We start from the raw sequence: 72089 nt of genomic DNA on the forward strand, positions 1-72089 counted from the left end.
ACTCCCGTCAACAGGCCCACCGGGCACCTCACTCCTAACAACCCAAGAATCATTACCGGCCCTCGACCGTTTCCTGCTTGCCCCAGATACAGTGGACGCAGATGATGTGCCAGATCTACTAACAAACCTACCACCCCTACCCTTACGCACCTCCACCATATGTGTCTCGTACATGTCATCAACCCTCTGACTGAATGGACCGTAATCATCATACGGTCCACTGCCATCGTCCACATCCTCATCCTCATCTGCGCCCTCCTCTTGCTCCTCCTCCTGGTCACCCTCCTTAGCATCATCATCGTCATCGTCATCCTCATCCCGACGGTGGATCCGTTCTCTACGAGCTGAGGCCGAAATACCACGGGATCTGACATGTCTATGCCCCGACCTCTCCACTGAATAGCTTCTACTAAGAAGCTCTACATTCTTCCCCGCACCATGACGACCCAGTGAATTCTACACAAAATTTTAAAATATATAAACATACAAAAATTTATACGAAAAATAGCTACCACTACCCAAATCAAATAAACTAAAAACAAACTAACAAATTAACATAATAAAGAAATTAACAAAACACTTAAATAAAAATAATAGAATAAAAAATACACTTAGAAAGGAAATAAAACCAACACAGAAGAATACATATAAACATAAATAATTCATTCCCAATTAAAATAAATTAACTAACCAAAAACAATATCAATTATAAAATTTAAAATAAATTAACTAACCAAAAACAATATCAAAGTCACAAAAAAAATATCAAAGTCAAAATAGAGAATAAAAATAAAAATGTACAAAAAAAACAAACAAATAATTGTAAACAAAATATAAACATAGAAAAAATACAACAAAATTGAAAAAAATTATAAAAATAAACAACAAAATATAAAAACAATTCAAAAAGATATTACAAAAAAAAAAAAAACAATATTTTAAAACAAATATAAAAAAAAGGGGGGGGGCGCCTTGGCTGGACGCCCAGCCAGCGGTGGTGGCGCCAGCTGCAGACGCCGCCACCAGTGGGCTGGCGCCTGGGCTGGACGCCATAGCCACGGCTGCGACGCCTTGATTAAACGCCACAACCGTGGCTATGGCGTCCAGCCCAGGCGCCAGCCTACTGGTGGCGGCGTCTGCAGCTGGCGCCACCACCGCTAGCTGGGCGTCCAGCCAGGGCGCCCCACCTCCGTCACGGCGGTTTTTCCTTTTTTTTTTTTATATACAAATTGTACCTTGCCTCCTTGGGACCTCCTTCCCTCCGCCGCCGCCGCCAATTCCTTGCCTTGCCGCCTCGACATTGCCGTTGTTTGAATTTTTTTTTTTTTAGAGAGGTTGAAAGAAGATGAGCGATGAGAGTGTGAGTGATGAGAGTGTGAGTGTTTTTTTTAAGGTCAAGGGCAATATTGTCAAACCAAGTAAATTTTGTGGGCTTTATGTAGTAATTTGTGGGCGATGTTTAACAAATCCCTTCCCTTTCCCGTTCTTGAGCTCCGACCCCCACCCCGAACGAAAACCACCCCTTTCCCCTTCCCTCAGCTCCACCGGAAATCGGCCCCCTCCCCTGATTCCCCCATCGAAATCGACCCCCTCCCCTTCCCCTACCCTTTTCGGCCGTCCCTAACCCTAAACCACCATCCCAAAACCACCCTAAACGAATTTTAGGGTTTCGGTTGTGGTGATTTTGGGGTGGTGGTTTAGGGATGGCCGAAAATGGAAGGGGAGGGGGGGTCGATTTTGGTGGGGGAATCAGGGGAGGGGGCCGATTTCCGGTGGAGGGAAGTGAAAAGGGGGTTAAGATGGTGTTGGTATGGGTTTTGGGGGTTACGGTGGCGGTGGTGGTCTGGGTTTGGGGGTGTCGGCTTAGGATTAGGATTGTCAATTTTGGGTGGGGAAAAGGGAGGGGGTGAGGTCGCCGGCGCCGACCGAATCTTTAAGTGCCGGCCGCCGGAAGGGGGGAGGGGGAGGGTGGCAGATTAGGGGAGGGAGAGGGTGGCAGATTAGGGGAGGGGGTGGGTGGGGTTGCTTGTTTTTTTTTTAATTTTTTATTTTTTTAAAAAAAACTTAACGGAAATCCTAACGGATTCCGTTAAGTGGTAGTGATTTTTAACAAAGTCTGATTTAGGTGGTAGCAAAGTAAAAAAAAAAATTAAATAGGTAGCAAATCTGAAGCAAGACGTTTTAGGTGCTAGCAAATGTGAAAATTTCCAAATTATAGCTAGATGCCCTGTTTTTCCTTATTTAAGAGTAGAGCTGCTCGATCATCCGGATGGGCCGTTGACCTGGCCCGATCCATTCTAAAAAGAGCAGGTTTGATTAACCCAAAAATAGTGTTTTTCTATCGAAATACCCAAGTTTGGAATTTATAATCAATCAAGGACATTTGATTTGAAGTTAATCTTTGAGGATTTCAAAGTCCCATCATGTCTAACTATTCTTTATGAACAGTATAACGCTATGACACAACACAACATGATATGACACGCTTTCTATTAAAATACTGAGAAAACTCTTGGCGTTTTTTTTTTTAAATTATGAAAACCTGAAGATGACAAAATATGATGACAACAAGTACCACTACATGCATGATAGCCGTGACAAACCTAGAAATTTTAAAATGAGGGTCTAAAATTTTTTAAACTTTAATATAACCACAATATATATAATAATTGAAGATAATAAAATTTTAAATGACTACATTGTCATGACGTATAAATCACAATATATGGTTACATAAGACTTATGATAAGAGTATGTGAATAGTATTAAAAGTGTAAACGTTGCATTTCTTTTAAGTTTTTATAGTATTAAAAGAAATAATATTTCATTTAAGTTTTTATATGATATATCTAGAATTTCTATTACTTGGTTTTGTGTTTAAGAAAACCAACTTGAAAATGGGAGTGCAAAAACTATTAGAATAAGTACATATTACTTAGTCTTGCATTTCATTATTTTTTTTCTTTTGCAGAATGGGGATGCAAGTGCTCCCCATCAAAGCCACATGCATCCGCTATTACATAATAGTATATAAAAAGTACTATTCAAACAACTTATATTATAATGATATGTTTTACATGTAGAATAATATACAAAGATATACCACTGTAATATTAAAATATAACACCGAACTCCAGTTTATCCTCCTATATATATACCAAATACATAGATCCTATGCGCCTACATGCAATACCGTCAAGGAAAAGAGAACGTTATCAAATTTAGGCTAACACAATTGCTACCAAAGGGGTCATGCTGGTGAGCCTAAATATGAAAATGGTGTTACTCCGACGTAGTAAATGAATTTCCTCTTTTTTTTTTTTTTTTCCTTTCTTTCTTTTTTCTTTTGAAACGAAATGAATTTCCTCTTTAAGCATGAAGGCATGATCACATATTCATGTTGTGGAGTAGCTAGGAAAGTACTTAGGACTTAGGAGCCCTGCATTTCAAAAATTGCCACCGTCTCTGCCACTATTGTTGTTGATGATGCTATTGTGTATGATGGAATTTTGATAGAATTGTAGTGATAGCATTCTAAGTCATCCAAAATTGAAAATGGCATGTAATAATTCTTGTTGTTGTTGTTGCCACCTGGTCCGCCACTATTATTGTTGATGATACTAATGTGTATGATGGAATTTTGATAAAGTTATGTGACATTTATAAAAGTGATAATATTTTGGGTCATCTAAAATTGAAAAAAGGTATATAATAAAGGGGTAGAGGGAGGAGTAGTTTTTTTTTTTTTTTTTTTATATATATGCATTAAAGCTTAATAATTCTAATCCTTGCTAATCAAGTTTTGACCAATATGCTAATTTATCAAATGCAGATGAAATACATGATACGAAGTACGTACTAAACATGATTAGCTTCCCAAATTGAATTAATGAAAATCTGATTAAAAATGACTAGTTGTCAAAAATGATAAGCTATTGATATGGGGTCGCAAATAAAACATTAATGAGAGATAATACAATTAAATCTAGTTTCATTATAACGTAAATAATGAGTTGAACCTTTTGTCTTTAACTAGTCCTGATCCCTGAATAGACTGCTTACGCGTAGGGGAAATCGGACACATCTTTAGGGAATTAGCGCAACTTAAAGTTCAAAGGCATGATTGTACTTTGCATGAAATTGAAGGGGACGTAACAATTATTTTTATGAAAATAGTATATTGTGGAATAACATTATATTACATATAAGTAAAAGAGCATTGAGACAAATTGAATGTTCTTTCTATTTACTTCATCCGTTAAGTATTATGTGCAACATTTTCTAAAAACGGAAGTTACACATTATATGCAACAAACTGAAACTTTTCTATTTAATTAAACTTTTTTAAATAAAAATTACCAACATGCCCTTACTAAAATTCAATGGACACATTAAAGCAAATATTATTAAGTTATTAATAACTCAAATTAATCTAATGATTTTTACCTAATTCATCCCTAAACTAATCATATTCAACCTTCCAACCCCAATCAACCCCCTGTAGTTTTATTCTCACTTATTTCTCACCACCTCCTTCAACCATCTTCTTCAACCATCACCTTCAAAGGCTAACATCACCACCACCACCACCACTAATCCACTATCACCACTCAACCGCCACCACCACTACCACCGCATCGATCTCCCCTCTCTTTGTTCATCTCCCCTCAAATTCAACCACCACCTTCGTCGGAAGTCGCCGCCTCTGTCATGCTTGTCGCCGTCTTCGCTTTCTCTCTCTTTCTTCTCCTTTTGTTTCATTCTTGTCACTAAAGCTCAAATTTGAAGCTTACTTTGGTCAAATTTAACCATGAAAATTCTAGATCTAGAATTTTAATGGTTAAATTTGACCAAATTAAGCTTTAATTGATGATAGAGAAGGTAATGGTTTTTCTTTTGTATTATTAGGATTGGTTTTTTTTTATAGGGGGCAGAATTCACGGTGTTCGATTTTTCCGGTTGGTGGTGGTTTTGGAGTGGGTACGACTATTTGGGGAGGGAAGATGGGTATTTCGAGGCGGGAACGGCGATTTCGAGATGATGGGTGAGGTTTTTTGGATGTGTTTATTTGGTTATGGGTGATTTCTTGGTGGTTTACGAGGTGGCCGGGGCGGATGTTGGGATCTTGGTGGTGGTGTGGTGGGTCAGTGGCTAAGGTGGTTTTATTCGGTGGGGTGGGCGTCGGGTGGCCTGGTGGGTGGTGGTGTGGGCGGTTTAGTGGCCCGGTGGGTGGTGTGTGGGATGAATTAATTAATCATCCACTTTACTCTAATTACATGCCCCCACTTTGTTAATCATGTCTTTCAATTTTTTGTCTTGGGAAATGTGCACACCTCTTTGTTGCACATAATATGTAACAGAGGAAGTATATACGTAGTGTAATTTTTTTAAAAAAAAACTTGAGAAATTTATATGTAATGTTCATTATTTTATATAAGGTTCATTTCACCCTTTCATTTTCTCTCTCTTTGTATCTCCCTCTCTCCATGTGCTTAATTCATCACTCACAAACACATTTTTACTAGATTTAATTAATACTCCCTACTCATGAGATGCAAAATACAATTGGTCCATCCGTTTTCTAATATATTTACATTCATTAGTGTCACATATTCATAATACGATTATGTCATATCAAATAGACTTTACTCCAACATTGCTAAAGTTACTCAACTCCCTTCCCTTGCATTCATTTAATCACTTTCCCCTCAAAAAAAATAAAAATAAATAAATAAATAAATAAAATCACTTTCACATCAAATTAATTTTATTGTAAATTATGTTGATATGGGTGATTATTTAATTTAAATCTCTCAAAAATTATGACTATTGCTATAATTATAAAGTTTTCACATAAACAAAATTCCAAAAATGTAAAAGGATAATAAAAGGAGTTGGATTTTACATATATCATCATCCTATGACATCATAGCATATTAGCATGGTGATAATTTAGCATATGAAATTTCCACAGAATTTCATTATTGGTGAAATTTTCAAATATATATTTTAATTTTGCTATAAATAGTTTTTCATCTTCTGAACTTTATCACTCTCATTATCTTTACCTTCTCCCCTTCTTCCATTCCAAAAGTTCTAACCCTCCAAAAAAAAACACATTTGAAAAAAAAAAAAAAAGAAAAATTAAAGAAGATGGTTAAGAAGAACGAAGTTAGCTCAGTTAACTTGAAACCTAATAAAGGAAGTGTTATCCCAGCTAAAAGGAAGCTTATCAAACGCATCATTTTCGATCAATTTCTTTCTTTATTTCTTTCTCCTTCCTCCAAATACTCTGTTCTCCTTGGCCATGCCGGCTGCAGCAATTATAACAAAAGCCGCAGCAGCGGCGCCAGCAGCAACAACAACAACAACAACAGCAGCAGCAGCAGCAACAACAACAACAACAACAATCATAAGGTTTTTCCTGAGATACAGTAACATGGATACCAAGTGTGTACGATTAAGATTGTTTCATCAAGTTTTTTATTTTATTTTATTTTATTTTTATTTTTTTCAGTCCAAGTAATGATCTAATGTATTGTGCCCTGATAATACTCTGTTATCAGTAATTGAATTATGTTTTTTTTTGTTTGGTAACTCGAAAGCTCTGTTTTTACTCTGCTTGGATTCATATACTCCGTATTACTCATAAACGACGGCGAAATCAGGGAATAAGTAAATTACACATTGCAAATATTGTAAAATCGATGAAATGAGGATAAAAAATCTAATATTATTGCGATTGTTCAGAATTATTTGTCACATTAATTGAATTATTAGCCAAATTCAGACTAGTAAGTAGTAATAGTGTAACAAAATTTGGTTTTCCTAGTAGTAAGAACTACGTTGCCTAGTGATTCTGGTTTGGGAAGTCGAATTAATGATATTTTTTTGTGAATTGGGTTTTTTTTCTTAAATAATTTTTTTTTTTTTACAGGCTAATACCTTTTTATAAATTTATATACTTCGTAGTTAGTTGACTTAGTTCTATACAATTCATAATTAATTAATTATGCCTTCATTATTTGAAATATAATTGTCCATTTTAAGATGTCTTTTTGACACGAAAGTGTATTAATATCAGAAGGGTAATTCCGTAATTTAAATGTCCTAATGACCGGAGTCTTAATATCATAAGGCCATGCCAGATTTATGTTCTAATAGTTTCAATATAAAAATAAAAAAACCCTCAAAAGTCAAAACAAATTAGAAATGGTTCTTTAATGACTGCCTTGTTATGGGTTCAGCCCAATTGGTGGTGAAATGTTTTTTGTATTTGGCTCTTTTTACTTGGTCAATTTTTATTACATTTTTACTAGTTAGTAGTAAGTCCTTTTGGGCTTATTTTTTTTTGGTGGCTTTCTTAGAAAGCTTTGGGGTAAAAAATGTTTGTGAGATTAGGGCAGCAGCCAAGTGAAGTGATGAGAGGATTCATTCACAAAAATTAGAACACACAAAAGAGAGAAATAGAGAGAGTTTCATTCTCGGTTTTTCTGGACAGCCTTTACAGATCTGGCTGTTGCCGGAAATTCAACCGTTGGATCATCCTCAAATTTTGACAGCTTGTTCCTGACATCAAGGGCTTCATTTTGGACGGTGGAGATCGTCGTTTGAGCTCTGTTTTGGTCATAATCGTCCTTGGACAGAAGTGCTGTTTTTGGGTGATTTCTACTCCTCTTGTTCTCTATTTTTCATCTCTTGTTGTTTGTTGTTGTTGGTGGGTGTATAAACCTTTTGTAGACTGATTTGGGTTTATTTTACCCTCAATTATCAATAAGAGAAGTTAGGGTGGACTCCTTAACGGTCCCGTGGTTTTTTATCCTTCACATCGAAGGGGTTTTCCACGTAAAAGTCTAGTGTGTTGATTATTATCTTTTCTTCCTAGTATTGTTGGTGCTATTGCTATTTTGCTACTGTATTATTGCTGATATTGTGTGTGGTTATTTAGTTGTGAAATAATTTGGGTTGATTTGTTTGAATTATTGGTTGATTGTCTTGAGTTGGTGATTTTGTGAGAGTCGTAGTGACCTCTTCCGATCCCTACAACTTGGTATCAGAGCCGTGGTTAATATAATCACATTATGGAGTCGAGTAGTAGTAGCTCGATGGTTAAATTGACATCAACTAATTATTCAATTTGGAGACCTATGATGGAAGACTTGTTATACTGCAAGGACTTGTTTGGCCCTATTGAATCTGTCACTGATAAAGATGGAAATGTTTCTAAACCATCTAAACCGGATAAAATGGAAGTTAAAGATTGGGAAAAGTTGAAAAGGAAGACTTTGGGGACAATTAGGCAATGGGTTGATATTAGCATATTCAACCATGTGTCACAAGAGTCCGACCCTTATGAGTTGTGGAAGAAGTTAGAAGGTCTTTATGAAAGGAAGACCGCCCATAATAAAGCTTCATTGATTAAAAGACTTGTTAATTTGAAATTGAAAAATGGAAAGTCTGTTTCTGAGCATCTTAATGATTTTCAGGATATTATTAACAAGTTGACTACTATGAAAGTTACTCTTGATGATGAGCTGCAGGCTTTGTTTTTGTTGAGTTCTTTGCCAGATAGTTGGGAGACCTTGGTTGTGACTATTAGTAACTCTGCTCCAGATGGTGTGTTATCTTTGGATGTGATCAAAGATAGAATGTTTAATGAAGAAATCAGAAGAAAGGAGATGGGAGTTGATAATTCACATGCTCTTGTTGTTGAGAATAGAGGAAGAGGCAAGAGTAAGGGTCCCAAAGGTCGTGATAACTCAAGGAGTAGGTCCAAATCCAATGATGGAAGAAATGTGAATACCTGCCACTACTGCAAGAAGCCTGGTCATATCAAGAAGTATTGTTTCCGTTTGAAAAAGGAACAGAGAAAGAAGAATGATTCACAAAAAGAGGGAGATGATAAAAACACTGCAGCAACAACTTCCAAAAGTGATGATGAGGTCACTTTGATTTGTGCAACTAGTGAGTGTCATCATGTTGACAGTTCAGACACAGAGTGGTTAGTAGATACAGGGGCTTCATACCATTGTGTTCCCAAGAGAGAGTACTTCATGAACTACAAGTCTGGTGATTTTGGTAGTGTGAAGATGGGAAATCAGAGCTCAGCAAGCATTGTTGGGCTAGGTGATATTCGTGTGAAGACAAGTGTTGGGTGCGTGCTTACATTGAAGAATGTGCGCCATATTCCTGATCTACGCCTTAATTTGTTGTCTGCTAATGTTCTTGATTTAGAGGGTTTCCGACATACCTTTGGTGATGGTAAGTGGAAGTTGTCTAAGGGTTCGATGACAGTCGCTCGGGGTGAGTTGTGTTGCTCTTTGTACAAGACATATTTGAGTGTATGTTCTGGTGAGATTAATGCAGTGGAAGAGAAGAATTCTCCTAATTTGTGGCATCGAAGATTGGGACATATGAGTGACAAGGGATTAAAACTTTTAGCAGGTAAAACATTGATTCCTGTTGATAAAACTGTTTCTCTTGACCCTTGTGATCATTGTTTGGCAGGAAAGCAGCATAGAGCTTTCTTTTCCAGGAAGTCTACTAGAAAGCAAGCCAAGTTGGAGTTAGTACACTCCGATGTTTGTGGTCCCATTGAAGTTGAATCTCTTGGTGGCAATAGATATTTTGTCACTTTCATCGATGATGCTACTCGAAGAACTTGGGTGTATATGTTGAAGACAAAATGCCAAGTGTTCGAGGTCTTCCAAAAATTTCATTCCATGGTAGAAAGGGAGACAGAAAGAAAGTTGAAGCGTCTTCGAACTGACAATGGTGGTGAGTATACTTCAAAAGAGTTCAAGTATTACTGCTCACAGTATGGCATAAGACATGAGAAGACAGAGCCCAGTACACCACAACACAATGGAGTTGCAGAAAGGATGAACAGAACCATTGTGGAGAAAGTGAGATGTATGCTTAGAATGTCTGATCTTCCTAAGACATTCTGGGCTGAAGCAGTTCAGTGTGTCGTTTATTTGATCAATCGTTCTCCATCAGTTCCTCTTGGTTTTGACATTCCTGATAGAGCATGGAAGGGGTGTGATCCTTCATATTCACACTTGAGAGTCTTTGGATGCAAGGCATTCATGCATGTGCCGAAAGATCAGAGATCGAAGCTTGATTCCAAGACTAATCCATGTGCTTTTGTTGGCTATGGTGATGAAGAGTATGGTTTCAGACTATATGATCCTGAAAAAAAGAAGGTTGTGAGAAGTAGAGATGTAGTATTCTTTGAGCATGAGAAGGGTGCAGTTCTTCTGAGTACAAGGTATTCTTCTACTTCAGAATTGTCTTTTGATACTACTGATGGTGTTTCTTTTCCTACACCTGTAAATCAGCCTGCAAATGAGAATGTTGAGGAGAATCATGAAGATGTTGGCGAGGTACAACCTGATGGTGATGTACCAGTTCATCATGATGATGATGGCATTCATGATGAGGATGATGGTGTTGATCGTGATGAGTCTTCATCAAATGAGGAAGAAGTACATGAAGAGGTTCATGAGCAGGGGGAGCAACCTACCCCTCAAGTTGTGGATACACATGTTCGAAGGTCAACCAGAGAGCACAAACCTTCAACAAGGTATCCAAGCTCAGAGTTCATTCTACTCACCGAGGATGGAGAACCAGAAAATTATCAAGAAGTGTTGTCTCTTGAAGAGAAAGATCTGTGGCTCGATGCAATGAAGGAAGAAATGGATTCCTTACAGAAGAATGAAACTTATGAGTTAGTGGAGCCTCCCAAGGGCAAGAAAGTCTTGAAAAACAGATGGGTTTTCAAGAACAAGAAAGATGGTGAGAAGATTGTGAAGAGGAAAGCCAGATTGGTGGTCAAGGGATGTAACCAGAAAAAGGGCATTGACTTTGATGAGATCTTCTCTCCAGTTGTCAAAATGACTTCTATCAGAACTGTGCTAGGGTTAGCTGCAAGTCTTGATCTTGAATTAGAGCAGCTTGATGTTAAAACTGCCTTTTTACATGGTGACTTGCATGAAGAAATCTACATGGAGCAACCTAAAGGATTTGAGGAAAAGGTGAAAAAAAATCTTGTTTGTAAGTTGAAAAAGAGTCTTTATGGGCTTAAACAGGCACCAAGGCACTGGTACCGAAAATTTGATTCGTTTATGACAAGTAATGGTTATAAGCGGACTTCTGCAGATCCTTGTGTGTACTTTAAGAGGTTCCCTGGTGGCAAGTTCATTATCCTTCTTTTGTATGTAGATGATATGCTGATAGTTGGACAAGATTCAGAGATGATTAGCAACTTGAAGAAAAACTTGTCCAAGTCATTTGACATGAAAGACTTGGGTCCTGCAAAGCAAATCTTAGGCATGGAGATTGCTCGTGATAGGAAAGCGGGAATGTTATGGTTATCACAAGAAAAGTATATTGAACGGGTTCTTGAAAGGTTCAATATGAAGCATGCCAAGCCTGTTAGTACACCACTTGCAACACATTTCAAGCTAAGCAAGAAAGCTTGTCCTGCAACAGAGAAGGAGAAAGCAAGTATGTCTTCTATTCCATATTCTTCTGCTGTTGGTTCTTTGATGTATGCCATGGTTTGTACTAGGCCAGATATTGCACATTCTGTTGGATTAGTGAGTAGATACTTATCCAATCCGGGTAAGGCTCATTGGGAAGCAGTGAAGTGGATCTTCAGATACTTGCGAGGCACTTCCAAGTTAAGTTTGTGTTATGGAAGTGGAAAACCTTTACTTGAAGGATATACAGATGCAGACATGGCAGGTGATCTTGATAATAGAAAGTCTACCTCGGGTTATGTGTTTACTTTTTCAGGGGGAGCCATCTCATGGCAATCCAAGCTACAAAAATGCGTAGCATTATCAACAACTGAGGCAGAGTATATTGCAGCTGTGGAAGCAGGCAAAGAGATGCTATGGCTTAAAAGGTTCCTTCGAGAGTTGGGTTTGAAGCAAGGAGAATATGTAGTGCTTTGTGATAGTCAAAGTGCTATGGATTTGAGTAAGAATGCAATGTACCATTCTCGTACTAAGCATATTGATGTTCGATATCATTGGTTACGAGATGTGATTGAAGAAAGGCTTTTGAAACTGAAGAAAGTCCACACCGACAAGTATGGTGCAGATATGTTGACTAAGATGGTTCCCGGAAGCAAGCTTGATGTTTGTAACAAGCTTGTGGGAATGAGCTTCAAGTGATGCTTGAAGCGTGTTGGTCTTCCCCGTGTTGGGCTGGAGGGAGAGATTGTTATGGGTTCAGCCCAATTGGTGGTAAAATGTTTTTTGTATTTGGCTCTTTTTACTTGGTCAATTTTTATTACATTTTTACTAGTTAGTAGTAAGTCCTTTTGGGCTTATTTTTTTTTGGTGGCTTTCTTAGAAAGCTTTGGGGTAAAAAATGTTTGTGAGATTAGGGCAGCAGCCAAGTGAAGTGATGAGAGGATTCATTCACAAAAATTAGAACACACAAAAGAGAGAAATAGAGAGAGTTTCATTCTCGGTTTTTCTGGACAGCCTTTACAGATCTGGCTGTTGCCGGAAATTCAACCGTTGGATCATCCTCAAATTTTGACAGCTTGTTCCTGACATCAAGGGCTTCATTTTGGACGGTGGAGATCGTCGTTTGAGCTCTGTTTTGGTCATAATCGTCCTTGGACAGAAGTGTTGTTTTTGGGTGATTTCTACTCCTCTTGTTCTCTATTTTTCATCTCTTGTTGTTTGTTGTTGTTGGTGGGTGTATAAACCTTTTGTAGACTGATTTGAGTTTATTTTACCCTCAATTATCAATAAGAGAAGTTAGGGTGGACTCCTTAACGGTCCTGTGGTTTTTTATCCTTCACATCGAAGGGGTTTTCCACGTAAAAGTCTAGTGTGTTGATTATTATCTTTTCTTCCTAGTATTGTTGGTGCTATTGCTATTTTGCTACTGTATTATTGCTGATATTGTGTGTGGTTATTTAGTTGTGAAATAATTTGGGTTGATTTGTTTGAATTATTGGTTGATTGTCTTGAGTTGGTGATTTTGTGAGAGTCGTAGTGACCTCTTCCGATCCCTACATGCCTATCATATATTACTTAACTAATTTGATGTGGATGATTATGATCCATGGAAGGATGAAAATCACACAGCAATAACAATTAGTATGTTAAAAAATTATGAAATAATTTGATTGAAGTACATTATTATTATATCTAAAAGGGCTGTGATTATATTAATTTGAAACATAGCAACCAATTTCAACTAAAGTTAATTTTTTAATACCAGTTCGAACCATTGTCAAGTCATTAAACAATCTGAGTATTAGATATCTCTTTTCTCATTCTAGGCTTATTTCAATCTATTCCGTATCTCACGACTTCCACCTATCTTTTTCATAATCAATAATTCTATTATATAAATCAACCTTATAAAAATAACAACTCCACGACAACCATATTAGACAATTTTTGCAAACATTTTTATCTCAATTTTACTGGTCTAATTGATTTATTTATTAAATCAAATATGACAATCAAAGAATCAAAAATAGTATTGCAATACTTGTACAGTACTCCTTTCGTTGTCTAAAGAGTTCTTATTTTGTTTAAGGAGAAGCTTTAATTTCAATGTCATTGTCATTGTCATTGACATAAAAACACGCTTACCTTGTTCCGAACCCCACTTTTTATTTGTCTACATTTGTTTATTATAGTAGGATTTTTGTTACTCCTTTTATTCTAACACTTCGTTTTTTCTCTACTCGTTTTTCATCCACCCTAAGCTTATCTCTATTTGTTTTGATCCATTTTATTTTTCACAATTTTTAAGATGCATCTTAAAATATACTCCGTAATCGTAAATATCTTTAAATTCATGTGAAAAAATCATAATAATGTGATATTTTAAAATAACATTGAAACGAATCCAACAAGTTCCACACATAACTATATTATTTTTTACTTTGTATGAATTAGGGTCTGTTCTGATTGACTGTGTTGAACTGAACTAAACTGAATATTTTACGAGAGAAGGAAATTAAGAGCTGAACTAAACTTATTAGAGCTGAACTGAAAATAAGCTAAAGAGAACAGACCCTTAATGACAATTTGTGGTCAAAATTGTTATAACTTGACTACAAAAGCGCGATAGGGAAAACATAGACACAGATTAGCCAAAGTACATGTGTAAATTAATAAAATAGCAAAGAATAGTGAAATTAGCACCTTTAACTTGGAAGTCCATGAAGAGTAGTGTTATTCCAGTTTAGAGAGATCTAGTCAAATGCATCATACTTCCTTTATTTTTTTTATTATTTGTAATAAAGGAGTTATTTATATTTTACAAATAATACCCTTTATTATATACAATAAGAAGCGGAGGTAGTATAAGATCAACTTGCATCATTCTTAAAAAAGAGAAGTGAACCGAAATTGATGCATGATGGATGAATGATTACGTTTGACAAGTAATATAAGAATTTCAACATAGTTTGAATACTAGGTTAAACCCCTGTGCAAATGCACGGTTGTTGAATAATTATGATATTAATATAATTATATAAAAATTAATGAATCGATTCATCAGTTATTAAAGTGCATGAAATATATTAAAACAATTAAAACATGTGAGAGAAAATATTTATAGTTATAATGTGCAAGTTGATATTTTAGGAAGTTTATTTTAGATTTTATAAAAAAAAAAGGTCATAATCTAAATGCAATCTTTATTTTTATATAATAACGATTTTATTTAGAAAGTAATTTTGGCGGAAATTTTTTTAATAATATGTTGCCAAGTGTTCCTAGAGATTCGCTTTTAGTAGTATGTAATTGATAGTATAATATAATACTACAATTACATCACAAAAACCTTAATGAGGAGCAGGAAAAAAAAAAAGGCTAATAACCATTAAACATAACTTTAAGCTTAATACTCCAAATATAAACCTCAACTCACAAAGCTAACATATATTTAATTCATATATTATAATAGCAACTAAAGATTGATTACACATACATTGGAGGATATCATTAAGTTAATTAACAAGCTAAAGAAATGATTGATTATTGGATGAAAAGAGAACATTAATAAGTCTAGAGGATAATTAGCACAAAGAAAATATTAATGTATGACATATTTGTTAGTGAAGTGATCATATTGGTGGCCTAAATTGGCTAAAATATGAAAAAGATATTTGAATGTTACCAAATGCATGTTCCTCTTTATGCATGATCATGTTGTACTGTACTACTGTTATAGCTAGCTAGGAACTGAAAGTGGTCAAAAATAGTGAAATACTATGCATAGGGAGAGAACTCAAGGTTCAAGGTTAATTATTTTGATACTGCCTTAGTCCATGACTTCATATAGATGTCTCTAAAATAGTGTCTTTCCTTAATTGGTTTTAAAAAAATTCATTTATAACCCTATTTGCTCTATATAAAGTTAGAATTTTAACAATCAATTAGGGATGGGAAAATAGATGCAAAATACAAGAAGCTCACAATTGAAAATGTAAAGGTTAACTTTATTTTTTCCTTTTTTTTAAATCACAATAATGGGAATTATAAAATAGCCAAGACAATTGAAATACATTAAGGGCATGTTCTCATTGACTGAAATGAGTTAAACTGAACTGAATTTATTAGAGCAGAACTGAACTGAAATAAACTGAAATGAAATGAATATTTTATAAGAGAAAGAAATTAGGAGCTGAAGTGAACTGAACTAATTAGAGCTGAACTGGCTGAACTAAACTTATTAGAGCTGAAGTGAACTGAATTTATTAGAGCTGAACTGGCTGAACTAAACTCATTAGAGCTGAAGTGAAATGAAAATAATTGTATAAGAAAAACCCTAAAACTCAAGTCGCAACTTGTTTAGCTACAAACATGGACAAGTGTAGTCGTGTACCCATCAGACGATAATCCTTTCACCTGTTTTGTCCCCAATGTTGTATCCAAACTCACTAAAATTCAAATTGGAATTAAGGATGGTATTGGATGTTTATGGGCGAGTTTGGGCTTTGGACTTAACAACACATTTTCCAAATACCCAAACCCATACTCTTTTCGCGACGGATTGGACCGGGTCAGTGAGCCGGACCATTGATCTAATCTTAAAAACAGGGGAAACAGAGTCTCCAAGATACCATCCAACTAACAAAACAGATTACAAAAGCACAGAGAATTACAAATCACCCAAATACATTTTAACAAAACCAAACAACTAATCTTCCCTCCCAAATTATAAAAGCAAAATATGAAAATACAAATTGGTCCAACATTGATAAAAATACTACTATGTAAATGTAATGTTATCATTCCAGCGGATAAACCTGATGACTCTTGTTGTTGCCACCATCACCGCCACCGGCCTCGCCACTATTACTGTTGCCACCGTATCCGTCATGTATGGGCCGTATGACCCTATTATACATGACGGAAACAGGGCAAGAGGGAGAACAAAGAGAGATGAAAAAAGAGACGAAATGATCGAAAATGAGTCGCTTAACAAGCTTCCTCTTAGCAGGGATAACACTACTCACCTTCTTAGGCTTATAGTAAAAAGATGAGCTAGTCTCCTTGGCAATTTTATTTGCCATAATTGTGTTATTCTTCTTGGAGGAGAGAGAAAGGAGAATGATACAAAATCTTCCAAAGGATGTAAATGTAATTGGGTATTTATTTTGTTTTGGAAAAAAGTAAAAGTAGCACAAAGTTGAAAGGGACGAACTTTTTAGTTAAGGATTGGGAGATGGTGCACTTTGTTGCCGCAGATGTTTGGGGAAATGTGGACCTTCGAGGATGTTTACAGTTTACGTGATTTTGTTTTTTCTATATAAGTAAGTGAAATTGTATTTTTGTATACATTCACTATTGTTTCATTGTTTGTCATTTGTTAAATCTGGAATTTAATGATCTTTTCTTTTTTGAGGAATTGAATTTCTACTTGTGTCAATCTTTGGCAATCTTCACATTTGTTTTTAACGATGATATATATATCTTTGGTCACATTGTCAAATTACAATAATAGAATGTGTATATTGAGTAGTAAAAATAAGTTAAGTATGTAAAGTAATGATTTTAAAGAACAAATATAGTAAGGAGTTGCAGAGTAGTAAAAATTACGGAGTAGTTTAATTTTTTTAAGTATAAGGTCGCGTTCACTTCACCTTATTTTTGCTGAACTGAAATTATTTTTAATAAAATAAAATTATATTTGCTGAACTTACATTATTTTTACTGAACTGAAATTAATTTTACTGAGATGAAATTTTTTTTGCTGAATTGAAATTATTTTTTTATTGATTTTCTATTATAATTCTTCTTTAAGAAAACTGAATTTTACTGCACTGAAATTAATTTTACTAAACTGCGCTTATTTTTACTGAACTGAAATTATTTTTACTTAATATTATTTTTTTAGGTGAAATGAACAGAGCCTAACTTTGTAAAAATAAATTTTTATTTGTAAAAATGATTTAAGTTTGATAAAAAAAAATGTAAATTTAGTTAAAAGTTAAAATTGAGCAAAATTAATCAATGATTTGTAATTTCTTTTTTTTCTTTTTTTTCGAAAGATGATTTGTAATTTCTAATTAATTTTTTTTTTGTAAGACCCCGTTCATTTCACCTTATTTTTACTGAAACAAAATTATATTTGCTGAACTTAAATTATTTTTACTAAACTGACATTACTGAAATGAAATTATTTTTGCTGAATTGAAATTAATTTTTTCTGATTTTCTATTATCATTATTCTTTAAGAAAGCTAAATTTTACTGAATTGAACTTATTTTTATTGAATTGAAATTATTTTTACTGAACTGAAATTAATTTTACTGAATTGAACTTATTTTTGCTAAACTGACATTATTTTTACTTAATATTATTTTTTTAAGGTGAAGTGAATAGGACCTAAGTAAAAAGTTAAAATAACAAGGCGTATATGGTAAAAGAATCTACCATTCTACTCTGTGCTAAATTTGTTTATAATGTTAACTTTCGTAGATTTAGGCCCTTTTTTTTTTAGATGTTGTGGTATGAACTCTACTCTGTTTAATATTAATAGGCTGCTCTGTTTTAAAGATCAAATGAACAAGGCTTAAGTATTTTCAAGAGTAAAATGTGAGAGTATTAAAATATAAGGGCATCTTATTTGGGATCCGCTATTGGCTTTATTAGGCTTCTTCTTGTTGAATGTTTTTTTTTTTCTTTCTTTTTTTAAGGATTCTTCTTGAATGTGACCCATACTTTTTTTTTGTCAAGTTCATCCTAATTTTTTTTTTCAATTATCATTATTAAAGTACGTTTCAACATTATTTCTCACATACATATAAATATAATCAATTATCGGATAACTGATTCCAAGCAAAGAGATCCCCCTCCAATTAATAACCACGCCATTAGACAATTAGACACCACCCTTCCCCTTCTACCACCAATCTACCATCCATCGTTGTTCACATAATCACATATACCAATATTTCATGGGACCTTGTACTATTGACAACATCAAGCCAACATGGCAAAAGTGAGTGGGGTTATTTTACAGAAATATAGAATTGACTTCATAATTTCATATCAACTACTCCGTCCTTTGTCCTGTTTTTTCTTTTCTTTTTTTTCCTGAAGAAACGTCCTTATTTATTTGCCCCGAGTTTTATTTTTAAATCTTCTTTAAGAATTGTCCATTTTTCTAGTATGTAGTATATAAAAAATACCCCTTCACTAAATTTACTGATATACACTCATAAAAGTGAAAAAGACAAATACACTTTCATTCACTTGTAAGGGGCGTTCGTTTGGTTTGGAAAATGACAACGGGGTGGCAAAGAAACAAATATTAGGAGGGGAAGCGATCATTTGGCTATTACCTTTTCATTTTTTTGGTTTAATCATGGAAAATGTGTTTGTTAAGAGGAGGGTTGGGTAATAAGGGTATGTATTACACCAAGTTTTTGAGAGATAACAAATGAGGGGTAAACAATACCTTGAGGCAATGGTAATTGTTACCATGCCTTCAAACCAAACACACGGTAACACTATTAGTTTAATCGAATCTATTTCTAATCCAAAAAATACACTAACCAAACGCCCCCCGTAATATTGTAGTTCAGCCTTCAATAAAGCATATTTTACCTATGAAGAAACAAATGAGGCAGATGGAGTAACAAAGAATACACATGACAAGTTAAGATACTCCCGTTGAGATACTCCTCTCCTTTTCTTGTGATTTTGACATCTATAAAAAAGAACACACATATATTGATATCTTCCTCCCTCATTGGCCCCATAATAAGGCTTTATCGCACCCTTATTTAGGGTATGCTATATTCAGCTTAATTTTATTTCAGTTCAGTTTAGCTCAAATCAGTTCAATTTAATTCGGTTCAGTTAAGTTTCTAATTTCCTTCTCTCATAAAATATTCATTTCAATTCAACTCAGTTCAGCTCCAATCATTTTCAGTTTCAGTTCAGCTCAGTTCAGCTCCAATCAGTTTCAGTTCAGCTTAGTTCAGTAAATCAGAACAGGCCTTTAATTACCACTTAATATTTCAACGTTTTCCTTCATTCACTTTACCTAAGTTAGTTTTTTTTTTTTTTTTCCTTTTTTTTTCTTTATTTATTTGTCAAAATTAGTAGAGTCCGTACTTCTTAATTGTTATTTTGTCTTTATAAATGGCGAAAAATAGTGAAATGGGTGCACTGTACTTTAAGTTCAAGAAGGGTAGTGTTATCCTAGCTAAGAGAAAACTTGTCAAAAGCATCAATTTCGATTTAAAAAATCATCATCAATCCAATTCATGATAACACTATGTTATTGTGTTATACTTCCATCACTTTTCTCTTAGGGCCTGTTCTCATACGTTGAAATTCAGTTCAGTTTAGTTTATGTCTAATGATATTGCTAATGATATAATAAAGCCAAATTTCATTTTTTTATAAGCTCTTATTACAACGACGATAATAATAATAATAATAATAATAATAATAATCCTACAAAATCCTGATAGCTTGGTGGCTCGTATTTTTAAGGCACGGTATTATGCTCAAGGGGACTATTTGGGATCGGAGCTTGGGTCTACTCCTAGCTACACTTGGCGTGGTATTTGGGGGGCGAAGTGGGTTGTGCAGCAGGGTTTGAGGTGGCGTGTTGGGGATGGGCAAAAAAAATTTAGAACATACAGAAAAATTTAGAACATCCAAAAAAAATTTAGAACATACAGAAAAATTTAGAACATATAAGAAAAAAATTTAGAACATAGAGAAAAAAACTTAGAACATAAAAAAAATTTAGAACATGGGAAAAAAAATTTAGAACATGAGAAAAATTTTAGAACATATAGAAAAAAAAAGTTAAAACATATAAATTTGGAACATAGAAAAAAAATTTAGAACATAGGCTGAAAAATTTAGAATGTAAGAAAAAAGATTTCAAACATAGGAAAAAAAATTTAGAACATAAGAAAATTTTTAAATCATAGGTTTAGTTCATAGGGAACATAAAATTGGAGTATCTGTTTAGAACAGAGAAAATAATTTAGACATAATATAAAAATTTAGAACATAGACAAAAAATAATTAGAACATAGGAAAAAAAAATAAACATATTTTAGAACATAGGAAGAGAATTTAAAGCATAGTATAGGTTAAATTTCAAATTGGAGTACTCTAATTTTTTTTTTTTTTACAATGTATGGTAAAACCTATTAGCTCAAGTGGTAGAGCATTATGCAAATGCATAAGGGATGTAGGTTCGATTCCTACATAGATTGTCTCTAAAAAAAAAAGAAATCAAATTAGCACTAAGTATCCAAAAAAAATTAAACATTGGGTTTAAATGATCAATTACTATGGAAATTACGTTACAACTAAACTTTTGTGCAAAACTCACGTCGTTACATTAGACAAATGAACCTACGTGGGATTCGAACCCACATCTTTTGTGCATTTGCACAATGCTCTCTCATTGAGCTAGTAGGCTAATGTATATAAAACATTCGAACTTAAAAAATTAGTAAACAAGTGAGCAAAGCATTTGTACTATGTTGCTCTACAAAGCTATTTGAGACTACATACAAGCCAAAGTGAGGGATTTGTAGTTTCATACCCTTAAGCATGAAGCAACTCATTCTCTGCAGTTAGATTTGACCACAATGCAAGTTTAACCTTGTAGGGATACTAAGTAGTACATACAAATGCACAATTCTTTAACAAATATAAGATTCATATACATACGCAAACCAAAGGGTGGAGAGATTTCATAGGTGCTACTTTGCATCCTAATTCATAAAAATATTGACATTTGTTTTAATGATCAAAAGATGAATGAAGGATCATTTTCCTTGTCTTGGTGATTTGAGGGAGCTTTAACACAGTGTGCTCAATGTGCCGTGGTGAACTTAACTGGTGCTTACCTGATACATATTCAAATCTGTAAAATATTATATGCAATCACTTAAAAGGATATATGCAACTAATGACTTTCTTGGACTATAGCCTACAAAGAAACTCAAGCTTTGTGAGAACAGGTTACTAGCATATGACTGCCCTCTAGTGACTCAAAGAAACAGTTCTTAGTTCTAACTATACTCCAAAATTCCTTCTAATCAAAGCTTAAGAAGTCAAGACTATTGTCATCAGTAGCACATCATTATCTCTTTGATGCAAGACACACTAGGAACCAAGTTGGTAAATTACAACAAAACTCACATAGAGAAGATACAAGTTAATGATATATATATATAGGGATTGAATGAAGGTACAACTTGAGGATTTTTAAGACTATTATCTTTAGAAAAACAAGCTTATTGTTCATTATTCACAACACCAAATATAATAGAACATGAATAACTTTAGAACATTTGCGTAATAGTTTAGAACATGTGCACAAATATTTAGAACATGATCAATTATAGTTCAAAAAAATATGAAATGAAGGGTCATACATTTAACCAACGAGCTAGAAATTAACTTGATTGAAGAACATTGATGAAGAAGATGCCTATATTTGATTAACTTTAGGATCCAAAATAAGATATGATAAACTTGAAATTCAAAATAAACACACTTAGTCACACGATCAATAAAATGTAGAAAATTAGACTCAAAATTCAATCAAACGCAGAAAAATTAGACTTGATAATTCGATAAATGCAACATAATCATTAAAATATCATCAACACTATTGTACTACGTAGTCCTTGTTAGAAAATGCTTAACAACCACAAAGCTAGATAACTCTTTAGAACATAAAGATCAAACTTTTGAACATGGAGAGAACATTAAGAACATACATAATAAACTTTGAAACATACATGTACAGTTACATTCCTCAGACACAAAGAAAACAAGAGCCGAGAACAAACTAGCATCAAAATCGCTTCAAAATCGAAAAAGAAAATCGAACAAAATAAAATCAAAATTAGAGCAGAAAAATTGAACAATCAAACTGATAAATAATCGAACAAAATAAATAGAAATCGAATAGAAATCACCAAAAAAAAAAATCGAACCTATAATCGCCAAAACAAAATTCTTTAGAAATCGCAAAAATATTGACGAGAACCTTAATTTATGAAGAATTGGCACAAAATTCGAGAGTTCAAGCAAATTCAAATGAACAATTTGATGAATCTTGCTTTAAAAACTTTAAATAATTGAACAAGAGTTGCAAAATTGGGTAAGAACTTTAGAGAGAGAAAAATGTTGCACCAAAGAGAGAAAAAGAGCTGACTTATTTTATAAAGTTTCTATTATACCATAAAAATTTCATTAATTACAATACTGCCATTATTTTGATCCGGGTTAATGTAGAGCGTTAGATCTCAATAGATCTAATGGCTGAAAATAGTTCTTATATATAATGAGTTCTTATATAGAGGAGGGTTCTTACATGAGCTCTCTCTCTCTCTCTCTCTCTCTCTCTCTCTCTCTATATATATATATATATATATATATATATATATATATATATATATATATATATATATATATATATATCTGTGTGTGTGCGCGCGCGATGTCCGGGTTGTTTATGGAATTTTAAGATAAAATTATATTATAATTCAATTTAATTAATAATTCGAAATTAACTTTTTTTTTCTTCTACAAAGTCTATCTATATTTATCCAACGTGGTACGACATTTGGTGAAAAGTTAAAATACTATACGATGTTGTCTTGTGGCCTAATGATATGTTTATTATTGGGTATTTTATTGAAAATAAAACTCTAAACTAACCATCTTATTCTAAAATTCTATCCTAATTTGATTGAAAAAAGAATTTTTAACTAATTTTTTTTATCTTATGAATCTATTCAAATCTATCCAAGGTGGCGCGACACTTGACGAAAAACACTTGGCGAAAAGTTAGAATGTCAAGTGTCACTATTTCGTGACCTGTCTAAAAGTTTAGCTTTATATATATATATATATATATATATATAATATAATATAATATAATATAATATAATATACGATCAATTCCTTTCTTTTCTTTTCTTCTTTCCCCTTCTTCATCCAACTCTGTTTCCTACGACAACAACAACAACAGCAGCAGCAGCAGCAGTGGCAACAACAACAACAGCGCCAATAGCAGCAACAACAACAACAATCATAAGGTTTTTCCGGAGAACTAGTAACATGTTGTACTAAAAATGTGCATGATCAAGATTGTACCAAGTTTTTGTTGTACCCTGATTTTGTTTTTTTTTTGTCGGGCAACTCGAAGGCTCTGCTTTTACCGGTTTACCCTGCTTGAGTTCATATTCCTTTCTCATAATGGATAGAATTCGGACAAGCAAGTAGTAATAGTGTAACAACATTTGGAATGGATAGTAATTAGTAAGAACTAGCATGTTATGATTTGGAAAGTTGAATTAATAATATCTTGGACAATTTTTGTGAATTGGGTTTCTTTTTATAGGCTCAATACCTTTTTATGGAAAAACTTGGTCTATTTAGTACATTTTTTTTTGGTGCAATAGAGGGGCAAGCCCCAAAGACAAAACAAGCTAAAATAACAAAAGCAAAAGCAAAGCAGAAAAAACTAAAATAGAAAAATTAAAACCAAATTAAAGCTAAGATCTTCCTCTTGGAATGAGCCTAGCCATAGCAACGCCACTTAAGTCCTCCAATAAAACGGCACGAAGATCCCGAGGGACCGCTCCAAAGATCAACATTTTTTGAGGAGAGTTGACACCAAAGTTAGCTAACCAATCCGCAGCTCGGTTTGCCTCCCTATAACAATGACTAACAGTCACCTTCCAACCCCGCCGCAAAATAATGGCTTTACACTTCCGGATGATATTAATAAAAGGAGAGTTGGCCGGACAAGGCTCGACTAACAAACGGACCACGACCTCCGAGTCAACCGTAAGCTGCACATATCTATGGCCCCCATTCCATGCCACCGCAAGCCCATGTAATACCCCAAGTAACTCATCTTTGGTGTTAGAGCAAACACCACAATTAGCAGCAAATATTTCATGCAATTTGCCACCACTGCCACGAATCAGACCCCCAGCTCCAGCATTCCCTGGATTACCTTTTGATGCACCATCCGTATTTAAACGAACCCAACCCACCTTAGGAGCTTCCCATCGAATGAATATTTCTTCCCTTCTTCTATTATGTTCTTCATCATAATTTAGCGGATTAACCAGGGCTCGATTAATATCTCCTACTCTGGCAAAAATAAAAGCAACTTGCTCTACTGGAATATCACTCTCTCGAGAAAAGGCCCTCTCATTGCGCCATCGCCAAATCCACCAACACGCAACAATAAAGAGCTGAGCTTTATTTGATTTAACCATCGAATTGCCTTCATCCAGATTCTTAAACAGCCACTCAGTACAAGATATAGGGGCTTGGACAGAGTGATTGCTCTATCCCAATTTTCTCCAAATCGAAGTAGCAGCAGGGCATTTGCGTAGTATATGGTCTAATGTTTCCTCCATCCCACAATTACCACATCTGTCAATTTTCGAATAAATCTATTCGAATTAGACATTAAACGGTCTCGCACAGCAAGCCAAAGAAACATTCTGATTCTCTGTGGAACAGGAGCTTTCCAAATCTTACGCCACATATTAGCAAACTCTCCAGCATCATCCCCCTGGTTACGCATGATTTTGATGGCAGAATTTAATGTAAATCCACCATAGGAAGATCCGTTCCAAAAAATCGAGTCAACAGCCTCTTCATCTTCTATTGCTTCTAAACAATCTGCAAATAACTCATATTTCCACCCTGAGTTACAATCCCAAAAATCACGATTAGGCAGATCTTGAATAGCAGCAGGAGGAGTTGGATCCGCCACATCAATTAGGGGTAGTTTCCCTGCCCATCTATGCTTCCAAAATAAAATCTTATCACCTTTTCCCACAGCCATACTCACTCCCTTTTTAAGGATATCCAAGTTCTCAGTAATCCCTTTCCATACATTCGATGAGTCAGGCTTCCTTTTGAACATATCAATATCACACTTTCCCATTGCAATACTTAGATCGGAGCACACGAGACCAAAGAGCATCGGGTTCGGTAAGGACCCTCCAACCTAGTTTAGTCATGAATGCAACATTATCTTGTCTCATCGACCGAAGACCAAGCCCACCTTCGTTTCTAGACCGAGTCACACTCTCCCAAGCAACAAGGTGCACTTTCCTATGCTCACCGTCTCCTCCCCACAAAAAACTTCTAGTTTTCTTATCAATTTCATCACATACAGCTTTAGGGACTTTTGTGGATTGCATAGTATAGTACGGAATAGACGAAAGACATGACTGAGCAACTGTATTTCGTCCAGCAAGAGATAGAGTTTTTGCCTTCCAGCTTGCTAGCTTGCAATTGATTTTATCTATGAACATACCTTGCCGGACTGCCGTGCCGGAGGCGGCAGGCGCTGATTGAGGCGACTAGGCGTCGGCGAGCAGCGGAGCAGCCAGCAGCACAGCCCGCACAGCGAAATAGCGAATTGGCTGAATTAAATTGAAGATTGCGATTGTAGTTTAATAAAATTAACTAATTAGAATGAATTAAATTGAAGATTAGAAATTAACAATAAAAATTACAAACTTACTCTTTGATGAAGAAGTGAAGAACTGGAGTTGCAGATGATTGATGAAGGATTGAAGGGAAGAGGCGAATTGGCAATGGCGAAGAGAAGAACTGAAGAAGGCTAGGGCTTGAAGTCTTGAACTGAATTCGTGTTTGGTTTTTTTTGGGGAAAACTGATTTTAATTTTTTATTTTTTTTTTAAAATAACTTAAAATTTTTTTTTGGGCCTGGTGAGTCACTTGACCCACCAGGTCTAAGCCCAAGTCCGCCAATGATTGGTAATCTTGTTTGGAAGTCCTACCATGAATAGTTGGGACCCCCAAATACCTTCCTAAATCATGAGTACAATCCATATCCAAGGTATTACAAATTGAGACCCTCATATCACAATCAGTGTTGTTAGAAAAGAAAACACACGATTTATCTAAACTGACCTTACTTCCAGAAGCTTGACAGAACTTATCTAAACACGATTTCATACATAAAGCCTGATCAACCGAAGCTTCACCGAAGAGAATAAGGTCGTCAGCGAAAGCTAAATGCGAAATATCCGGCCCATTCCTACTTGCCCTTCCAGCTTTCCACGCTCCAAATTTAACTTCATGCTCAATAAAATGAGCTAAACGCTCCATACAAATAACATAAAGGTAGGGAGATAAAGGATCTCCCTGCTTAATGCCTTTAGAAGGTGCAAAAATGGAAGTAGGTTCACCATTCCAAAGAATTTGCAAACTAGCTGAAGAAACACAACTCATGACTACATCAACCATGTTTTGTGGAAGTCTAAGCTCTAGCAAAGATTCACGAATAAAGGACCAATGGAGCCTATCATATGCTTTTTCGAAGTCAATTTTAACCGCCATCAATCCATATTTTCCTTGCTTTCGTCTCATCGAATGTAGCATCTCTTGGACAATTATGATGTTATCGGTGATTTGACGCTTAGGAACAAAACTACATTGCGTAGGAGAAATCAAACTCGGCAAAAGAGGCTTAAGCCGGTTTACAATAACCTTCGTCACAATTTTATAGGTAATATTGCACAACCCAATCGGCCTAAAGTGATTCGGCCTCTTAGGAGTATCACCCTTTGGAATTAGGACTAGAAAAGCGTCATTCAATCCCTCCGGGAAAGAAACACCCTCTAACACATCCTTAACTAGTCGAATCAAAATTGGAGCAACTAATTCCCAATATCGTTGAAAAAATAGAGGTTGAAAGCCATCCGAACCCGGGGCTTTAAAAGCTTTCATACCCATAAGAGCCCTTTTTATTTCACAGCCATCGAAAGGCCTGTTGATAAGACTCCAATCTTCCTGAGCAATGTATGGGAATTGATCCACTAGTAATCTATCACCAGTAAACACAGAGGGCTCTTCCTGAAACAAAGCCGCCTCCATCATTGGTGGCAATCGCATACACTACCGCCTTCCACTACTGGCAGTACCAATTTTTTCCAACCTACTCCATGTGCCGCACTCTATTTCCACCTCCTCATGACCAACAATGATTCTTACATTGTCCCATTGGTTTTTCTACACATAATCACATAGATTTTGTTTTGGTGGTGGTATACTAGAATAAGGTCAACTTTTGCACATCTCTTTTGTTATCAAGTTGGCTTCTCTTATTGTTGCAGCACTTGGAATCTTTGTGGAGTAATGATTCTTGCTACCTAGGTTTCTCTTTTGAGAATTGATTAATTTCAAGCGGTGGAATTTAATATTTTTCTTGCGCAATTTTATTTGTTTTTCTTCAATTGTGATTTCACGTAGTAGTGTAGTGTCTTCTCCCCGATGATGGTTTGATCCCTTAGCTTCTTCTTCTCTGGATCTGCAACTTAGCCCAAGTCTGTGTGCGACTCTTCTCCTTCTCCTCCGGCCTAGCAGTGCTTATCTCTACTCTACGTAGGTCGTGCCTATTGCTTCTCAACGTCATCACCGGCACATGTCTACTACTTCCCTTTTGATCATGGGTTACCATATTATCCTTATTACCGCTCGATGTGTGATTCAGATTCAATCTGAGCATCCGATTTTCTCCCGCTCCGACTGCGGGGGTGTGATAGAGAATATCCATAGAATATTCTCATCTTAGGTTTAGGATATATTTTGTATAAGATTATCTTTAATATCTATACATATCTTAGCCTAATATGATTAGGTTTCTCATTGTAACCCTATAAATATTGATCAATGGAAATCACTCTAATGAAGGAGTTTTACATTATCTTACACTACCTCCGGTCCAAATTACTCGCAACTTTGGAATATTTTATATCTCACAAATAATAGCCTAAAGTTGCGAGTAATTTGGACCGGAGGTAGTACATTAAGCTAGCATGTGGATAATACGGTGACGATGACGATGACGTCATGTGGAGAAATAGAATATTACGGAGTATTGAAAAGTCTTGTTCGGAAAGAGAAGATTTCCTTAATGAATGGTATCACCACATTTAAAAACAAATACACATATCTGTTAATTAAAAAAAAAACACACACACAAATACACATCTGTGTAAAAAATAAATAAATAAATAAAAGCTTAGGACGAAAGACACATTTGCAAAATAAGTACATCTATACAATTTTTTTTTTTTTTTTAAACCATCTATACATAATTAATTAATGATGTATGTTGTCACAATTGCCCATTGGTAAGGTTTATGGGATCGTATGAATGTATGATGTCAATCAAACTACTGGCAAACATTTACATCTCTTGCAAATTTCAATCTAGAATTAATTATTATTTGATTTGGTCTAATTTGATTTAATAATTGACTAAATTTTAACCGCATTTTAATACTAATCTATAAAGAAAAACAATATTAAAATGGATTTTGTTAGATTTATTTACATTATAAATTTTCCAAATATGATTTTTTGTAATACACAATTAACAATATTTAGTAGTAAGTAAATGTAATTAAAAGTTCTGATCTGGTCTTATATGAATGTTTCCGATCTAGTGTGATCTGATCTAAATTTATTAAGTAATAAGTATCTGAAATAAATTGAATAGAATATGTTCCTATCATCCAAAAAATGTTTTATCAAACCAAGGAAAAAAAGATAAAACTCTTGAGGTAAATGTAATCCAAAAAATGTGATTGTGATGTAGACGGTGCTAATTAAATTTGTAAATTGTTCATGCCAAATTTTCATTTAGCTATAAAGAGATGTATTAAAATAAAAGTAGCATTTTTTAGCATAGATGTGTAAAAAAAAAAAAAAATATTACTCGTAGGAGACTGATGCAAAATTTAAATTTTAAAATAAAATTAACGGGAATGCATTTGTAAGAAATTTAAACTAGGTAACTAGGTAAATGTTAATTCCTTCACGTCATCTCACTTGTGACATGTTTGATTAGTATTGATATACTCCATATCTAGTAATTAGAATAATTTAAGGATAATTTAACAAGGAAAGTATCATTCTAACGTCTTGTTCATTGCAACCTCTTTTCTAAACTTTCGCTTCTCTAATTCTCTTCATTATGTTTTATTACGTTATTAAGAATTTATGGATTTTTGGGATGCTTACTCATGTTCACTTCATCTTAAGTAAATAATATTCAGTAAAATTAAGTTTAGTTCAGTAAAAATTAGTAAATTTAAAGAAAAAATTATCATAGAAAATCAGTAAATAATTTCAGATTAGTAAAATTATTTTAAGTTCCGCAAAAATTGTTCAGTTTAACAAAATTAAAGCGAAATAAACAGTGTCTTACTCTACTGGTCGAATTACAATGACATTCATTCTCATTAACGAGGTTTATTATACACATATACATTACAGTGGTCGCTTAATTAGTTCTACATACTTATGTTAGCTTTGTCCGTTGCAAAGTTTCACACTAGTATGTGTGACTTTTACACCACCCTTCCTGTCCATTGCACCTTCCTTGTACCTTCATTTTCATGGACCGTCATTCCTTTTAGTATTAGTATTACATTTAAATTTACACTTGAAATCGTAAAAAGTTAAGAAATCATGAAAATATAAACACTAATTACACTGATTTACGCGTGTTTTTATCATGAATTCCTAATTTTATTCAATTTCCAAGAGTATATTTAATGCTTATATATAGCCCTAAGGGCTATATATAGCATTACCCTTAAATTAATTATCAACCATGAAAAAATTGCTAGCGTCAACAACCATAGCAATCAACTGTCCAAATTATAGTGTGCAATCTCTTTTTTTGGGTGCAAAATGCAAAGTGTTGTATTTTTTAAAGTAAGGGTTAGTTAAATGCATACAATAAAGATTAAACAAAAGGAAATAGAGAAATCTTTGTCAGTCAACCTTGTCTCTCTATATAAATATGTGCACACCTCTCTTATCTAGTTATCTCTCACTTCATTTCTCTTTCTGTCTCCTCACTTTCTTACTCTTTCTCTCTCCTCTCTTTCTTTTCTTCCTCTTAATTGTTCTTTTTTTTTTCTAAACAACCAACAAAAATGGAGGGAAAAACTATCACATTTTACTTGAAGCCCAAGAAAGTGAATAGTGTCATCCCAGCTAAGAGGAAGCTTGTTAAGCGACTCATTTTCGATCAATTCGTCTCTTTCTTTCTCTCTCTTTGTTCCTCTTCCGACTCTGTCTCATTCATGCACAACAACAACAACAACAACAGCAACAGCAAAAGTCATCGGGTTTTTCCGGTGAAAATGATTAACATTCCAGTATTACACGATTAAGTTAAGTGGAGGATGGAAGAACACCTGTTACTACTGGAGGGTAGATCACAACTTACAATTTCTTTGTTTTTGTGAAATTGTTATATGGTGATGTTTCGGGTGAAAACAATGGGACCTTGCCGAAGGTCCGCTGAAATGGAGAAGGTTGGATTCGGTCCAAGTTATGTTGGGCCGAAGGTTTCCTGCACAGTAAACACACGTAAACTAGCCTCGGGGGTGTTGCCGAGGAAGGCCCCTCCGATGCTAAAGTCAGTACAATGTGTAAGAAGAGGACACTATGCAAGAGAGTTTGTTGCTTGAGGCTTTTATGAAATATATCAGAATATATGAATGAACATATGAATCTATGAATGAATCAGCCTATGAATGTATCAATATTGATGGCTTTTATACCTCATCATACATGGAGAGGATGGGCCTTAGCCCAATTGGCTTGCTTTGTGGGCTGACCTTTGACTTTAGCACAATTGGAGAGTTGAACCTTGACCTTGGGCTTTTAATTGGATCATTTAGTGCTTAGGCCCAATTGGACTAAATTGGACCCAAACAACTTGCCCCCCAGACCCGATTTGGAAGGATGACGGGTCGGGTTTGATTTAATTCAGAAAAGGAGGGAAGTAAATGATTTAATTAATCCAAAAATTTGAATTTAAACCGTAATTAATGAGATAACGACGGTTAAGGCAGATGATTGTGGAAGTTGGACGGATAATGGGCAGTTTAATCACAAGATCATGTGTTTAACGGTTACTTAGTGGAGTATTTAAGAGAAATTAAAACGCAGACTCCTCGTATCCCATTCCTGGAGATATAAACAGAGGCGCGTCATCTCTCCTCACTTATTCACCAACACAAACCCAGAATTCTCGAGAGAGAAACCAAGAACCCGCATCAAAACTTCGCAAATTCCCCGAGCATTAAGCTTAGAAATTGAGACTTGCCACTACGAACTCGTAAATCGGCAACTTTCGCTTCAGATTAAGGTAAATTCCTTTGATTTCAGTTTATTTTTCTTCGAATTCGAACTCCTTCCCCTTTTCTTTCGACTTTTTTCTTCGAAATAATCAATGGCAAGAGGAGTTAGAGGTAGAGCCCGTGCTCCAAGAAGAGCAAGGCCGATTCCCGATCCTAGGAACAGGATTGGGACCTGGAATGGACAAAGGCCAGAGTCTGACCCTGCTGAAGGGATTAGGGCGACTCCCCTTTCCTCGGCTCCTCCTCAGAGAACGGAGGAGCCGAGCGCTTCTGGACGGGATGATGAAGTTCCCGCTGTCCTTTGGGATATCCTCCCCGGGTTTTCAGAATGGGAGAATGCCGAAGTTGCTTCGGCCATGATAAAGAACCGCCCCTACCCATGGTGGGTGGAGAATGCCGATCAATATCGATTTGCCGAGCAAATTGAGTTGCATTACGGCATTTTTGAAGCTGATGGGTATTGGTGCCGAATGCCCTCGGCATCCGATAGAATCCATCGTCCACCCCCGGGGTATGTGGGGGTGTACACTAGACAGCTTCAGTACGGGCTGAGGTTCCCTTTGGACGTATTCGTCCGAGACTTGCTGATCCATTACAACATCTCTCTATGTCAGTTAACTCCCACCAGCATCCGAAGGGTGATGACATACTTATGGGTCTGCAAGTTCTTCAAGTATGTGCCGAACCTGCACTGCTTCAAAAAGCTCCATCGGCTAGTGCCAAATATTCAAAGTGGGCACGGAAGCCATGGTTCTGGGTGGTACCGAATTGAGTCCCGGCCCCAATACCTAACCATGTGGCCAAACGACTCTTCAGACAAGGACTGGAGAGGTCAATGGATTTGGGTTAGGGCACCCACAGATCCGGGCCACCCTTGCGTCTTCAGCGCTCCCTGGTACCTCGCTGAGCCTGATCCCGAAATGGGAAGTCTAGGTCCCCCCGCAGATAACGGGGCGGATCCGAACCTTGATCAGCAACATATCTTCGGCAAGCTGCCGAACCGGGGGGCAGTGGCCGAATGCAGCATATCCCGGAGACTTGGCTCCCCGATACGCATTACGTTTTCCAAGAGAACATGCTAGCAGCTGTTGGCCTCAGCCGAAAGTTTAAGGATGGTAAGCTTCTTCGGCTGGGGCCGAGGCTTTTTAACTATCTCTTTTTCTTCTCTCGCTTCGCTTTTTTATGCTGTGCCAACCTATCTGAACTAACCTTTCCCCTTTCCTTTTTCAGAGCGGGACGAGACCAACGTTGGCATTAACTACGCTCGTCTTGGTGTCAACCGAGAACGAGTTGTAACTGAACGGGCCCCGTCTATCACTGAGCCGAGGCATAGGGAAGTTCATCTAGACTCTTCCCACTTCAAAATTGAGGCTGTTGCTCTGTATCAGAGGCAGAAGCCTTGGTGGAAGAAGAGAGACCCCTGGTTTCAGCTGCTGGACGAAGAAGCTGAAGCTGCCCGTACAGCCGAAGAGGTTGCACGGGTTCTCGAAGCTTGCGAAGGAGGAGAAGGGTCCTCCAGAGCTGCTGAAGCAGAAGCTGCAGCTAGAGCAGCTGAAGAAGACGAGGCTTTGCTGAAGACCTCGGTGAGCTTTCAGACTTAACTTTGTCTTTCTTTTTTCTTTTCTTTTTTTTTTACTCACATTCTTCCTCCCCCCTGTCTGTTACAGTCTGAAGAGAGTAACAGACATAGAGAAGGGAAAGCTCCTGTTCGTCCCGAAGACCAAATACAAGGAGAGTCTTCAGACTCAGATATGGACGAGCAGCCCCTTCTGAAAAGGCGCCGAAGGATGGCCATCATCGGCCCTCATGACTTTCAGCGGAGGCCGATGACCATCGGCGTTGCAATAAGGGAACCCGAGGAAGGCAATGGATCGCCGAGGGTTCCCCGGCCACCACCCCAATCACCTCAAAAGACCCCTCCGCCACCTCCTGAGATGGAGGTGGATCAGAGAACTCCCGAATCTAAGGGAGGGGTCCAAGAAGAAATTAAGGAGAGTGCTGCTGAGCACGAAAACAAGGATGCCGTGATGTCCAGTGCTGAGGGTTTAACGGCAGACATCGCAAGAGAGGTTGAGGCTTTCGTCCTCACCCCTGAAGAAGAGGAGGTCATAGTAATTGACTCCTCTGAGAAGGATGATGTTGAGCCATCCAAAGCTAATCAAGCTCCATCGTCATCCTTCCCTTCCTTCCAGACTCTGCAATCTGGAGAAATGGGTTTCTCGGCCCCCCGAATTCCAATCCCAGACCACATCTGGGACCTCATATGGGGTCAGAACCGAGAAGGAGCTGCAGCCTACTTCGGCGATTTTGCTGGCATGTCCGAAGTAGATAGGGCAAGGATCTGGTCGCTGAAGGCCACTGCTGGGATGGGCGAATCCAGCAGATCAGTTCCTGACCCAGCCAGGTCTAACCAACTGCTGATGATGCAGGTAATTTTCCTTGTCTTCGTTTCCTCTGAAATTCAGCTCTATTTTTATTATTATAAATATATATATATATATTTTTTTGTCTTCCTGTTTTCAGTTCGTGCACAATCAGACTCTCACTGTAGAGCTGATAGATACCCTACAAGATAGGGTAGACGCTGCTGTGCACGACAAGAAGGTAGCTGAAGAGGAATTAAAGCTTGCTAAGCTGAAGCAAGCAGCAGCTGAAGAGAAGCAGCAGATGGGTGAGGAGTATGAGAAAAGAGCTGCTGAAGCCCTCAAAACCTTCTGCGACGCTATGGAGAAGGAAGTTTTTCCCCCACTGATGGAAGGGGAAAAATTCCTCCAGGAGCATATGGGAGTGGACGTCTCCAAATTCAAGGCTGCTGTTGAGAGCCGTATTCAGGAAGGAGCTGCTGCACAAGCTGAAGTGCAGCAACGTCTAGAGGCTCTTGAAGCCAGCCGAATGGCTGCTGAAGAGCTGCTCCAGGCCAAAGATGTCCAACTCTCAGAGGCTGCTGCTGCTGCCGAAGCTCAGAGAGCTAAACTCCATGAGGCTGATGATCAACTGATGACCAAAAAAGTTGAAGTGGCCCAAGCTCAGACAAAGGCTTCCCAAGTTCAGCAGGAGCTGAATGAGCTGAAAGGTTCCTCCTCCAAGCTCGCTGATGAGCTGAAGAAATCCAAGGAAGACTTGGAGGAGACCTAGAAGAAGCTGGCTGATGCTGAGGCTCTACTCAAAGTCCGTGTCTATACCCAAGAGGAATATGAGATGGGTTTCAGAAACGGGTTCAGAGTATGCCGAAGAGTCTGCCTTCATGATGAACCGAAGCTGGACTGGTCTAAATGTGCTGAATGGGTCCAGAATCCCGAAGACCCTCATATGAAGTATGCAACTCCAGTCGAAGCTGAAATTCTTAAGGCTGAGGAAGCCGAAGAGGAAGCTGAGAGAATGGAGTTGGAAGCTGAACAGAGGGAAAGGGAGGCTCGGCAGAGTGCAAAGCCCGCTTCTTCTGCTGCTGGGGCTGAGGCCACCATGGGGCTCAACGCTGATCAGTCTGATCCTCAGGCTGAAGCATAGGAACTCGGGCAGTCGTCTTCAGAATCTTGCGGTTCATCATGTGCTTAACTTTAGACTTGCCGCTTTCTGAATTTTTTGCCTTGTTTTTTGCTTCAGCTTGCCTTGTCGTACAACAGTTTATTTTTTTTTGCTTATGTACGTATTTCGGCAGCTGTTATTTTCCGCTTGTGGGCGGCTGCCGATACAGTTTAATTGAACTTGTAGCTCAATTTCTGAGCATGAATTATTAATCTGATGCTCTTTTCTTCAGTTGCTTTGTTTTTGAATGCTTTACTGTTTCTGTTTCTTCAATTCTGCCGTACATACTTGCACTGAGAGTGCTTCTTGCCCCCCAGAAATTGAAGTATGACTTCCGCTGAATAAGCAATTTCTTCACTTCTTCAAAATGGGTATCCGAAACACAGGGCCAACTGAAGGCAATGCTTCTGGGATACAAGTCTTACTGAAGATTGACTTCATCTGAAAGTTGGATATCCGAAACACAGGGCCAACTGAAGGCAATGCTTTGGATATTAGCTTTCTAGGATACAAGGCTCAGTTAAGGCAATATCCCAGAATTGTCCATGGACTCATGTCTTTGGAGAACAAGTCTTACTGAAGTTTGACTTCAGCTGAAAGACTAGTGTTCTTTAAAAAGACGCATATCCGAAACACAGGGCCAACTGAAGGCAATGTTTCGAATAATGGCTTTCTGGGATACAAGGCTCAGTTAAGGCAATATCCCAGAATTGTCCATGGACTAATGTCTTTGGAGAACAAGTCTTACTGAAGTTTGACTTCAGCTGAAAGACCATTGTTCTTTGAAAAGACGAGTTTTGTCAGCCATCTGAAACCCAGTTACCCGAAGGCGAAGGTTTCAGACGAGGCTGATTTAAAAATTTTCAACTGTTGTTGTTATCCTTGATTTTCTGTCTATCTTTGAAAAATGGATACCCGAAACACAGGGCCAAATTAAGGCAATGTTTCGGATAATGGCTCTCTGGGATACAAGGCTCAGTTAAGGCAATATCCCAGAATTGTCCATGGACTCATGTCTTTGGAGAACAAGTCTTACTGAAGTTTGACCTCAGCTGAAAGACCAGTGTTCTTTAAAAAGACGAGTTTTGTCAGCAATCTGAAACCCAGTTACCCGAAGGCGAAGGTTTCAGACGAGGCTGAATAAAAAACCCTTAAAGAGTAGATAGAACAAAGAAAATTTTGAAAGGATAAAAAGTTGTAAACATTTATATAAATGGCGGCTCCAAGGCCTTTCATTAGTTCAAAATGTACTTACAAAGATTGTTCTGCCCCGAAGGGTTCACACATGGTATTTTTTCAGTACATCAGCGTTCCAGTGATTTTTCAACTCAGTTCCATCCAACTGCCGAAGTCGGTATGTCCCTGGCTGAAGCTCATCATAAATTTCATAAGGTCCTTCCCATGCAGCTGAGAGTTTCCCATGGATTCGGCCTTTCTGAACTGCAGCAGCATTCCGAAGGACAAGGTCTCCAATTTTGAGAGGCCTTGCATGGACCCTTCGGTTATAAAATTTGCTGATTCTCTGCTTATAGGCGGCCGTTCTATCTCGGGCTGAGTCTCTTACTTCGTCGAGGAAATCGAGAGATTCCCTCATCAGTCGCTCATTCTCAGCCGAGAAGTGGTGCACTCGAAGGCTCTCAGAGCCAATTTCCACTGGAAGGACGGCTTCGGCACCATACACCAGTTCAAAAGGTGAGTGGCCCGTTGCCTCTTTTTCAGTTGTCCGAAGGGACCAAAGGGTTCCAGGGAGCTCCTCTAGCCATTTGGACTTTTGATCTTCCACCCTCTTTTTGAGGGCATTTAAGATCTGTTTATTTGCAGCTTCGGCTTGTCCGTTACTTTGCGGGTGGCATACCGCTGAATATGCCAGTCTGATGCCGAACTGATCTGTATACCGCTTCAGCGGCAAGTTATCAAATTGCCTCCCATGATCGAAGACAAATACTCTCGGGATGCCAAAGCGAGTGATGATATTCTGCCAGATAAATTTTCTGACAATTTGCTCTGTAATGTTCGAGGCTGCTTCGGCCTCGATCCATTTACTGAAGTAGTCGACACCAACTATCAGCCATTTTTTCTGGTACACAGCCTCTGGAAATGGTCCCAGTATATCCAGTCCCCATTGGGCAAACGGGAGTGGATTAAGGATCGGCTGAAGATCCCTTGCTGGCTGATGGATAACTGGAGCGTATTTTTGACATTTTTCGCATTTCCGAACTAGCTCCTTAGCATCTGCGATCATGGTGGGCCAGTAATATCCAGCCCTCAATGCCTTGTGGGCTAAGGTTCTTCCCCCAATGTGGTTCCCACAGATGCCGAGGTGAATCTCCCGTAGGATATAATCTGCATCTGTTGGTCCCACGCATTTCAGCAATGGGGCTGAGAAGGACTTTTTCAGAAGTCCCCCCCTGAAGACAATGAACCTAGAGCTGGTTCTCTTCATCTTGGAGGCCAAAGCTTTATCTTCAGGAGTTTCTCCCCGAAGCTTGAAAGCTAGGATGGGGTCCATCCAACTAGGCTCTGGGTCAGCGCAGCACACTTCAGGTGCTTCGTCGACACTTCTCTCTCGACGCACTTCTACATACACAGATCTGTTCAGCTCGGTAAAAGATGAACTAGCAAGTTTGGAGAGTGCATCGGCTTGAGTATTCTGACCCCTTGGGATCAGCTGAACCTCAAAAGTTTTCAGCTCTGCAATGACTGATTTGATCTTGGCAAGATAAGCTATCATGGAGGGCTCTTTGGCCTCGTAGCTGCCACTGATCTGATATGCAACTAGCTGAGAGTCTGTTTTTAAGCAGACATGATCGGCTTCCAAGGAGATGCACAATTTTAGGCCGGCGATTGCTGCCTCATACTCGGCTTCATTGTTCGAGGCCTTAAAAGAAAACTTTAGTGCATACTCAAAGGATTTGCCTTCGGGAGAAGTTATCACTACTCCTGCCCCCGAACCGTTTTCGGTGGAAGATCCATCCGTAAACACGGTCCAGACTTTCTTTTCACTGTCTAGCGCTTCTTGGTATGAGCATTCGGCCAAGAAATCCGCTAGAGCTTGAGCCTTAATGGCAGCCCTCGGACGGTAGCTGATGCTGAATTCGGTGAGCTCAAAAGCCCACTTGGCTAGCCTACCAGATTTTTCAACCTTGCCGAGAACTTTTTCCAACGGCTGATCAGTTAAGACCACTATCTGATGGCAATCAAAATAGGGCCTCAGCTTCCGAGCAGCTACTACTACCGCGAAAGCAACTTTCTCGAGTAGAGGATAGCGAGTCTCGGCATCCGTCAGTGTATGACTGACGAAGTAGATCGGTTGCTGACTCTTACTCTCTTCCTTCAGCAATACTGCGCTGATGGTGGCTGGGCTAACGGCCACATATAGGTACAAAGTTTCTCCTTCAGCTGGGCTAGCCAGCGTTGGGAGTTGAGCCAGATGCTCCCGAAGCTGTTTAAAGGCGTCTTTTTGCTCTTCCTCCCAAACGAGCTCTTTTGTTTTCGGGAGTTTCAGGGCTTTGAAGAAAGGTAACCCCTTATCCGAAGCTCTGGAAATGAACCTCGAGAGGGCTGCCATTCTTCCGGTGAGCCGCTGAACATCCCGCTTCGTTTTCGGCTCAGGAAGGTCGAGCGCCGCTTTGACTTTAGAGGGATTGGCATCAATCCCCCTTTTGCTGACCATGAACCCAAGGAATTTCCCTGACTTCACGCCGAAGACACACTTCTTCGGATTCAGCTTCATTTGATGCTTTCTCAAGGTGGCGAAAGTTTCAGCCAGGTCCTTTACATGGTCCTCTAGTTTTTTTGCTTTTGACGATCGAATCTTCAACATAGACTTCCATGTTTCGGCCCTTTTGATCGGCGAAAACTTGATCCACCAGCCTTTGATAGGTTGCCCCCGCATTTTTCAATCCGAAGGGCATCATTTTGTAATTGTACACCCCAGCGTTCGTGACGAATGCTGTCTTTGCTCGATCGTCGGGGTGCATAAAGATCTGATGATACCCCGAGAATGCGTCCATGAAACTAAGCAAGGCATGGCCACTTGTCGAATCGACTAGTTGATCGATCCTCGGCAAGGGATAGAAATCCTTTGGACAAGCCTTATTTAGGTCCGTGAAGTAAACGCACATCCTCCAGGTACCATTGGGCTTCTGAACCATCACCACATTTGCCAGCCATTCTGGATATTGGCAAGGTTCGATGAATCCTGCCTCCAATAATTTTTTGACCTCGGCTGCGATGTCTCGGTTCTTATTGGCGGAGTAATTCCGCTTCTTTTGCTTAACTGGTCGACACGTCGGGTCAACTTTAAGCTTATGGGAGATGAGGTCTGAACTTATCCCGGGCATATCAGCTGCCGAGAAAGCAAACACATCTCTTTTATCCCGAAGGAGCTGAATAAGTTCACAACGGGTGTTCGGATCAAGGTTCATCCCGATTGCTACACATTTCTCACCGTCTCCTTCGGCCAACTCAACTGTTTCAGTCTGTTGGTCCATGTCCATTGCCGATGGACTGGACTCTTCAGAATCTGGCCTGCTGCCAATGTCAGCAGGTGTCCCAGTCTTTTTGTTTTTCGGCTGGCTCTCTGAGTCTTGCGGCTCAGCTGAAGAGCTAGCCTTTTCCCTTTCGGGCCCTTTTTCTCTGGGCACAGATCCTTGGGCCGAAGCACTTAGGCCTTTTGGCTTTTTTGTGCTTGGCTCTCTTTCTTTCTCCTCCTCATCCTTGTCGTCATCTGGGCGACTACTGGATGGCTTGAGGTAGTTGCACCTTCGGGCGTCCTTTTGGTTGCCCTATATCCTTTCGGGGAAGCCGGCGTCTGAGACGTAAATCATCAGCTGATGATAAGTTGAGACGACCCCTTGGATCTCGTGAATTATGGGTCTCCCCAAAATCACGTTGTACACTGAAGGAGCGTCGATGACCAAAAATTCAATCATGACGTTCCGGGCTGCCTCATCGCAACCGATGGTGACAGGAAGTGTCACCTTCCCATCTGGATAAGTTGAAGCCCCATTGAACCCGGATACCGGGTAGGGTACCGGCGTAAGGTGCTTGGGCTTCAGCTTAATTTGATTGTAGGCCTTTCGGAACAGAATGTTTGCTCCACTGCCACCGTCAACAAGGACCTTACTGACGTCGTGGTTGGCCACCGTGGCGATGATCACCAACGGATCCTCGTGAGGGAACGTAATCCCCCGGCAGTCGGCGGCTGTGAACGTCATGTTCGGCACCGGCGACTGGGGAGATTGAATGTCAGCGTTGTTCACCTGGTGAGTCAAAGCTCTAAGGTGGCGCTTGTGCTCCCTCCGAGAGTATATTCCTCCCGAGATAACATTGATCGGAGGGAATTTCCCCTCCGGCTTTTTACTGTTTTTCCGGGGGAAGTCGAGGTCCTGCCGAGGGTCCTTGGCTGACCTCTCGGATTCTTTTTTCTCGCGGTGATCCGCGATGTATTTTTTCAAGTATCCCTTCCGGACCATGTCCTCTATCTGGTCCTTCAGTTGGATACACTCCTCAGTGTTGTGTCCCGAAGACTCGTGGAACTCGCACCACTGATTTTTATTTTTTTCGCTGATACCACTCTGGGAGTGGTCTCGGCTTTCGGTAACTCTGCTCCTCCTTCGTCACGCTGTAAATTTTGGCGCGTGGAAGAGAGAGCGGAGTGTAGGACTCGTATCTGCCTGTGTATGAGGCAGATCTTTCCTTCTTTGGGTCGATGGCCAAAGATTGCTCCGGGGCCTTTGACTTTCCCTTTGCCTTATGGCCTTGGCCTTCAGACAAGGGTATTTGTCTCTGTTTCCCTCCCCCAAATTGAGGTTGGGTTTTCGCTTTGTTCCATTCTTCGGCTCGGATGAACTTATCCGAAGCATTAAGAGCTTCCTCCAAGGTCTGCGGGGTATGCATGACCATGAAGTCTAGGAACTTTCCGGGCTGAAGGCCATTCTGCATTGCGAAAACGGCTAGCCCCTGGTCCAGCTGGGAGACGCTTGATGACTCGTTACTGAAACGGGTCAGGTAGTCTCGGAGGCTTTCGGTTTCCCCCTGTTGCAGACTCATGAGCTCTGCGGTAGTCTTCTCTCGGCGGTTTGCCGTGGAAAACTTGCTCCTGAACTTGGAGGACAGATCATCCCACCCTGTTACGGAGCCTTGCCTTACTCCCTTGGAGATCCACGCTTGCGCGACCCCCTTGAGAGTGGTTGGGAAATATTTGCACCAAGTCGCCTCGGATCTGGGGCAAAGATGCATATGAGTCTCATACGAGGCCACGTGATCCTTCGGATCCGTGGTCCCGTCATATGTGATGTGCGACGGTATTTTAACCGTGGGTACGCGCTCTTCCAGTATCCATTGTTCGAATGGTGAACTGGCGGGTAGCATAACGGCCTTGCCCTTGTTCCTGGCCGAAGGGACCGCGCTCCGCCCTCTTAGAGAGGTAGGAGTGGTTTTCGTCCCTGGCTGGGAAGTCTGGGCCTCGGCTGCAGGGAACGAGAGGCGACTGCGCACGCTCGGTTCCTTGCCGCCGAGTCGGTCAAGGACGCTTCTGCGAACAGTCTCAGGTTCTCGGTGAGTAGATTCTGGCCGAGAAGCTGAGCTGCTGCTCTTATGCGCTTCTGGTCTTGAGGATGAGGATCCTTTTAAAAATTGAGGGTTCTTTTTCCTCTGTTTTTCATTTTTCCAGGAATCCTCCTCCCACTCTTCCAGTTCCCGGAAGGAAGGAAGCTTCCCACCATCATGGTCTAACTTCCTCCGCTGATGCCGGGTATGCGGAGGAGTTCGATCACGAGGTGGTGGCATATTTTGTGCCCTCATCGCCTCCATGAGTACTGCCAGCGCTCTTGCCACCTCTTCCGAGCTGGGCCCCGTCAAAGGGGTCCTCGGCCGAGTGTGGGAATGAGGGCGCGCAGCCGATGGTTGGCTTTGGGACACTGAATGTGTCCTATGATCGGACTCACCCCTGCTAGACCGAGAGTGACCCGGCCTATAACGAGAGTCATGAATTACGGGAGATAGGGAATCCTCCTTGTATGATCCTCCCCCCGAGCCGGCACCCTTGGGAGAGTTCCGGTCCGGCGAGGGTGATGGTGTAGGGGTTTTAGGCTTTTCGCCCGCTCCTTGACGGAGGCTTTTGCTCTTGCGGTTCTTAGCCATTGCTGCTAAGATAATTGCAAGATGATCTTGGTTAGGAATTTGGCTTAAAGATTTTTGAAAGTCGTCCCCACAGACGGCGCCAAATTGTTTCGGGTGAAAACAATGGGACCTTGCCGAAGGTCCGCTGAAATGGAGAAGGTTGGATTCGGTCCAAGTTATGTTGGGCCGAAGGTTTCCTGCACAGTAAACACACGTAAACTAGCCTCGGGGGTGTTGCCGAGGAAGGCCCCTCCGATGCTAAAGTCAGTACAATGTGTAAGAAGAGGACACTATGCAAGAGAGTTTGTTGCTTGAGGCTTTTATGAAATATATCAGAATATATGAATGAACATATGAATCTATGAATGAATCAGCCTATGAATGTATCAATATTGATGGCTTTTATACCTCATCATACATGGAGAGGTTGGGCCTTAGCCCAATTGGCTTGCTTTGTGGGCTGACCTTTGACTTTAGCACAATTGGAGAGTTGAACCTTGACCTTGGGCTTTTAATTGGATCATTTAGTGCTTAGGCTCAATTGGACTAAATTGGACCCAAACAGGTGATTTCTGATTTTTGTTATTTAGTTTGAATTATGTACAATTGATTTATGTTTTTTTTAATTGTTCTTTCTCTCTTGGATGGGTAATTCAGGGTGCCCTGTTTTTCCTCTGTTTTGAGTTCATTATCATCGCTTACTACCAATGAATCATGTGATCTATCAATGAAATTATTTGCAGTTATGTTAATTATGTAAATTGAATTACTACGGATTATATGTATGACAACAAAACTTAGAAGCCGGAATTTTAATGAATGTCAAAGTTTTGACTTCTATGAGTTCTATCATAAAACACACGGCAGAATTTTAAAAGCATATACTAGTAATTGACTTGATGTAACTTGTCAATATATACTTTTTTTTTTTTTTTTTTTTTTTGACCTGTTTCATTTATTATGTTTGTCAATGTATATTTTTTTTTTGAACCAAATTGTCTAATACATTGAGGTGAATTTAACAAAATCTTACATGAATATACTTTTATTTACACGTACATAACATTTTTAAAAAAAGAGTAATAAATAATATAAAAGACAAAATGAGTCAAGTAAAAAATAACGAATGAAGTAATATTTAGAGACAGAGGACAAAGGACATGTTCCCAAATATAAAATGGTTGCAAAATTAGTGCAGCTATACATAATAAGTACTGTACTAACATAGTAGGCCATTTGAGATACTGTGATGTTAAACTAACCAACTAACCATCGCCAATACTGGTTTATTCTCTTTCAATTTCAATCCAAAAAGTACGGGGAACATATTTATATATAAAGGCTCAATCTCAACGTACTACTTTTAATTTTTAAGATGAAAATCAATACCTACAATTTTCAATATTTAAATTTTTAATTAATTCAGGATAATTTCTATTTTAGAAGTGTCTTACTAAATTAATCCTACATAGCTTAATTGTGATTTTTTAAAAAATACGGAGTATTAATCTTTTTCTAGCATTTTTGCTTTTGTTTTGGCCACTACCAATGCAGACGCTTTGTGTGGACTTTCAACAAAGTTGGGACTGTTTCGAAGTACTTAACTCTTCTTTGTGTGTAGGTTCTTGTTTGGCCGATAGAAGCAGAACGAGTTATATACTTGGACTTCGGATCTTGGAGTTGGGTCATTAGAGTCCTGCAGAAACAATTTGGCGCTAGAAGGAGGGGAAGCTACTTAATAGCTTCTGTCGCCTAAAAGAGCCTCATACATTCCGATAAAAAAAAAATGCATGATCCAGAAATTCAGATTGAGGATGAAACTCATACTCTGGAGGGTAACGAGTTTCATATGTCGTTAACTCCTGAAGGGCAAGCTGGAGCAGATGCAGACCCTATGGCTGGGTTTACATCAGAAGAACTGGAAACGGCCGCAAGAGTGATGACCGCCATGAGTAAAAAAAGAAAGGAGGTAGGAGAACCCAAGATGGAGGAGGGGTGCCTTTTACAACTCACGACAATCAATTTAACCGGACTGGAAGTTCACAAAGACGCCGGCATGAAGGGTCACCGATAAGATCCCAGCAGACCCCTAGAGAATCAGAGGTTCAATTCTCAAGTCAAGATGAAAGTACACGGACTTATCAGCAAGGAGCGGTGCGAAGAGTAGTTCATTTGAGGTCATCACCATTTGCGCAGAGCATCCTCGATCAACCGATGGAAAAAATCAAAATGCCGACATGTCGGTATGATGGAAGGGGAGATCCAGGTAGATACATGACCTCATATGAGGGGCACATGATTTTATATACCAATTCTGATGTCGTTTGGTGTAAAGTATTCCCCACCACTCTAGTTGGAGCAGCAGCCGATTGGTTCAATAATCTTGAAAACGGAGCGATTCATAGTTTCCAACAGTTAGCCGAAATGTTTGTGGGGCAGTATGTTAGTAATAGTGTTCGGCAGAGAACTTCTGGGGAGTTAATGGCTGTTACTCAAAAGGCATATGAGTCTCTAAGGGATTACATAAGAAGGTTTAATAATGAAGCTAATACAATTCCGAGATTACAACAGGAGATAGCAGTCGTGGCACTAATGAATGGTCTGAATGATTCAAAATTTAAAAGATACTTAACCAGAAAAAATCAGCCGACATTAGCTGCAGCTTTCAACAAAGCTCATGATTATATAAAGAGTGAATAATTGATGAAAACAAGCAGCCGAGTTAGTTCCACCGATAGGATTCACCCGATGTCAGAAGGGAGATCTTCAGGAGTTGGAAGGCAGAGGAATCCTACCGCAGCAAGGGGAGGAAGCCGTCAAGAGGTTAGAGGAACCAAGGCACCAATGCAATATAATTCGTATACACCTATGAATGCACCGAGGGCTGCAATATATTCTGTAAATCAGAATCGGGAAGGATGGGTGAGGCCCATGCCGATGAAAGTGAAAGGAAGGGATACCAAGAAATATTGTATGTTCCACCGAGATGTGGGGCATTAAACTGAAGACTGTGTGCAGTTAAAAGATAATATTGAAGAACTAATAAGAAGGGGACATCTCACTCAATATCGGCTACACTCTGGAGAAAGTCAGCAACAGCAATACCGACAACCAAAGCGTCAGCAGATAGAGCTCAGGCCAGAAAGGCAAGGGCAAGTGAACCGGCAAGGTGAAAGTGGGAAGCCACCATTGTCTACTGGAAAAAGAGTTGATGTAATAACCGGTGGACCAGTTCACGGAGGAACGATAAGTGGAACACGGAAGCACCTATCGGAACATCGACACATTGTTAATGCATTAGATGTTAGTGATCGCCCGCAACCGTCTGAGATTCCAAATGTGACCTTCACCAAAGAAGATGCAAAGGGAATAGTTTTTCCTCATGATGATCATCTCGTATTGATAGCAAAAATCAATGGAGCTGATGTGAAGAGAATTCTAGTTAACGGAGGAAGTTCAGCAAATTTTTTATTTATGCAAGAGTTTAATGAGTTGATGATAGGCCGACAATATCTAACGCCGGTATCTTATCCGGTGATTTGGTTTAATGGTTCGATAGTAAGACCAGAAGGGAGTATAGTTCTCCCTGTTAGGTTTGGAGATGGAGCAACGGCAAGAGATGCAATGGCTGATTTTTTGGTGGTGGATGTACCATCGGCATATAATGGAATTGTTGGAAGGCCGATAATTCACGACATACAGGCAGTAGTATCTAGGGGTGAGCGTAGCAGGGTACCCTGTAAAAATATCAGGACCCGGAACCGGAACCTGTTGCAGCAGGTTCCTAAAAATAGGAACCGGAACCGGAACCTGTTGCAACAGGTTCCTAAGAATTGAGAACCAGAACCGAAACCTGCAGGTTACGGTTCCTAAACAGGGTACCCTGTCTGTCAAAGTAAGTTTAATAGTTACTTGATAAATTGTGACAATTTTTTTTTTAAAAAAATAGATGATCACAATAAAAGCTTACAAATTTAGTATAGTACTTCAAATATAACAAACCAACACTAATTGTTTAGAATTTTTAATACCATATAGGTTCCGGTTTCATGTACTCTATAGGGAACCTGTACTAACAGGGTACCTTACAGGTTCTAGATCCAAAATTTTATTACCCGGAACCAGAACCTGTTGCAACAGTTTCCTAATTTTATTACCCGGAACCGGAACCTGATCAACAGGTTCCGGGTTTGGAACATGTGGTTCCAAACAGGCTCCGGTTCCATATCAGGGTACCCTGAATTTTTGCCACCCCTAGTAGTATCAACTTACCATTTAACTATTGCTTATGTGTCGAATAGAGGGGTTGTAGAAAAGGTACATGGCGGACAGGTGATGGAAAAATCATGTTATGTCACGGCACTGAAAAATCCAGGGCAAAAAGGAGCAGTACCGAACAACCCGAAGCGAGCAAGAGAGCCAACGGTGTGAGATTTATCTATGGAGAATTTTGACTCTAGGCTAGAAACTGCACCGAGGCCGTCACCAGGAGGTGAGACAGTGCAGATAGAGCTCCGACCGGGGAACCCAAATCAGACGGTCAAAGTTGGGGCTGATATGGATGTTGAAATGAGATGTAATCTGATCAGCTTATTAAGGGAGAATGCAGATGTGTTTGCCTTCTCGGCAAATGATATGCCTGGCATACATCCGGAGGAAATGGAGCATAAGCTTAATGTAGATCGAAGGTTTAGACCGGTAAGGTAGAAAAAGCGCAATTTCTCAATAGAGAAAATTGAAGCCATTCAAGCAGAAGTCAACAAGCTGTTAACGACAGGATTTATAGAACCATGCACTTATCCAGAATGGTTAGCAAATGTCGTGATGTTCAGGAAGCCGACCGGAAAATGGCGGATGTGCGTGGACTTTACAGATTTAAATAAGGCTTGCCCAAAAGACTGCTATCCGCTGCCTCGGATAAACAGATTAGTAGATTCAACTTCTGGCCATGAGATGTTAAGCTTCTTAGATGCGTTCTCCGGATATCATCAGGTCAGTCTTCATGAAGCAGATAAGCCTAAAACAGCTTTTATAATAGATGCTGGGGTATACTGCTATAGGGAAATGCCGTTTGGGCTAAAGAATGCCGGTGCAACATATCAGAAGCTGGTTGATAAAATTTTTGCAAACCAAAAAGACCGTAATGTGAAAGTATATGTAGATGATACGATAGTAAAAAGCAAGATGAAAAAAGATCACATAGATGATTTGAAAGAAACTTTTGCAACTTTGCGGCAATATCAGATGAAGTTCAATCCAGAAAAATGTGTTTTTGGAGTTTGATCTGGAAAATTTTTAGGTTTCATGGTTAGTGAACGAGGCATTGATGCAAATCATGATAAGGTTAATGCTCTTCTTGAAATGAAGCAACCTAAGTCAATTTGAGACATCCAGAGATTAACGGGAAGAATGGCGGCCTCAACGCGCTTTATTAGCAAATCAGCAGATAAAGCACTCCCGTTTTTTGTGGTTCTATGAAAGAACAAATCGTTTGAATGGGGAAAAGATCAAGCCAATGCCTTGGAGATGGTAAGAAATCATTTGAAATCTCTCCCGACAGTAGCACGACCGGAGCCGGAAGAATACTTACAATTATACATATGAGCATCACCAAAAATAGTAGCCTCAGTTCTGCTAGTTAAAAGAGCCAAGCTACAAATGCCGATATACTTTGTCAGTCATGTTCTTAATGATGCTGAGCGACGATATCCAGTGATAGAAAAAATGGCATTTGTTGTCGTTATTGCCGCTAGAAAATTAAGACCTTATTTTGATGCACATCCGATAGAAATCCTTACGAATCATCCATTAGAAAAATCACTGCAAAAAATGGATACATCGGGAAGGTTACTGAAGTGGGTTGTTGAGTTGTTAGAGTACGAGTTGTATTACAAGCTAAGAGTGTCAATAAAAGCACAAGCCTTATCAGATTTTGTTGTGGAAACCTCTTATAATGATGAAGAGGAAGAATTGGGGACATGGCAGGTATCTGTAGATGGTTCAGCAACCTTAATAGGATCAGGAGCCGGTATTGTGATAACAGCTCTAGATGGAGAAACTTTTGAGTATGCTTTGAAGTTCAAGTTTAAAGCAACAAATAATGAAGCTGAGTATGAAGCAGCAATAGCAGGCATTCAGCTCTCCATAGCGGCAGATGCAAAAAGGTTAATCCTCAAAACTGACTCACAATTGGTTTCCAGTCAGTTTAGTGGACAGTATGAAGCAAGAGAATTGGCAATGATAAAGTATCTAGAAAAAATAAATGAGATTACAGCCCAGTTGCAGTATTTTGAAGTCCAATTGGTGCCGAGAGCACAAAATTCATATATAGGTTGATGCTCTAGCAAAGCTGGCCAGTTCAAGTTTTATTGACTTGGAGAGAACTTCTATGGTGGAAGTTCTGAAGCACAGAAGTATAGATGAGACGGCAAAGGATGTTCATTATATTCAGCTGGGGGATCAATGGTATGACAAAATCCTAACAAATCTGTTGACAGGAGCTTTGCCAATAGAGAAAGAAGAATCTCGAAAAATCAGAAAAGATAGCATTTAGTTTGTAATATACCAAGGCCAAATTTATAAAAAAGGGTTCTCATTGCCGTTACAAAGATGCATAATGGCCGAAGAATATGCAAGGTTAATAGAGGAAATTCATGAGGGAACTTGCGGAAACCACCTAGGGGCACGAGCTCTTTCAAGGGAAGTAATGAGAAGAGGGTATTATTGGCCAACAATGAATGAGGATGCTTCTTCTTATGTTAAAAAATGTGAAAAATGTCAGAAGTTTGCACCTATTCTAAATCAGCCACCGAATGGCCTAACGCCGATATTGAATCCAGTCCCTTTTGTAGAATGGGGAATGGACATAGTTGGTCCCTTTTTATCAGCCACAAGAGGTCGAAAATTCTTACTGGTAGGCATCAATTACTTCACCAAATGGATCGAAGCAGAGCCGGTAACCACAATATCGGCTGCAGAGGTGAGAAAGTTTATCTGGAAGAATATCTTCACAAGATTTGGCCTTCCGAGAGCGATGGTTTTTGACCATGGATCACAGTTTGATTGCAAGCCTGTGAAAACTTTGCTGACAATGTATAAAGTCAAGTTTGCATACGCAGCAGTTTGTCATCCACAATCAAACGGCCAAGCAGAGGCAGCTAATAAGCAGATAGTAATGGCAATAAAGAAAAAGATCGAGGATGCCAAAGGGTTATCGGAAGATTTGGTTCCAGATATCTTATGGGCAAATAGAACAACAGTTAGAGAGGCAACAGGAGAATCCCCTTTCCATTTGGTTTTCGGAACAGAAGCTGTCATACCTGCTGAGGTCGGTTTGCTGACATTCAGAATACAACATTACTGTGAAGAGCAAAATGATCTACTGTTGAGACAACAGCTAGATTTTTTACCAGAAGTAAGAGAAAGAGCAGCAGTTAAATCAGCCGCATACAAAAACAGAATGTCTAGAGCCTATAATAAAAGAGTCAATCACCGACCACTGGCCATCGGGGATTTAGTGTTAAGAAGAACATCGGCAACAGGAAAGGGAAATGAAGATGGAAAGTTAACAGCTACCTGGGAAGGTCCATATCGGATAAGAGATACAGTAATGCAAGGATCATACTATCTGGAATCAGAAGACGGAAAACCACTAAAGAACGTCTGGAATACGGCAGTTCTTAAAAAGTATTATGTGTAAAGAAAAGTTGTATAATGTAAAAATATCTTGTGCATCTGTGACAATAAATAAAATCAGACGCAGTGTTATCCATTTTATAATATGCGTATAAAGGCATCCTCCACTTAACAGACCACCGTTAATTGGGATGGACAACCAAAAACCACTTTCGTGATTACAACGCACGTACAACCTGATCAGTTGTATTTGTTAATTCACGAGGTTGTTGGTTCAATATAAAATCCCGGCCAAATCATTATATAGTATGCGCCAACATGAGGCACAACTATAACATGATCGCCGATAAGGGTACTTGCGAAACTATTACATAGTTGCACAAGTGACCAATGATTTACAAAATATTAACTACTACTATATCCAAAAAACCTTTAAGTACATACATCATTAAAATGATGTTTGCACTAAAAGGGGAGGAGTAGGGGGCTATACCATACCCCATATTGCAGCTTATCACCAGATTACATAAAAAAAAGAGAAGAAAAGGAGATATGATTATGTCTATAAGTATGGTGTACGAATTGCGTACTCAAATAAAACGATTTTAGGTTGAATGATTAAAACCGATAAGAGTTAGAGCCAAGGCAGTTATAGCATTAATTACAATTGCATAAAAGCATAAATGTACTAAAGTTATACAAACATAGTGTAACACCCCGTATTTTTGAACCATTACTTTGTGTGTGTTTCAACCTATAAAGCCTAATTTTTAATTTAAAACTCAATTTCTAAATTAAAATGCTAATTTAATTATTAAGACCGTTCTTTGTTTTAAAGGTCATCCCAACCTTTTTAGACTCTAATTATAGTATTTTGACATAACGTTTGAAAGTTATTATTTAAAAAGGTTCTATATTTGAGTTTTTATCATTTCAAATGTATTTGACTTGTCTAAATTGATATTAGCCTTACAGGGTGATTCCTTAAGCTTAAGCATCAATTTAGTAAGTGCTACTAAATTATATGTAATTTTAATATCTAATCTATTGCGATTGATACAGGTCATCATGGGTGATTCCTTGACTAAAGTACCAATCTAATAGGTATAAAATGATTTTTGGAGTTTTAAAAACGTTTTACATGCAATCATATCAATATCGATAAATAAAGTTGTATTGGGTGATTCCGTCAACTCGTTTATCAAATTGGTACTGTATTGTTTATAAAGTATTCTTTAATTCTTTTATTTATAAAACTCATTGTAATGTCCGTTTATTAATTAGGCCATTATAAATGAATAATATTACTAATTTCACATTTCGTCTTTTATGTCGCTTTTCGGTACTTATGAATTTTATATACATTTTCAATATTGTGATTTAAATAATTACTTTCATTATTATTATTGGGATACCAGTAATAAAATCTATATTATCGTTTTTGAACGCGTTTTAAAATGCCTTCCGTTACATTCCTTTTCTAGTCTAGTTTTGAGCCAACTAGCATTTATTTATGGGTCGGGTTTTTCCCTTAAAACTTTCATGAATAAATAGATTAAGATAAGTAGCTTTCCTAATCTCATTCTTAAGCCTAAATTAATCATTCATTCAAGCCCATAAGTGTAGCTTAAGTTAGGGTTTATATGAAGCTCATTTGAAGCCCAATTTCTCTCCTCTCTCATGGCAGCCTTAAGGCTGATTATTAATCAGTTTTTAAAGCCTAAACTCCCTAGTTACTCATGTAATAAAACCCCCTTTACTCCTCTTTAAGTGGCTGTCCAAGACCCTTCTTCTTCCTCTCTTTTAAGCGTACAAAACAAGATGATTGAGCGTTCTTTTCGCTGCTTGCATCTCATCTGTTTCTCTCCTTCTTTCCCTCAAAATTTTTGTGTGATCTCAAGGCTCAAACATGGGGATTTTCGTTGTTAATTTGCTGTTGCTTTTCCTCTCAAATTCGAGCACTCAATTGTACTCAAGAACATCAAGACAAAGGGGTGAATGGAGCTTCGTGTGGGGCGTTTTGGTGAGCAACCCTTGCTGCACTTTAATCTGATTTTTATCGCCTTCATTTAAGAGGTAACTAGCCTTTCTTCCCTTAGATTAGAAATGCTAGGTTTTAGGGTTGAATTGATGGGTAGAAATCATGTTAGGGTTAGGAATGGTTTCAATTTTCGTATGTAGTGAGTATGTCTGGTTTCGGAATGGATTTGGCCTTATTTTATGTGTTTAACACATGAATTTCATGCCTAGTTTGATTTACTATAAATCCCTGATTGTTTTATGATGTTTTTGATGTGTTTTAATCAAGTTATAACATGATTTTGGGGCTTACAAGTATGATGTACGTGACTGATGTGTGTGTGTGTGAGACTGCTGTTTCTGTAGTTCTTTCTGGTCGTGGTTAAGCCTTAATTTCAATGACTATATTTCATATTATTGTAGAGGATTGTTTTACGATCGATTTGATATATTATGGGTAAAATTCGGAGGTGTTTAAGGCCTCCAAATGACTGATTTTGTGAGACAAGTTGTGCTGCCAACGTGAATTAAGAACGTGATGTTAGATTGAGTTTATGAGCATGTATATATCTTATATTTGTGACCAATTGAATATATCTTCCAGGTTGTCATGTTAGGATTATTTTGGAGTTTATACCATAGAGAAATTCCATGTTTATATGCAAAATTCTATCTTTTTATGAGCATGTATATTCTAAACTCTTGGATTGCTGACAGCATGTTTAATATATCTTCTTAGGTCTTAAATTAATTATCTTGATTGATTTTATTGCCTAATTTGAATTATAATCATGTTAGGATATTCCCTAAATTGATATAGCATGATTTTATATGATTTAAGATAGTTTAAAGTGTCTAAATTAGTGCAACATAGCTGCTGCCCCTAATCTGCTAGGCGTGTGAAGGATGGTGATTTTCAATTGTGTATTCATTTGTTTCTAAGCGCAAATGCATGTTTAATATTGCCTATCGTGTTTTTAGAGTGTGTACTAAAATGGGCTAAGCTTAGTTTCATGTTTAAGGTGGGTTTTTGGGTGATTTGGTATAGTTGGTACTGCTGTACATTAGTGTAGGGGTTGCTGTAAATATGACTTTAATTTGGCATGTTCTCTTTTGAATTTTAAGTCCGGAATGGTTTTATATGATGCCTAATGAGTGTATGTATATGCCTTAATTTTTATTTTGTGTTTTAAGCATGTTTGGTTGGGTTTTTATGATGATTTTCGGAGTTACTTGTTGCTGTCCTGTTTTGGTTGTTTTATGAAATTCTAGTTTGGATTTGTTGTGTAATAAAATGAATTTATGGGATTTTTATTATAACTATTATGTGTTAGTTGAATTTATATGTTAATAAGTGTGTGTGAATTTTTGGGTATTATAAACCCCTAAAGTGAAATATTTCTATGTGTGTTTGAATATGTGTGGGTTGTAATTGTATTGTCGACGTCGTAATGCTTTAGAGAAGGATAACACTGTCTTTAGCATCACTTCGCCAAGATTTGTGAATGCACTTAATTGTTGAATTTCGATAATTAATTATATTCTCAAACTCAGATGATACCTTTTGTGTTTTATTAAGTTGAAGTGTGTTTTGAAAGGGAGTTTCAATTGAATTTAAGAAATATGATTTTCTTATGCAGTTTAAATTGAGTGTAAGACCATTTTTGGCTTCTCTGCAGATTTCTAAATGAAATATATTATATTATTTATTTTAATTGATTTTGAATTGCGTGTGGGGCCATAGTCGGGTGTGAGGCCGAGTTGCTTCCCGATGGTTAATGAACATGCTAACTACCTGGATTGCGAGTCTTAGGTAGCTCAACCTGGGTTAATTGTTGTCGTCCGGGAGTGTGTAAGACCTTATAGGCATCTACCCATAACCGGGAGTTGGCCAATCTTAGACACGATCTTTGCGAGATGACCGGGGGTTCGTCCTGACAAACCTTAGGAAGTGGATTGCGAGGCCACTAGCGTTCCCTCCATGCCAGTTCTACTGTTTTGAAGGTTTTGGTTTTGAAATGTTTAAACTAATAAATTATTACTTATTTGAAGTCTATATATTATTATGATTGAAATTGAGTGATTTAATATTGATATTTTTGTTTTAAGTTTATTTTGAAATATTTCATTGTTTGTATGGTTTGATGGTTTTAAGTGATTTCATTCGAGTTTTCAAGTTGATTGTGGTTATGGTTTCTTTCTGTTAATTTAAGTCTAAGATCTTCTATTTCAGATTTGAGGGAGAACTGCTAGTTGCTCCCCACTGATTGTGGAACGTTGTTGTAGTTTGCAGGTTTCATTTGTTTATTTGATATCTGTGACGCTGGGTTGGGGATTGAGAGTTTAGAACCTAATTTTTAGGCTTGTATGCCTTTGTTGTTGGTTAACTGTTTAATTATTCTGAATTTAGTCTAGTTTGGCCGATAAGGGTTGTTCTGCCCTTGGCTTTTGAATGTAATTGATTTGTCCATGTTAAAGTTCGTTTGTTCGCTATTTTCTTTTGTTCACATAGTTTGCGCTTAGCTTAAACAACTTAATTTGGATGTGTGAATAAGTTAAATTTGACTTTTAGACCTAGGTGAAGCTTGACTTTTCTAATCGAAGTTAAGTAGCCTCCCGTTCAAGCGTAATTCCGCAAACGCTTCCAGTTCCAAAAGGACGGGGTGTTACACATAGTGTTATGAAAGAAACGATGTTTTGGCAAAGCTAAAAAAGATCGACAGACATCACCACAAAAGGGTATGCCGATAAAATAGCATTGTCAAATGCCGATAAAACAGCATTGTCAAAAGCACAAGTTTTCTAAAAATATATAACAAAAACATAAGTTACAATGAGTAAGGCCCCATAACACAAGAGCCACAAGATGATGCTGGTGATGATTGCCCGCCCCTTTAAGCTAATTTGTTCTCAGGCTCTGGAGAGTCCAAAATTTTAGGGTCGGAGATGCCGATATCAACAGAAGGAGCAAGATTAAAAATATCTTCATCCGAGAACTTCTGTTGTTCAAATCCATAAGGTGTTTTATGGGCATCATTATTAAACGCCGCTTCAATTTTTTCCCAGTCTTCTTGTTTCAAGCCGATAGCATGAGCAGCACATCTATGAGCAGCAGTCCACCCACCATCAAAACGATCTTGCAGTTTACTGCAAAATTCTACCGATGTTATATAACGGTTAACAGCTCTTTGACGCACTCTAGGTTTGTCGGCCTCCATTTTTTGAAGTTTGCCTTCCAGATTGTTGATTGTTGCCTTAGCATTAGAAAGGTCATTCTGCACAGTAGAGAGTTGGTTGATAACGGCGTTCTTATTTTCAAGCTGAGATTTTAAATCCTTTATCTCTTCTTCAAGATTCTTCATCTTATCAACTTTCTCATGCAAAGATGTTAATTCAGCATCATTTTTTGCTTTTATCAGCTTAATTCCGTCAAGGGCCTTCTCGGCATTCTTCAAAGTTGTCTCCGTAGACTGTTGATTGGATATGTTCTGATGATATCTATCCTGATAGAATCTATACATTTTGACCAACTCTGTTCCGGAAGCAACCGCCCATAGATATGCGAGATATGAAAGATATAAGTTATATATGTTAGCGTAAAATGAAAAATGAAAATAATAGGACGATAACTGCATACCCTCATAAGATCATGTATATGCTGGGCAGCGATAGGGCCGATAAATCCAGATGGCCTGTCAACCGGAGTGGAAACATTTCGCAGAAGCCGATATCCCAAATTTCCACCCCATAGAGGATCGTCAGTGAAAATGGACCTGTTACGAAAGACGTCCATTTCAGGCCGCCATTGATCACGAGAACGACCCTTTGGAGCCTTCACTCTATCCAGAACCTCATCTGGAATCTTTCCTTCAACGTGTTCAATCCACTGACCACCCCGTTAAGTAATACCGGGAATACTTGTGTCGGAATTGACAGGTCCAACCTGTTGAGGTTCAGTAGAGATTGGAGCAGTTTCCTGACAGAAAGCAAATCGTAAATATATATATATATATAAAATAATAATAATAATAATAATAATAATAATAATAATAATAATAATAATAATAATAATAATAATAATAATAATAATAATGGTGTAATAAAAAATTTTAGCCGTTATGAGTAATAGATTTTTCTATACTAAGTTTATTTAGGAACAGGAGACGAAGTAAGGTCTTCAAACACCTTCTCGGCATTTATATTGGTTGTTGCCATTGCTGAAACCACTTGTTCAGAAGCTTTAGGCGGCGAAGGGGCCTTTGGCTGTTGAGTGTCGGTCTTCGACCGCTTCGAAGCCGGTTCATCTTCTTTCCTTGTTGAAATGGCGGCAACACTACCACCGCGTCTATTAGCCAATGAAGTTAGACGCCGATTTCTTCTCACATTCTCATCGGCCATTTCCTTTGCTCTTCTTTTAGGATTACGAGTAGGTGCACGTGAGCAAAAGGAATTAAAAGTTTCTAATGCTGGTCTCGAAGATGGGGGACAGCGTGATATTACCCTTTTGCTGTCAGGTGATAAGCCAAGAGCTGTCTTATCCAAATTCTGTGGACCTACATATACCAAAGATTGTTAATAGGTATAAGAGCTAATAAAAGCATATATCTATGTAATAATACGATAATATATATATCTAGTAATACGAAAGTACCAACAAAATAAAGGATGACAATAATTTATAAGGTTAGTACCATAAGCATCAGTCCAACATAGACCGATATAAGATAGCGGTGCGTTGTTCAAAATGTACTTTACATTTGGCAACCACACTTTTGGAACAACCCGAGTTTTCCCGCCGACATTAATCCTAACGGCGTCAAAATAATCGCATGCCTTTTGTTCTTGAGGGCCAAGGTCTCTCTCGGAAATATGGCCGAATCGAGGATGAGGCCGAAGGGAAGTTCTCTGAATAGGAAAATCTTCCGGAACACTCATAAAGAAGAACTTACCTGCCAACCTTTGCAGCTTGTTAACTTAGGATTTACGGTAAACTTATGAGAGGCCGTATATAACGACCACCAACCTTCAGATTGTCCATCACGTTTCAAAGTTATTAACCTCTTAAATAAGTTCAATGTTAACGAAATATTTTTAAACAACAAAACCCAAACAAGAGCGATAACGACACGAATAGTAGGAGGAGTAACTTGTACCAAGCATACGTTCCAGGCCTTAAAGATTTTAGCAACAAAAGGATGAAGGGGAAATCGGAGGCCAAATTCAAAGTGTTTGGCATAAATAGCAATATGACCGTCAGGACAATCAAGAACAGTAGCAGAGGGTGGTGGAAGTGTTAACTCATACCCCTCTGGCAAACAATAAAATCTTTTTGCCTTACGGCAATATTCCTTTTCCTCAGCCAATTTTAGCCAAACCTTGCTAACACTAGCCTCAACAACTTTACTATTAGAGGGTAAAATAAGGGGTTGCCGGTAATCAACCTCATCGGTTTCAGAATTATACTCCTCATCTAAGCTTTCCTCATGAGTAACTTGATCCATGAGATCAATAATTTCCGATCTCTCAGGGCTTTCGACGTTATCACCCTGGCTTACCTCTTCATCACTGTCGTCGTCATCATTTAACACAGATTTAATAGCGAAATCATGAACAGGAGATTTCGAACCCTTTTCTGACTTGGAGCTAGAAGAACTTATGACTTGTGCTTCACCAGGCCTTTTGCTAGGCTCAGGCCTAGAACTCGGTCCAGCCTCAACACTAGGCCCCGCTGCATCATCTGCAACCTGAGATGGGTAACCGGTCGATTTAGATCTTGGAATATTTGAAGTTTTTATATGAATGTTTCCGACGTTGGTTCCGTATTGATCAAAATCAGGTTTGTCGGCAAAACTTTGCAAATGATAACGGATGCTAACAGGTTCAATATCAAGAACCTCAACGTCCTCAGGAATGTTAGGGTTTGTAGGGCGTCGCGCCTTTTCACAATCTGCTAATATTTTATGACGGTAAAATTCCTCCTTTTGCTCTTTCTCTGATAACGGCTGAAAAGGGTCGTCAATATTATCAGATAGAGATGAAACTCCACTTTTATTATGGCCGAGATCTTTTCCCAAAGACTGCCTAATAAGACGACGCCTAACAGTACTAAGGGTAGGTTGTTCTTCTTCAATACTATTATTGGACATTTAATAAACCAACTAAAAACTAAAAAATGGGTAAACAACAAATGTATTCCAAGGCATGCAAATTGAAATTGAAATCTTTGAAATACCTTAAACTACTCGATTGCAGCTACGTCGCAAAGAAGAATTGTTGATGCTTCAATAAAACAACAAGTCCAGCAGTGTCCAATTGTAGTTTTCCCAAATGAAGATCGCAGTTTTCTCTGGTAAAAATCGCTTAAAGAGGATAATTTTTTGTGAAAGGGATGTGAAAATGTGAAAAGTAAAAAAAAAAGGGGGGGAAAAGAGGTTAAAAAGGAAGTTGAAAAGGTGACGTTTGATACGACACATTGTCAGAAATCTAACGGTTAAAACAAAATGGTAATTCAAAAAAATAATTCGTTAGATCATCAACACGTGTCCTATATGTATACAATTTTCCCGCTTAAAATTTTAAGCCACCTATATATGCACATTAAACTTCCAATCTCACAATTAAAGTAAACCTAGTTTGCTAACGGCAAACAAGGTTACTTGGGGGGAAAACAGAGTTTTTTCGCTCCCAGCCCTATTACAATTAAAGTAAACTAGTTTGCTAACGGCAAATAAGGTTACTTGGGGGGGAAAACGGAGTTTTTTCGCTCCCAGCCCTATTACAATTAAAGTAAACCTAGTTTGCTAATGGCAAACAAGGTTACTTGGGGGGAAAAACGGGGGTTTTTTCCAAGCCGCATTACAATTAAAGTAAACCTACTTTCCTAACGGAAAACATGGTTACCTGAACAGATTGATACTATCGGTAATAATTTACATGCCCATGCTTTTTACTCGTCAATTACACAAACATATACCAGAAGTTATCCTAAATATTCATATACACTATAAAATAGAAAATGCTCAACAGAGTGCAAGAATACACTATATTACTCACGTTAAAAACCAAATCGCACTAATATAACATTCAAGTGAGAACGTTAGATCATCTAATCAAACGTCCTCACTCGGGGGGCTAGTTGTATAGGGAAATATTTACATAATATTTACATTAAGGCCGATACTGTATGATAGGCCGATATTGATTTTTAGGCCGATATACTATTTGAATCCGGTTCATCAGCAATTCTTGTTAATATCGGTATTTATATATATAGCATACATATCGGCATGTAAGCAGCTAACACGTGTCATTCTCACGTTTGACACGTGGCAAAAGTTACTTTGCCTATTAAACTGCCACCCGTCACTTAATCAACCTATAAATAATCTGGTTTTACCTCATAAATAAGGTAGCATTTATTACTCTCTCTCTCTCACTACTTTCTCTCTGTAAATAATCTCTTTCTTCTTTCTATAAACACTTGCTGACTTAATCTTTGGAGTGGTTATCCCCGGAGTCACCTCGGGGCTAGCTAATCTCTTCTTTGTGTGTAGGTTCTTGTTTGGCCGATAGAAGCAGAACGGGTTATATACTTGGGCTTCGGATCTTGGAGTTGGGTCATTAGAGTCCTGCAGAAACAACTTTAACCGCTCATTGACAGCAAGTTGGCCCTTGCACGCGCTCCAGGGAAAGTGTTGCAATTTCGGAGGAGCATTCAATCCCCAATTTCGGAGGAGCATGTAATTACTAGACCTTATTTTATTTCTTCATTGAAAATTTGTAATTATAAGTAAATAAATTTCAATAAAATAATTTTAATTAATAAAGAATCAACAACAATTAATTTTAAATTTTTAATACAGATTTAAAAAAAAAATGTTTTACACAATATACGGACAATCATTTGACTATGATTAATGGAAAAATGTTATACATAGCCCTAAGGCTACATACAAAGAAAAATAATATTAAGTAAAAATAATTTCAATTCAGTTAAAATAAATTCAGTTCAATAAAATATAATTCAGTTCAGTAAATATAATTTCAATTCAGTAAAAATAAGTTATGTTGAGTAAAATTCAGTTTTGTAAAGAAGAATTATAATACAAAATCAAGAAAAAATAATTTCAGTTTAGCAAAAATAATTTCAATTAAGTAAAATTAATTTAAGTTTAGTAAAAATAATTTAAGTTCAGCAAATATAATTTTGTTTCAATAAAAATAATTTCACTTCGGAAAAATTAGGGTGAAGAAAACGGGGCCTTAGTGCGTGATTTTGCTATGCATTCCTAAATTAATACATATTAAGAAAGACATTAAATACTTATTCATAGTCCTAAGAGCTACATATAGCATTACCCATGATAAATTTGTAAGGGGTAAAAAAAATATAGTTAGGTAAGATATTGTTATAATACCAACGTTATGAGTATGTTCTATTCATCTTATTTTCACTAATCTGAACTTATTTTAACTTATATACTTACTTGAACTTATCAGAACTTACCAAACCTTATTAAAATTTATTTTAATTGTAATTTTGTAGTTGTATAACCCTTATTAAAATTTATTAAACCTGAAATGAACTTAATTGGATTAATATGAACTGATCTGAACTTATTACACCTGAAATAAGTGAAAATAAGGTGAGCAAAACATACCCTTCTTGAACAACATTTGTTCCCCTTGTTGTTAGTTAATAATATTATTGATTTAAAATGAATTGATATGCTTGAAAATAATATAAATCAATAATATGTTGTATGAAATGAAGAATGTATTATTTAGGAGGGGGGGGGGGGTTGCTACATTCATTCATGATTTCAATTATTTAAACCTTTTCAACATTTGTTAGTTTTTTTTTTTTAAAAAAATTATTTATTATTATTATTATTATTATTATTATTATTATTATTATTATTATTATTATTATTATGAGAAGAAGAAGGATTTCATTAATGAAAGATAGTCAAACGACACTTACAAACAATTCCTAGGAAATCTAAAATTTTAACACAAGTACATATCACCTTAGAACTAGTTATATCGCAGATTTGATCAACGATCACCTTAATAATTAACTTCATTTGAAGCAATACAATATGTGAGTTAGTACTAATTCGGCTTGAGATCCTTTCAGAGATAATGAAACCCTAAATCTACCAATCTTTAGCGCATCACACGAACAAACAAACAAAAAAAGCCTAATTGATTAAACACCGTCATAAAGATGAGATCCATTTATTGAAAGCAATTAAAAAGTTTTTTTGGGGTTTAGGCCCTGTTTGATTCACCTTAAAAAAATAATATTAAGTAAAAATAATTTCAGTTCAGTAAAAATAAGTTCAGTTCAGTAAAATTAATTTCAGTTCAGTAAAAATAATTTCAGTTCAGTAAAAATAATTTAAGTTCAGTAAAAATAATTTCAGTTCGGTAATATTAAGTTCAGTTCAGTAAAAATAAGTTCAGTTCAGTAAAAATAATTTCAGTTCAGCAAAATTAAGGTGAATCAAACAGGGCCTTACTACCAGTAAAAACATAAGTGAGTTTCCTTACAAAATTTACAATTGAGATCATAAGAAATGAAATGGAAGAGAAAGAGAAAAAAAAGAAGGGGAGAAGAGTGAAAAAAAAAAAACTAGCAATGGAAATTGGAAGCTAGAAAAACCCTCCCAAAAGGAAACTAAAAACTTTGTAAAAAAACATTTGTTAGAATTTAGAATATTCTAAGAATATATTGGAGTTTTGATACCACTCAATCTTTCATTGATCCATTTTATACTTTATTAAAACTTTTTTTTTCTTTGAAATTATGAACCCGGCCTTAGTTAAATTAATTTTTCCTAAAGTAAGGTCTTGTTTGGCAAATGGCTGTTGGTCGTTGGATGGTTCACTTGGCTTGTTTGACCCTGGAATATTTGGTTGTTTATAATGGCTTTTGAAATTGGCTATTAAAGCTGGCTGTTTATAAAAGTGTTTGGTAAATTAATTGTTAGTTGTTGGCTGTTTAATTGATAATTTGTGGGCCAATAAGCCAAAAGCCAACAAAAGAACTATTCAAAGCAGTTTTTTCATTTTGGCTTAAAAGCCAGCTTTTTCACTAACTAAAAAGTCAATTAACAAACACATTTTTTGACTGTTTGACCACATAAAAAAGCCAAATCTAACCAAAAAGCCATCAAAAAGTCATTTACCAAACATGACCTAAAACTAGGATACTTGTAACTAAAACAAGACCTAAGTACATGTAATGAGACAAATGAACAATCGAGGTACAAGTATGTATAATACAAATCATTTAGTGTAGTCAATTACAATACATTAAAAGGTTTCAAAAAAAAAGTAAATTATACTCCCTCCGTCCCCTTTTGATAGTCCCTTATTGGCATTTTTCACGGTAATTAATAAGCACAAATAAGAATAGTTAAAGTACATTGAAAATATAAATTGACATTGGGTATGCAAAAAAGTAAAGAGAGAAAGTAATAAAAGTACATGGAAAAACAAAATTTACATGGGAAATTTAAATTTGCACAAGTATTGTTGCAAATTGAAAAGAATTTTGGTAAAAAATTAATATTAATGGTTGTTGGAAAAGGAAAATGGGGTGAACATTTTGGGACTAAAATTTGCCCATAAGAGACTATCAAAAGGGGACGGAGAGAGTAATATTATTGAAAACGTCATGTTCGGAAAGAGAAGATTTCCTTAATGAATGGTATCACAACATCAAAAAAACAAATACACACATATCTATTAATAATAATAAAACTAATGGTTGGACGAAAGACACATTTGCAAATATAAAGTTATTTTTGGTTTTATAAGATTTTTTTTGTAACACAAACTGAAAAAATTTATATTACGGAGTAATAGGCTATTGCCATAGTTTTAATTACAACAAGAATCATATAATTTGTACAATGAAAATAGATGCTGACCAAAATAATGCCTAACCTATAGGCTAAGACTAGTACTTCACTATACATATCCACCTTGGTACCCATAACATTACATATAAGTACCCCAAAAGTAAAATCCATCCATATTTAAGATTAACATGGGACTACATTGACATAGCTGCAGTGATCTGTGAAGCAGCAGCAGCAGCTTCATTTGTAGCAGTGGTGACACGAACCCAATCAGCTTCATAAACTGCATGCACACATTCAGGTACAAGGTAATGAGTTTTGTATCCCAGTGCCATTTCTTTGCCAAAAACAATAAGCTTGTGAGCCAGATTGTTCTTCTCTCTTGGAACATGTGAAATAATGGAAACCTCAAAACGGCGTAGGACTGTAGCCACATCACATACAACAGCTGCAAGTTCATGATGTGGATTTGGACCCGTGGTAAGCAACATGGTTCTCAAGGACTCAACATCATCCGCAATTGACAGCCCATCATTCAAAGCATATAGTTCTGCTGCAAGAGGAGAAACTGCTAAATACTTACACGAAAATCCCACATACCTAGTCCCATCAGCACGCCTCAGAACACCCCCACCTGAAGAGGTTGCAGGATTCATCCATGCTCCATCAATGTTGATTTTATGTATCCTTCCTTTGAAGCTTCCCAGTTGAGGCTTGAAGAGCTTCCAACCTTAGCCTTCCCTTTTTTTTCTTATCCTCCACCTGCAAGATAGTATAAGTGAACTGATAATCTAAGAGAAATTTTGTGAACAAAGAGAAAGAGTTAACATGCTTATTCTCAAAGACCATATTATTTCTTTGCAACCAGATATGCCAAAGAGCTGTGACAAATATCAGTTTTCATTTTTTATCTAACCCTAAATTATAATTCAACCAAACTTTCCAATTTTCATTCTTGAAAAGATGAAAATTAAAATTTGTTGGTTGGTACACTTTGGCAAAAATGTCATTCCATAAAATTGAAGATGTACAACAATCTCGAAAAGGATGAATATGCGTCTCATTATAATTTTTATTGATGCTATACGCATGAGGAAGGAGCTATATAAGTGTCTGTGTACACGAGGAATAAATTGTATGTTGGTGCCTTAGTGCAGTTAAGGCGTTTTTAACACCGAGGGATAGGATTTGTGGCGCTTTATGCGTTTTAGGTGTCATTGGCACCGAGGTAGAATTAAAAAGGATTCAACATTAAATATTAATTAAGTGGTCACTAATTATTCAAGAATTAAATTGGTATATTTAATTGATTGAATAATTATTGTTGATTGAATGATTATGGTTTGAGAGTCATTGATATGTCCATTTTATATAGTATTTTACCTCCGTCCCTTGGTCATAATTAGTAGTGTTTTTGGCTCTTTAGAGCCACTTTTATTACTAATTGGTGCTTACTAGTATTTTCGCAGATTTTGTTGACTTTTGTAGGGATTTGCACTTTTGGAGCATTTTCCCGAGATATTATGGAGTATCCACGAGCATTGGAGATGCACGACCAGTTTTTATAGCCCAGAGCCGGCTAGAGCCATCGAACTGGTGATTAACGGCTCGGTATATGTGATACTGGGGCATTTGGACTGAGTATTCAAGACTCGAGGAGGAAATCCAGATTGGCCCGAAGAATTAGAGCCCAATCGAAGTCCAAGGAATAGCCCAAGAGTGTCGTCCAACCATTAGAGCTCCCGCCCGAAGGCGCACCCAGCCGAGCGGGGAAGAAAAGCAGGCGCCCGAACTCGCGCCCGGCCAGGCGCGAGAGACAACGCACTTGAGAGTGAAAAGGCGGGCCCGATCGGGCGCGTGTCATTATTAGGAGGTTTTAATCGTCGTATAAGTTTGTTTTACTTTAGGATTCTTACTTAATATAAATACTTTTCCATTAAGCAAGTTTAGTATCTTCTTTTACTCTTTCTTAATTCTTCTCTTAGATTTTCTCTCTCTACTTAGCTTTTAGATTAGTTTCTCTCTCTACAACTTTTTTCTTTACTCAATCCTTAATTCAGATTATTTGGTAACAATTTCTGCTACTTTAATCTCAGTTATTTACTTTAATTCTTTCATCATGTCTTATTTTATTACTTTGATTAGTTTAGATTTAATTATGTGTGAGTAGTTTTATTTCAAGGATTTTTTTTTCATCATGTCGTAAATTATAGTTTGCGACGCATTTTTCCGTCGGAATTTTTAGTTCCATCCCGAAAGAAATTTCTGCAAAAATATGCATTTCCAAACCTGAATTTTTTTTATGATAAATCGACAAAAAAAAAGCATTTCAAAACCTGAAATTGTTGTTTTAAAAAAATTAATTACCGACCTATGAAATTATATTTATTTTTCATAATATATAATAATTATGTCCTAGTACAAAAGATAGTCCACATTTTGGTATCTATACCAAACAAAAGCTATGTTAGAGTGATTCTATGCTAGACTAAAGCTAAGCTACGCAATCACCTGGAAACCCTGGCCTGCTCCACCACTACCCAGGTCGTCCCTTGGGTCTCGATGCTGAGGATGAATGGTGGAACATGAGTCGTTGTTGGTGAAACGACTCATCATCTCATCCATACTCTCCTTGTATCTCCTCTCCATTTCAACCATTCGGTAGTCAATTCGCCTTTCCATCTCGGCTTCTATTTGAGTTTGGAGAGCTTGCATCCTGTGTTCCATCTGGTCTTGCATTTGAGAAATGACAGACGGCGTGTATTGCTGTGAAGAACGGGAAGCTCGACCCATCCGGTTGCCATTGTAGAGCTCTGAACTTTGGCCAAGTCCCTTCACACACCCCTTCTTATTGCGCCCACCCACCGTCTCCCAGTACAACTCATTGGGACTCTTCTGAATCCCCTGACTCCTTGTTTCTTCGAGCTTCTTCTGGTAGGTCTCCTACAAAATATTGAAGATAATAAAAAAAAATTGTTAAAAAAACAACCAACAATATAAGGTAAGGTTTCTTTCTTCTAACATTCCAATATCACATACTTTAAGGTGCCTAAGGATAGAAATTAAGAGAAATAAGCACATATGTCAATTATCGACCCTTACTCATCCAAAATCATCCAAATTTGGCCTATACGGCTAAAACCATGCCTATTTTCTATGTTTTCAATCAAATGGACTCGTTCTTTCTTCTAAAATTCCAATATCAATTGCTTTTAAGTTCCTAAGGATAGAAATTAAGAGAAATAAGCACATATGTCAAATATTGACCCTAACTCATCCAAATTTGGCCTATATGGCTAAAACCATGCCTATTTTCTATGTTTTCAATCAAATGGACTCGTTCTTTCTTCTAACATTCCAATATCACATACTTTTAGTTTCCTAAGGATAGAAATAAATAAAAATAATCACATAAGTCAATTTTCAACCCTAACTCATCCAAAATCATCCAAATTTGGCCTATATGGCTAAAACCATGCATATTTTCTATGTTTTCAATCAAATGGACTCGTTCTTTCTTATAACATTCCAATATCACATACTTTTAGGTGCCTAAGGATAGAAATAAAGAAAAATAAGCACATAAGTCAATTTTCAACCCTAACTCATCCAAATTTGGCCTATATGGCTAAAACCATGCCTATTTTCTATGTTTTCAATCCAATGGACTCGTTCTTTCTTCTAACATTCCAATATCACATACTTTTAGGTTCCTAAGGATAGAAATTAATAGAAATAAGCATATATGTCAAATATCGACCCTAACTCATCCAAAATCATCCAAATTTGGCCTATATGGCTAAAACCATGCCTATTTTCTATGTTTTCAATCAAATGGACTCGTTCTTTCTTCTAACATTCCAATATCAATTTCTTTTAGGTGCCTAAGGATAGAAATAAAGAAAAATAAGCACATAAGTCAATTTTCAACCCTAAATCATCCAAATTTGGCCTATATGGCTTGGCTTGTGCATTTGGCTCCTCCTCTAATGAAACAACCGCCTCTTCGGAATGGCCTTGATCTTGAGACTGACCAAATGTATCCAAAACCATTTCACGATATTCATTTGACTGCCTTCCACGAGTTCCTAGAAACCCTTCCCCATGACACATCCACTCATAGTAATTAGGTAAAAAACCACTGCGATACAAATGAAGTTTAACCGTATCCGGATCCTAAAGACGTTTGTTTTTGCATTTAAAACATGGAAACCTAACTTCATTCGGGTTGCTACTCTCGGGATGATCTTTCACATATTTAAGGAATTCATCTACCCCCTTCAAGAACTCAGGATTAATAGAATTCCTAACCTTCCTTTCGTACATCCAGCTACGTTCTTTTCGTTTCATGATTACAAGTTCTACACAACTAACACATATGCCATTAATCACATTAGTCATAAAGCACAATATATATTCATTATAGATCAAAGTGTTATAGAAATGCAAATGAGAAGAGAAATGATTTCCAAGGGTCCTTATCACTCCAAACTAACCCATCCTTGTACGTTCAATCTCACTAGTGAATGTATGCCAGAATTTCAATTCTATGGAAAATCCGGCAGCATCTCCCTACAGTTCCCCAAGTACACGATATAGGCAATTAGAAACACCTATATGTACGTAGAGAACATTGTAGAGAAATGACAAGCAAGGATCTTCCTTAGAATTTAAACAAAGGAATACATTCACCACCTAAGTGAGAATAAACGTACAAGGACAGTCCCAACCGGGGACTATTTAAGACATACTCCTAATGTGTATGCCTTGAACGGGTATCTAGATATATTATTATGCAAATGATTTATTTAAAAATATATATACTTAACTAACATACATAATATTAAACAAATATATCAAGATTAAACTAAACAAGAGAAACATATCATAACACCATACTATTAATATAAACCAAATCAAACCAAACCAAAGTAAACTAATATATCATATTAAACTAAACCAAACTACCGTTTTATATATTAAATTAAACTAACATATTTCTAAAAAAACTAAACTAAATTAAGATACTTTATATTAAAATAAATTAAACTAAAACACATTATATTAACATAAACTTAACTAAACTACATTATGTTAAACTAAACTAAACCAAACTAACATTGTTTTTTAAAGAGAAGGGAGCAATTAATTAATTATAAGAGATGACCAATGTCACTAAATTAACCAAACTAAAAGCTATTGAATACATTCTAATTATAATCCAACACACTATCTAATAACCAAAGTAACATACACACATACATTATATTAGGGTTTGTAATGTAACTAACATTTAGATCTGCACTTCTTTTTAACAATTAAACCAACAAAATTGTACAAATCCTACAAAAAAATTAAAAAAAAATAAAATAATTAAGGGTTTATAAGTAAACAAAATTAAATTGAAAGAAAAAGGGGGGAAGCATAGGACAACTTACTGAATTTTCAGCCAATATCAATGTAGGTGCTTCAGTCACGGCAATGGGACGGAGGTGCAGCGCAGAGGCTGCGTTGTGGTGGTTAAAGGTTAGCCGGTGGTGGCTTTTTGGCAAAATTAAAAAATAAAAAACCAAAACTTAGAGGGCACCACTTAACTAGACGCGGCAGTGGCGTCGCCGGAAACAACCACGGCCAGGTGGTTCAGTCACGGCTAGGGGACGGGGGTGCGGCGCATAGGCTGCGTTGTGGTGGTTAAATGTTAGCCGGTGGTGGTTTTTTTGCAAAATTAAAAAAAAAAAACAAATTTACGAAGGCAACACACTTACCTAGACGCGGCGGTGTCGCCGAAAACCACCAGGGCCGTTCTTTCTTCCTCGACAGCTCTCTCTTCCTCCTTCTCTTTCTCTTTCTCGTTCTCTTTCTCCTCTCTCTTTCTTTCACCCTTCTTACTCTCTTTCGTTCTCGGCGGCGGGTGTGCGTCGACGGAAGGCGTCACCATCGCCGGCAGTTTAAGCGCCGCCCTCTACTTCTCTTTTTCTCTCTCCTTCTCTTTCTCTCTCTGCACCAATTCGTGTTTCCCCCTTTTTTTTAGGTTAAGCCCGAGTTTTGATTTTCAAAATGAACACAACCATTCCGACGGAACAAAATTCCGTCGTAAATTTTTTTATGACGGAATATTCCGTCGGAAAATTTACGAGAGAAAATGCTTCGTAATTCAAATTTTCCGTCGCTAAAGTACGAAGAAACGTTTTTCGTCGAAAACTTAAATTTTCGACGGAAAAGCAGGTTCGTCGCAAGTATTCTGTCGCTATTTAGCCTATTTCTACTAGTGAGTCACCCAACCATTTATAAGGGTACCACTTTTTGGATTAGGGGATCAAATCTTTATTACAAAGTACTGGTATCAAGTAACTTAGTACAATAAAAAAATATGGAACCACATATTATCACTTTAGTTTTCAGGTTTTAATTGTACCATTATAGTCATTTTAATACCATTACAACTACTATTATACCATTACATTTCAATGGCATAATTTCACAACCTAGTGATATATATATATATATATATATATATATATATATATATATATATATATATATATATATAATTCAAAAGTATACCATTATAATAATCTTTTGTGTAATTTTAATTATTTATAGTAGTATTGTAATAATAATGATATATTTCACATTTCAGTGATACTAATGTTAATTTTTAAAATATTTATGAATTGTCATATCATGCACCAATAAATACGTCAAATTTCTCGATTTCTACTTCCTCAACGGTTTTTATAATCGCCTAATCGGTATCAAATTAGTCCATTCATAAACGGCCGCGTGTGTAACGGTATTTGAAAATTAACAATATGATATACTACCTCCGTTACAGGTTATGTGCAACGATTTGACATAAAGCAAAGAGGGAAAATGTCTAATCGTTGCACATAACCTGTAACGGAGGTAGTATGAGTATTACTTTTAGACGACCCCACATTCCTTCTCCGCGTCTTCCATGTGCCTTCCTTTTATAATTAACCGCATTCTTTCTACTCATAGTATTACTATTTGTTTTTCATTTTCAATAAAAAAATAGTACTTTTTTTTTTTTACAGATCCTTTTAGTAAGTAGTAACACTCCTAGTACTATTTTCTCAAAAAAAAAAAAAACTCCTTAACTAGTAATAATTTTATAATTACAAAATAATCTAATATATATATATATATAAAAGGGGAGTTTTTTCCCGAGTTTTTAGAGAGTCACGTAGGATTTAATTTTTTCAGCGCGCCACGTAGGATAATAAATTTTAGTGGTAGCCAATTAAATATGGGATTATTAATTTCTTTTAGAATTAAATAATTTAACTGACACGTAAGCAAAATTGGTGAATCAAATAATCCAGTTTAAATTAATTAAATATAAAATATTATCTTTTAATATCAGGAATTTTATCTAAATATTTAACAATTTTTAGCACATAAATATAAACGTAAAAATATTATTTTAAAAAATTCAAACAAACTGCGCATCGCACGGGCTTCATCTAGTAAATAATAATAAGGGAAATCTTGGTTTTTTTTTTCCTTTTTAAATACCGCCTCACAGCTCTATTCTTCTCACCTTTCATTGCCTCTTTCTTTTTCCTTACTTCTCTAACTAACCTATCTTAACACCAGTGGCGGAGCCAGGATTTGTAATCCGGGGGGACAATTTTTAGATGTTTAATAATCGACAATAATTATAAGAAAAAAGAAATTGATCACATAAATTGTTTAATATATATTTGAAATCGCTTATGAGATATGACAATTATTCTTATATGGTGAAAGAGGAGTTGTTAAAAAATTAATTGCATATTAAGAAATTTATTAACCAAATTTTTTTTTTATGCTGGTAAACCCCAATTTTAAGGTATGTAATCCTTAATAATCGATAAATATGATTTATCAAATGATAAGCATTTACACAAATTGATAGTAGATGTAAAGGGATTTGGGTTACATTTTAAAAAAAAAAAAATAATAAATAAATAAACTTTCTTTGACTAAAAATAAAATTGGAAACTTAGTTCCAAACAAGCTATAAAAAAAATAGAATTTAGGCACACATAATTAGAGAGATAAAAAAATACGGAGACATGTGTTCATTACAAATAGTTTAATAACACATTAGTAATCACTATCAACAAGGCGATACTTGATTAAACAGTTAAATGAGAGTAATTAGAGGTTTGAAGACTTATAATACTTTGTATATATAAATTACATACTATATAATGAAATTTAAAAACCAGTAAAAAAAAATGGCAAAATCCAAAAACAAGAAAAAGAAGTTAAATAGGAGCACTTTGTATAAACTATAAAATGAAATAAAAATAAAGTCCAAAAATAGCAAAAAGAAACAAAAAAAATGATCGGGTAAAGAATCGAACCTAGGATCAAAGAGAAATACAAGCTTTACTCAAGCCCATCAACCACCAGACCAAATGTTGTCTTTGTTATATAAGGTATACATGTAAGGTATTTATTCTTATTTACAGCATTTATTTAAGCTAACATAAATTAAATTTTTTTTTGGAAAAATGGGGGGACAACCGTCCCCCCTTGTTCCTACATGGCTCCGCCCCTGCTTAACACCACCACCCCCCCCCCCCAAAAAAAAAAAAATGAAGGGAAAAACTAGCAATGTTTACTTGAAGCCCAAGAAGGTGAGCAGTGTTATCCCTGCTAAGAGGAAGCTTGTTAAGCGACTCATTTTCGATCAATTCGTCTCTTTTTTCATTTCTCTTTATTCCTCTTCCCACTCTGTTTCATTCATGCACTACTATGACGACGACAATGACGGTAACAGTAACAGCACCAGCAACAATACTGCCAAGAATATTAATCAGGTTTTTCCAGTGAATTATTAACATGCCACGATCAAGCAAAGTGGAAAATGGAAGAACACTTGTACTACTAGGCCCGGCCGCCCGGGGTAGCTAGAATTTGTTATATACATCCGGGTGTACTATACAACCGGATTATGCATACATGTATAACCCACCCGGCCCGGGTAGATTATATTTTACAATTTCTTTGTTTTGTGAAATTGTTATTTCCTGATTTCTGATCTGTGCTTTTATGAGATTGGTTTATGCATGTCGCATTTTTATTTTATTTGTGTTTTTTCTCTCTTAAATGGGTGACTCAGGTACCCTGTTTTACCCCTGTTTGACTTCATTTTCATTACCTAATGACGATGTTCTGCAATAA

The 72089-nt window shown here is 37.2% G+C and overlaps 2 protein-coding genes across 2 annotated transcripts; one reads left to right on the forward strand and one right to left on the reverse strand.

Annotated features, from left to right (window-relative positions):
- Positions 1-24049: 24049 nt before the first annotated feature.
- LOC110725423 lies at positions 24050-27427 on the reverse strand. Its single transcript, XM_021904904.1, has 3 exons — positions 26276-27427; positions 24940-25527; positions 24050-24805 (listed from the first exon to the last, which is right to left on the reverse strand). Exons 1-3 carry the CDS (start codon positions 27425-27427, stop codon positions 24050-24052), a joined length of 2496 nt encoding a protein of 831 aa, XP_021760596.1.
- A 17168-nt stretch (positions 27428-44595) lies between these two features.
- LOC110725424 lies at positions 44596-45066 on the forward strand. The gene has a single exon (XM_021904905.1). The coding sequence runs from the start codon at positions 44596-44598 to the stop codon at positions 45064-45066; it is 471 nt and encodes a 156-aa protein (XP_021760597.1).
- Positions 45067-72089: the final 27023 nt, after the last annotated feature.

This window comes from Chenopodium quinoa, unplaced genomic scaffold, assembly GCF_001683475.1.
Source record: "Chenopodium quinoa cultivar QQ74 unplaced genomic scaffold, ASM168347v1, whole genome shotgun sequence".
In the NCBI taxonomy this organism is placed as follows: domain Eukaryota; kingdom Viridiplantae; phylum Streptophyta; class Magnoliopsida; order Caryophyllales; family Amaranthaceae; genus Chenopodium; species Chenopodium quinoa.

Coding starts and splice junctions, on each gene's coding strand:
- LOC110725423 (XM_021904904.1), bottom strand. CDS start 27,427: ATGGAGGCGGCTTTGTTTCAGGAAGAGCCCTCTGTGTTTACTGGTGAT. Junction 25,528..26,275: donor CGGACTTGGGCTTAGACCTG/GTGGGTCAAGTG, acceptor TGACTAAACTAG/GTTGGAGGGTCCTTACCGAA. Junction 24,806..24,939: donor TTCGAAAATTGACAGATGTG/GTAATTGTGGGA, acceptor TGGCTGTTTAAG/AATCTGGATGAAGGCAATTC.
- LOC110725424 (XM_021904905.1), top strand. CDS start 44,596: ATGCCGACATGTCGGTATGATGGAAGGGGAGATCCAGGTAGATACATG.